This window comes from Larimichthys crocea, chromosome XIII (assembly GCF_000972845.2).
Source record: "Larimichthys crocea isolate SSNF chromosome XIII, L_crocea_2.0, whole genome shotgun sequence".
Classification (NCBI taxonomy): Eukaryota; Metazoa; Chordata; class Actinopteri; family Sciaenidae; genus Larimichthys; species Larimichthys crocea.
In genome coordinates, this window is record NC_040023.1 from 42,012,445 (window position 1) to 42,063,205 (window position 50,761).

Here is a 50,761-nt window from a genome sequence, read left to right on the forward strand (position 1 = left end):
GGGGTCACGGAGCCAAAGGGCCATGAAGAGAGTCACAGGGATGGAGAAAACATAGGCAGGGTGATGGAGGATAACCAGAGGAGAGGACAACTTCTATGGGTAGCATTTGCGTCTCTCTCATGCTCTCTTGCTCTGTCTTTCTGTATTTCTCTTCTCCACACCTGGCTCTGCCATCCTCTCCCCCCACCTCTGTTTTGTGTTTCTCACTTTCTCTCTTTCCCCCTCTCTCTGCTGTTCGCTCTACTGCTCTGTTGGCTTCAGGCAATGCTGTCCGTTCCCCTCTCTCACTCTGTGATGGAGGGATGGCTTGTGGAGTGAAGGGGCGATGAACCGATGGAGGCCTTCAGAACTGAGGAAACACGCACTTCTTTCCTTTTGCTGCTTCTAAACATCATTCTGATTAATTTTTTATTCTCTCTATCTCATATGCTCAAAACATTTTCTCTTTATCTATGAGATAGTTTTGTTTTATTTATCCAGGTTTGGAGATACCAGATTTCTGCCTCTATGGAGGTGGATGGAATTTCCTTTGTGTTTATGGCACTGACATCTCTTACCTGAAGCAATGTGAATAGTTTTTCTAGGGCTCCCCTATCTCGTAGAAACTACTACTACTGTTGATGTAAACTTATACCTAACAGAGACTTGGGGAGGGTTGAAGTACAACGTCAGGACTATGACACCAGAGACAAAGATTTGCATCCTGACTTGGTGCCTGTGAGGGTTTGTAGTTTAGTTAAATGTTAATTAACAAACCATGTCTCACTGTTGACTCAATTTTTGAACTAAATCACGCTTTAGCTCCTAGGAGAGGATATCATCTTTCAAGAGTGGATATTGTAGGCAAAAAAAATATTGTACTGATATGTTCAGTATCAACATTTAGTGACTTGCCAGATACAAATACAGTTAATTAATGGTTCCTAATTATGTTGATAAAAACTGTAATCCATGTGGTACTTTGCCGCTGACAAAACGTTTTCGCATTGATCCCACTTGGGTGAGATTGCTAACCTGTTGAACATGCAAGTGGGATCGAAACATTGTCATTATGAATCTTTTGTGCCATAGAGTGTTGCTCAGTGCTGTGCTTATAATTAGTCTCCTGTAAGTTAGTTATATTTAAGCATACACCAACAGGGTTGCATAGAAACTGCTTTGGTGGTGGAGGCAGAAACCTCAGAGGCGAAAGTCTCAGAACTTAATAAAAACTTTAAAAATATGTTATTGTAATTTAGTTGAACCCTTTATGAAAGATCTCATTAGTCCACCCTGTGCCACACATAACTATCTCAACTATCTGAAAACAGGTAATGCAATAAATATGTCCCCAGAAAGTGGTTCCTTGTCTGGTCGAAGGAGTCTACTTTGTTAACAAAAACAATGATATGTTCTGTTTATGTTCAGTCCAGGAAACTGCCTGATATTTTTTCAGGTCTTTACAACCACCAGAAAGGGTTGTTCCCAGAATGCATGGTCTGACTTGCGTCCCTACAATACCAAAAAGACAAGGATAGGTGTGTGTGTGTGTGTGTCTGCATGTGTGTGTCTTCCACATGTGTACTTTGCATGGTGTTTGCATGTGTGTTATTCACACATTTCATACTTTGCATCCAGTAGCATGCTTCATTATCTCCTCACACACATTAATAAACCAGTTTGGGATTGGACCAATTAGTCTCAGTAATCTGGTCAATTTAGCCATTCTGCTTTCTCCTCAGGGTTTTTTAAACTCCTGGTAATCACACTAATGTGTCTCCCATTCGATGCCTCAGCACTGAATGGGTTGGAAAGGAGGAGGAGCAGAGGGGTTTGTGTGGAAGATGGCGGGGGTGGAGATAGGAGAAGCGGTGGTGGGGAGCTATCGGACGTTCGATATCATAATGGTGCATTACAGCTCCGAGAGCTCCCAATGCGCCTCGGCTAGCTACACCCGAGGTCAGGCAGAGTATCATTTAGCTGTCATAGAAGCATCTGTGCTTTGAACAGCGGGCCTCTCTCCTGCTCGCTCTCTCCCACAGGCACTATCGTTTAATTGCAGGTGTGGCGGATACACAGGGTTAGAAAGGGTTATCCGTAATGCGAAGCAGCACGGTTCTAACCATGTATCACCGTCACTCTATTCTCCATTAGACTGATGCGAGTGCCGGGGTATCGATCTTCGAGCTTCATTTACATCCAATAGGCTGCACAATTATCAGAGCTTTAATAAAGATTTTAAATCTGCTATCGGATCTGGTGTGACCTCGGCATCGAGATGTGTGGTCCGTGGACCCTCGCTCTGCTCTGCCTCATTATATGGTGACATCTGTGCAGCAAGCATAACTTCAATCTAGCATAATTAGCTCCTACCTATAATTAAGGCACCTCTTGTGGCTCTTCACTATCTGATTGTTTTGCTGTGGTGTGCTGTGTTATTAATTTTGCAGGGGGATAAAGACTCTTTCTCTGCTGATTGTCTCTTCAGTAAGGTGCTCAAACTAAAGCATTAAACTTCAATGCTTCCGGCATACATGTTGCATGCACACTTGTTTATAATTTACTTTTTCCACCCTGCGCATGCGACAGTGAGAAACACATCTTATTAAAGCGATAGCTCAATATGCATTTTTCTTCTTGACTGGATACAGGTAAGGTAAAAGGCATAGAGATATAAATAATTCAGCTGTGCTAACAATGAGATACAAGTTCCTGCTTAAGTCTGTTTTGGCCAGAGGTCGCTCAGACACTCCATATTTCACTGCCGCTGTTTAGGTGTGCATAAATGACTCTGTTTATCAAAGTATACAGTGACAAAATGAGCAGTTAATTGAGATACAGAGTGTTTGTCTTGGACTGAATACACTAACATCATATCGACCGCTAGTCCTTGTTTATGTCACATTTGACTGAGCATGATCAATTCTGTCCTGGCACTTTGATTGATCACCAATATGTTGTCACAAGTATTGATTAGGGCTATGGTTAGAATAATGCCACCATCTTAAATGGGGTGGATGAAGAAGAACGTGCTGAGCTGGCGTGATTTGTTTCTGGACGGTCCCTTTCTCTTTTTCCCTTCTGTCACAGTTATTTTCTCAAAACATTGCCTGAATCTTCTTGTTTTTTGCACCTCTCCGCGCTCATCTCCTCCTCTCCCTTCTAAATTCTCTCCAATAAACTCCCCTTTCTTCGCCACGTCTCCCTCAAGGCCTCGGTCTCTCTCTCTCTCCCTTTTGCACACAAACACACACTCCTTCCTCTCTGTCTTTGCTCATTATCCCTCCTTCCACAACTTCTTGACTTGTCATTTTTCCAAAGCCTCTCCCAGATCTCCTCTGTGCATCTGTGAATTGTCTCTCTCCATAGCTGTGCCCCTGTACAGCCAGACTCTTCACTCCATCCATCTCTGTCTCTCTCCTGCCTCTCCCCACTCCCCTCATCCATCTCTCCTGCTCCCTTATTCATATCCTCTGAGCTTTCTCTCCACTCCTCTTTGTTGCGTGTCATGGCAACCAAGTTTCTCCTTGACCCTGTGTGGTGAAATACACACGTTGCTATGAATGCGTCAATACTTATATATATGATTTTGAGAAAGATATGTATTTTTTTATTTATTATGTATCTATCTCACCTCCATCTATTGTTACCATCTACTACCGCCCCCTACAACTGTACTCTATACTTAGACACACAAACATTAGACCTATATGTAATGGGTGAACATCTCATTGCAACAAAGCGGCAACCTCTGTGGCTGTGAAGCCAACACCTAACCCAAAGTGCTAAAAACTACAGTTCCTCAAGCTGCCACTTGAGGCTGGCTACAGAACAAGTCAATCTCTGTATGCCTCCATATTAAATTATCCAACTTTAAAGCAGAAATACAATTGTTTCAAAAAGCAGTTTTGCTCTCTATGGCTATTTTCCCGGTTCATGACAACTGAACTATTGAATCTTTATAGAACTCACCTGTTCAAACTATATTAAGGCTTAAAGTTAGTATACTGTTACAGGTTGCCAGGCTTCATTCAGCACACCTCAGTTTCACCAATTTTATGGACTAGCCAGAAGCTGGCGGAGACTGCCAAGATGACGACGGCCAGAGTCATACACTGAGCTTCACAATGGCTCTCCAGAAACCTGTGGCCGATGTCATGGACACTATGTCCATACTGTCTATGGTTCTAACACAATATGCTGCTATAACAGCCTACACGCTTCAGGGAAGAGTTACTCGTCATTCCTCCACCTAAGTGGAGGATTGACAAGTCCAAACTGAGTCCAAACTGATAATTTCAGAACTACACTAAAAGTACATAAAAGGTACAGTGCAACAAGAACACGCTAGTGCAGTTTGTAACATCAATGCCAACATAGCAAGTCAATATAAATCCAGCTCTACTCACAGGGTTGACGTCAGACTCTCAATATTTACCGCTACATGCACAACTGCGTCCAATAAAACGAGAAAAGATAGGAAGTATAATTACTCTGAAGCAAGATGATATCGATGAGCAACGAATTAGACGCAATTAGAACATTTTTCAGAACTTACTAATTAACTTAGGGCCCGTCCACACGAGTACGTTTTTGTCAAATCCGCATAAATACTTTATCTCTCTCTCTATAGACAAACACAGCCTGCTCATATACATGTGCAGCCGAGCAGACAAAAGTCCAGTCATTCCTCCTCCTTTTCTTGTCCTCCCTCTTGTGTCTGTCTCCTCTTTTTCGAGCCCCCCACCCCCCCCCCCCCCCCCCCCCCCCCGCCACAGAGCAGGGCCAATTAGAGAACATCCCATGTTCCTTCTTGGCTCAAGCAAGACACTCTCCAGGGCCGCTAATTAAACACAAACCTTCCCCTTTTCTGTCTCTTTCTCTGTCTCTCTCTCCCTCCCTGCACTGTCACCTCCCTCCCTCCATCTGCCTCATATCCTCTTGCTCTCTCTCTCCCACCCCTCCCTTCCTCCAAGCAACCTCTTTCCATCAATTCACTCGTGTTTCCTTCTTTTCACAACTCTCGCCTGGCCCTTCATCCCTCGCCCTCGTTGCCTATTTGTCATGGTGGAGGTTTGATATTCACATTGGGACAGTCTTCAGAGTCAATCTGTACAAAGTGCCGGACTTGTTATTCTCTTTTGCTGGTGTTAACCATGCGCACTGTGACCTCAGCCATGTACACTTTAGGAGAATGTCCAGATTTGACAGTGCTGCTCCTTTTTAACAATGTTCCTCTCCAGCTACTGTTGCCCGCCGTCCACAGCTGAGCCCGCTGACACTGACAACCAGCCCTGATAATGGGCTAGTCATAGTTACCCGATGTACTGCTTTCTCTCTTAGTCTCCCTTTTTCTTGACTCCCTCATCACTTGCTGTCAGAGCACAGCATGAAAAAAATATGCACAGCTTCATAGAACCATTCACCTGGCATGGCAACATGTCAGTCAGTTCTTACTTTATGTAAATTCTGGCACATAAAGTACAAACATCTGTCATAAGATATTATGCAGCGTGGTGTTCATTCCCATTAAACACAGCAGTTTTTTTTTTTGGCTGCTATGCAAAGTCCCTAATAACCAGGGAGCTAGTTAGCAATTTTCCCTGTTATCTATTTTTTCCTCTTATGTATATATAACTTTTGAGCAAACTTCAAACACCCCAAATGTTTTGTTATTGCATCATTTTCATACCCTCTATCACAGGAAAGAACACCCTGTTGAGCACTATTTTTTTGTTGAAGTCTCCCCTGATTGCTTCAATAAAAGGAAAAACAATATCTCACAAGCAAATCTTTCATTTCCAAGGCAAAAATAGGGGCAACAAGAGATCCCTGCCAACTGAAAAAGGAACAGCTGTGGATGCTCATTCTGATTCATGTGCTGCAAACTAGTTTCTTGTTTTCAACTGATGGAGGTAATTAGACGTGATTTTTAGGGATGGACACCCTCCAGAAAACAAGAGAGCTTTGAACACATTGATGAGGTGGTGTGATAAATTTTCTGGTCAATCACACTCACGGTTTTACAAGCGAACACAAAATTAATACATCACAGTTGTTCTACCTAGTTGGGCGGGGGGTATTTCTTGTGAAATACTGGATAGTTTTACCACTAACAATCTGAAAAGGTAAAAACTCACTCTTGAAATCTCTCTACCATTGATGGATAGCAGCGTTTCTCAAACTTTTTACACCTCGTACCACCTCAGAAAATATTCGTCTCTCGAAGAACCTCCATTATGGCGGACATTAAGATACAGTCTACCCTGTTGAGCTGTAGACAGCTCACACGAGAAGCGGGTTTATTCCTAATGAGAAGATTATTTATTGTTGACTGTTACCTAAACAGAACTCAGAGCTCATATGGTAGAAAAGGGGCACTCCTGATCCGCACTCCTCTTCCTAATATTTCCTGTTTGGACCCGCAATTGGAGTGTTTTTGAACTTACTATCTCACGGTCACATTTTAGCTTGTAACCACTGACCACCACTGAATGGACAGTGTATCCATGGTGTAAGACTTAATTTGAACAGGTGAGTTATATATAAAAATCACCCTCAGTACAGATGTCACGAATGGGGAAATTAGCTATAGAGACCAAAACAGCTTTTTGAACCAGGCTGTAAACATGTTTATTTCTGCTGTGAAGTTGAACATTTTAACATGGACACCTATGGTGATTGAAATGTTCTGTAGCCTGCCTCAAGTGGCCACTTGAGGTGTTGCAGTTTTTGGCATTACCGCAGCTTGTAACTATAGTCACTACGCACCAAGCTGATACTGAAACTTAATATTACAAGAAACATATTTTATATTACATTCCATCTATCTCATATGATTTTGATAGCTCCAAGTACTACTACAGGGAGGTCATGTACCTTCAATGGTACACGTAGCGCAGTTTAAGAACTACTGATGTATAGGACACAAAATTGATTATTTAAAAACAATTACAAAATTATAAGTATATTTGTGGGTATGACTTCAGGGTTTCTCATGGTGGTCACTGCAGTTCAACACTTTTATTTACCTCTGTATCATTAGTTATAAAAGTGTGCTGCCAGTGACGTCCAGTAAATATACACATCCCAGAGTGCTGGGAGTGCAGGGTCAGAGGGAGAAACAGATTGTTCTGGGTCTCACTTTGTCAACAATTGATTGATAAGAGGTTTTGTTTCCATGACGCCACCCAGATCACCCAACTCCCTCTCCCTCATTCAATCCCCAGTCCCTGAAGCAAAACTAATCCTAACTAAACTCCCAGGAATCCTCCCATCTCCCATCCCACTCCTCTTTTTCTCACTCTGCCATGTTCTGTCATTCCTGAAGTGGCACTAATCCTTCCCCCCTTCTCTCTTTTTCTTCTCCTCTTTCCTCCCCTTCGTGTTTTTATGATCTGTCGTTACCGGAGCAAAACTAATCTCCCTCCCGCCACCTCCACCCTCCTTCTCTTCCCGTGGTGGCTCCGGTCCTCTTTGCCTCTTTATACTCCCTGCCTCCTTCCCACTCTGGCTCCCACTTCTTCCTCTGACACCGTGCCGTTATTCACCTCAGACCATAACTGTATTTACCTCCCTCCACCAGCACAGTACATCTCTCTTGCTCTCTACGGGCAAAGTTATATTGACAGCCAAGCCTTTGGAGAAAAAAAAGGCTCAGGGGAAAGCTGCCACCATGTATGTGATGTTCCCCTCCCAAAACATCTTACACAAATAGACTTCATCTGACACTTTGAATCCAAGAGCTGTACTAGAAGGAAGAAGATGTACCATGTAATAGTGTTCTTCCACCTTTCAAATCGGAGACAATGGCAGTGCAGCAGGAATAAAAGCAAAGGCAAAGATTTTTCCCAGACATACCTGCAGCCTAGCTGGATTCAGACATACTCTGACGTCTCATTCATTTACTGAGATACAGTCATGAGTTCTGACAATACAGACACACTCAGACAGCTACACACACAAATACTTGTGTATTTGTATAGAAAAGAGGCCCCACAATTTTAGCTATATCTCAGAGTCCGTGGAGGGAGAGTGGACGTAGAGAGAGTATGAGGCTGTCAGCTCATTCTTCACAGCTCTGCTACAAATGTGTGTATCTGCTGTAGCCGCATAATTATAGAGTTATCAGAGCCTTTCTCAGGTCCTCAGCTACCGACAGCATATGAAAAGACCCCAATTAAGCAATTATCTTTAAAGGTAGAGCCTAATTCAGTCATTTGAGCTCCAAAGAAGCATTGAGAAGGAGACCACAGTGGCTGACAGCTAATTCAGAAAGTGGGGCTAAAAGCATTAAGGCTTAGATAAAAAAATGGAGAAGGCTTGTCATCATGTAATGCTTTGAGAAATTGCAATAGCAGCACTGAAAATCTCGGACTCTTGTCAAAAAATATTATAGCTTTATATGCAGGCTGTGGACATTCATGTCACTTTATCATGCATGTCCTTTCTTGCCTATGGTTTTCATAACAGTGCAGCTCTTGATGATGGAGTTCCCGTCAGTTCTCTCTAAATCTAATATATGCCACTAATAGAATGCCAGGACAATTGAGTATGGACCTTTTCTTGATCCCTAACAGTTAACAACTCAATAAAGCACCCGACATCATGCCACCTTTTAGCTCTGCTGTTTAAAAGTGGCTAAAAGCCGCTGTCATTTTTACAATTAGTTTCTCACACTTTCTCTCCTCTCACTCCGTCTTTGTCACCCTCGCTGATGTGAGGAGTCCTCCTCCTAAAGACTGTCCTCCCTCTCTAACGATCTGCACAAATCAGCACACCGCTCGCACGATTCTTATGAATCAAAAGGAGAAAATGTTGCAAATTTATACATTTCTTACACCCATCTGTCATTTTCCCTCTGTCTAATGTGACCATTTGTACCTACAAATGGGCTGTTTGCACTCCTTCTTGATCACTTGAGCCCAACTGTTGTGTGCGCGCTTTCATGAGAAGACGATGTTGCTGCTGTGGTCTATCCAGAGCTTTCCGTGTGTCTCTACGGTTGTATCAATCTCAATTGTCTGTGTTATACTGTTTGTCAATGTGTCTACACTACTGGGGCAAAGTGAAGTGATAGACGACTTGACTACCCTCACGCCTCTTGAGCTTACAATATATGGGGAAGGAACTGACAATTGCAGTTGTGTCTTTTTATAACTTTCTGCTATTGTGCTGAAGTATATACTAACTGTATGTTAGAGAGAGACTGACAGTGTATATTTTGCTGTTGCATGTGGAGCTAGGGCTGCGCTGAATGTCTTTTTTATTTCAACAACAGTGCTCTGGCTCGTTCTGACAATAATCAACACAATGATAGCCAGACATATTGTGATGCATTATTCATTTTTGTCTGTGTCTGATTACCCGCTACCATTTGACAACCATCACACTCAAATGTGTTTGGATTACAAGCAGTGAGGAATGAAGAGGGGAAAATGGCTCATATATTGCCTATCTATCATGCAAAAGGGGGGTCTTTTGCGGCAGAGAGGGAACAGAAGTAAAGATTCACCGACTCACTGGGAGTATAGTTCATAAACACGGAGCTCTGGTTTGACACAATGTCTATCCTGAGGGACGATAAGTAGTCTCACGAGTGGTCAATAAGTCAGACAGTGCTCCATAATCCACAAAGATAAATCCACTCTGCCAAGGCAATTTATAATATTTGAGTTCTGTGGGGTCATTTAACCATTTCCATTGATTACTGTCATTTTGGAAGTGTGTTGCCGTCAAGGGGCCTGAATGGAGAGGCTACTTAAGACTCGACATGCTGATCAATACTGCAGTCTCCAGGTCCAGACGGCATCTCACACATCAAGGCCATGTGGAAGTCCTCTCCAGCTCTCCACCAGTTGGATCAATACACCATGCATACGCGCAATCACCCGCACTCCATTTGCTCCCAACAAGCCATCAACAGGTGCAGTTTAATATGCCTCGTTTATACGAGTGAGTCATTGAATCAGCCCAGATTGAGTCGCCTTGTTCTACATAAAGAGACCAGTCAGACGCTTCGACCGCCACTCGCCAGTGCAAGAAATATACTAATGTTTAAAAGACCCCTTAAGGATCTGCCAAGGTTGAAAATCAAGATAAAGCGCTCGGTCGATCCTAAAATTGATTTATAACCCACCTTTCACAAAGAGCTCTTGAAAATACATGAGCCGGTGCCACAGTGTTTAAGGCTGATTTCATTTTGAGCATTATTCCCTTTGAATAGAGTCTCAGGACATAATCCAAAAATATGGATGGATAATATTTCTGTCAGCTTTAAAGCTACCTCCAGGGAATGATGGAGAGGAAACTAAGAGCTGTGTATTGTGTTTACAGTGCAGCATTATAAGGACAGGCAGCTTGACCCCTGCTGCTCATATCGACAGGAATTACTGATTTTTTCAGCTGTAGGACTCAGTGTGCCGCTAGCAATCCCAACAGGCCAGTTCATGAAAGAACTCGCACTGCCAATCTCAATACCCTTTTCAATAAGGCCAACTCATAGAACAACTCTTACACAATCGCGCCATAAAGTCCGATGAGCAGAGTCTGCAAGGTTAGATCAATACCTCTAACGGCAATGTATCCGTGACCAAACATCTTAAAATCGGTATCACCAGAGGTGCCAGAGTCGCTCTCTTCAGACCAGATCAATGCCTGACCGGCTGACTCCATTAGGAGTCCTTTATATCAACAGGAGTGGAGGCGGATGAGTTAGAGCTGGCTCAGGCTTTGACCTCTTGTAGTAGATTTCGGTTGTACTTGAGTAGATGAACTCATTTGAGATCTTGGTGGAACTCCTTCTTGTGTACTGACTAAGCACTGACCACAGTGGAAACAAGGACAAGATGAGATTAAAAAATGATCCAGTAGTGCTGTGTGGATTAAACCTAATTTTAACCTGAATCGGTTGTCCCAGACTAACTTTAGAATCAGGCAGAATTTCTGCCAGGTTGGTTATTGTTTGAGGAGGTCACCTTTTCTAAGTACCTGCTTCAAAGATCAACAATCTGGACAATGGTTAGATTTTTGGCAGGTTGGTTGGTTATAAGTTATTTAGTTAGTTGGCAGTTTTAGTTGCATGGTCCAATTTCAAACATGGCAGCTGCCAAAAGATCTGTTATAAACAGTGTTTTAATATATTGTTGGAGTTGTATTTTACATGTTGTTGTAAATTGTAGTCTTGACTGAGACTTTGCTGGAAACAGACAGACCAAATTGTTATCTTCAGCCATCATGCAGCTTTGTATTTTCTTTCTTTTTATAGTGGAATTGCACAAAGTAACGGTGCCTTTCTCCCGTTTTGTCAACATTGTTGGCTTTGTGTTTGTACAAACTTTATTGGAATTGTCACTGTGTGAGAGCTTAGTTTCAGTGTGAGCTCAAATGATCCTTACAGAAGGCTGAGCAGGAAGTCTGATGAAACGTGTAGCGTGTGTTAAAGCTGATGTAATCAACATTTTTATATTAACAATGGGTCACGTTTCTAGAGAATATGAAAGGTTTCGCTTGTTTTTACAAATCTAACAGATAATTATGACCCAACTCTGCAGTTTCCCTCAGTTTGACAGCATTTTAGCCTCTTTCAGCTCATTGTTTTGGCATTACAGACCTCAACTTCGCTCATTTGGTTCACTCATATCACACTCAACCTCAAAGAGCCTAAAATGCATCTCAGGAGTTGTTGGAGAGGTGAGTATTGATTAACATTTGCCAGAAACTTGAACTGAATGTTCATGTTGCTTTGTTCTGCTGGATCTATGAATAGGCGTCTATTTGCCAGCATATTTTGCATATAAACTTCATAAGGTGATAAAATGTCAGTGTTGTGTTTACAGCTTGCGCTGCCCATAAACAGCCAAATAATCAATACAGGTTTAAAATGCTCAATTGCACACTAGGAGATATCAAACCTGAGTTGAACCAGTCAGTTAATATATTTATACTTGAGGCAAATATTGGTCGCTTTCGGATTTCAATTTATTAACATAAATACATCTTGCCAGGATTAAAATTCTGCAGGAATCCCAAACAAACATTTTAAATACAGTAACTGAGGTGAAAAATACTATCCACTGGTAGGTTAGATGCAAAAAAGGGGTGTCAGTACAAGTCAAGTTTGCATTGTATTATGATGAAGGTTGTATGTATTTTGCTGATGAAAGAGGAGTATTCGCCACACATTTTTTTTGGCATGATTTGAATATTTTAAGTGCCACAGTTTGGCAAACCTTAGAATAAATTCTGCCATACTAGGATTTCAGATTAAATGTAGTATGCTTCAGCATCCAGGAGGAACTTTTGTTTGACTGTACAGAATGTCCTTGCTTAGGCCTCTATTTTTGCAATGTGGTTATCACTCAGGTTTTACAATATCGCCATGGTTCAATAACATTAATGTGGTGTTAAACACAGCTCCTTGGAATTTAATTTATGACCTCATTTAGTCTTGCAGTACTAATTCTCTGTGAAAGTGGAACTGTTAAACACTAGACTGAATTTATGATTATTATATATCTTATCTGGGAAAAACGTTATGACAAAATCGGTGTGTTTTAAAAGACCTTTTAGCCAAAGAGTTGGCTTGAAATGTATGCAATGCTTCTATAGATCTATAGATCACAGATTGCTTTATTATGTTTATGTGAGACAGTCTGTATAAGGCTTTTAGATACAGTACTGTGTTATTAAGGAATGTCTAGCTATGTGACATTTGGTAAGGCTTTTTACAGTACGATGACATCATAATCTGTTTGTTGCCTTATACATGATCAGCCATAACATTACAATGATGTGTACGTTCACCTTTTATCACCAAAACAGCCCTGTCCGGTCGAGACATGGACTCCAGCAGACCTCCACTAGAAGTGTGCTGCTGTGGTATCTGGCACCAGGATGTTAGCAGAAGATTTTTATGTCGTGTGAGTAGCGAGGTGGTGCCTTCATGGACTTGTTTGTCCAGCACATCTCAAAGATGCTCGATTGGATTGAGATCTGGAGAATTTGGAGGCCAAGTCAACACCTTAAACTTGTTGTGTTCCTCAAACCATTCCTGAACCATTTCTACTTTTCACATTATCCTGCTGAAAGAGGCCACTGCCATCAGGGAATACTGTTTCCATTAAAGGGTAACAGCGCAGTACACGGTCTGGGTAACTTTTTCAGCAATTTGAGCTACAGCAGCTTGTCTATTGCATTGGACAGCTACAGTTTTAGAGATGCTCTGACCCTGTCTTCTAGTCATCATAATTTTTCCCTTGTCAGATGTGCTCCAATCCTTACACTTACCCATTTCCCTGCTTCTAACATCAACTTTGAGGAAAAAATGTTCACTGCCTAATATACCTCACCCACTGACAGGTGCCATGATAACAAGATAACTCAAAAAACTGTGCTGGTCATAATGTTATGGCTAATCGGTGTAAGTCATTTTTATTATCCTAAAACAAGATTGCACACAGTATGCCCCTTTAAAAAAAAGTTAAAGCTACTTGTGACAAGGTTATGAAAAACTTCGCCAGGACCCAAACGAGCTGTTACCATGAGTGACGTTCACTTTTTTTTTTAACTTTCATTTTGTGGGTGGAAAGCATCCCATCTGAGAAACTCACAGTGGGGATTTTTCAAATATTGTATTAAGACTTGAAACAAGTTATTTTCCATTTCTTTTTGTCTTTCATAATGTGCTCAGCAGTGCGCCTTTGCCTCTGGACTGATCCCACCAGGAGCTTTAATTTAATATATGACACTCATTTTCACCAGAATTGCCCTTGTGGCCCCAAGGTCTCATGTCATGTGTCTTAGGAAGTAAAGGATCATTTTATATTTTCATTTTCCCGGACAGTATTAGACTGACGCAAATCGGTAAATCATATTAACTAAATTATACATTTTGCAAAATGTATTATTCAAAGATTAATTTATCACAGACAGTTTGTTGTTTCACAGAATATTAACCTTAGAATGGATTGCCGGGTTTTTTTGTATACTTTGATAGATTAGTCTTATAAATTATTTCGCGCTCGTTCTAAAATTCATTTTTAGAATAGGATTCTCTGGACAGTCTAATGGAGCAATTTTGTGCTCTTTGTTCCATCAGCCGTCTTTCAAACAGCAGCTCTCTCTTCTCTCGCACTCTGTATCAAACTTGGCTTCCTTTTAGAAGGCACCCCGCTGTGCCGACGACACCCAGACATAAATACCCCTTCGCGCCAAAGCACTTTCCATCTCCCCGTCTGACCTTCTTTCTCTCCTCTCTCTCCCTCAGTGTCTTTCTATCTCTGACTTTTCCTTTTGTATTTCTTTTCCATTCACATCTCTTCACTACCTTCTCCTGTAAAGACTTACCTTTTGCCCCATTTGGCTCCGTCTCTTTGTGTCTCACCATCTTTTCTCAGTGTAAAATTTCCCTCCGTCATTTCTCTCCTCTGGTTCTTAGCTGTGCACATCTTCACACCGCTTTATGCTCAATCACACTTTCACGCTTTTCATTTGGCATTAAATTATTCATGTACCTGGCTAAACTTAATAACACTTCAGAGCTCTTTTAGAAGTTTTCTTTATTAAATGGAGGCATATGGTCAATTCCCATTTCCAGGACATGTGATACAACAATGATACAGAACCAAACCACGATTCTTTGTCATGATCATTTTGTCATGCTGTATGAATGTTCATAAAGCAAGTTTAAACCTAGAACTATATATACTATAATACAAAACATTCTCAGTTTTTATGTCTCACAGCTCAAAATGTAAAGTGAAATGTCTTCTAGGCTTTATTAAAGGGGTCATATGTAGGATTATAAAGTATTTTATGTATTAATCACTTTTTTTTTGCTAATATGAAGGCCATTTCCTATAACAGCCTTTTGACTGATTTCTATGTGAAGGATTTGAACTTTCCAAGAAATCCAAAGGTCGTGATCAAGTGCGCTCCTGAGTGACCTCTCTATTCACGTCCTTACGGTGTGTACAGCACATAGACGTATAAAGAGAACTAGATACAGCGTTGGAGGCAGGGTTTCATTTATTCTTATGGAAGCTGCTCAGTGGCATGTAAAGGCAAAAAAAATTACCCAGATCTTCCACGCTGTGGGGGTCAAAGAGCAAGCACACTAAAAAACCCCTGCCAAGCCAAGCACGACCGAGTCGCTAGCTTCCTTCCTCTTGACCTTCTAAATGTTATCAGCACACTAATGTAGCAAAATAACATCAGCTAACAACTGATCTGGCAAATTTGGCTGGTTTGCCATTTTCAGGTTACTTTGTCGCCTGCATTGTGGGGTTGCAACTGACTGGTTAACCTTAGCTGCTTGATTGCTAATGTAATCCCATATCATAATAGTTCATATGTTATTTATAGCTTGCCAAAAAACCTCATGAGCTAACATGATCCATGATACTAATTTATGTATCAAAGATGATTTCAGGCAACAATAAATGATGTAATGGCACAAGGCAAAGGTGAGACTGATCACTGCTTTTCCACTAACCCAGAGCTGGGGTTGGCCTGCTGGCTGTGGCTTGGCTGCATGTGTCTGGCATTGGTTGCTTCTTGGTGTTCGCTGATGGGGTGATTTGCAAACGACAAGCTGGTTAGTATCATGGAGCCAATGGTTCCAATGGCCAATGCCCAGGAGGATGCTCTCTCTCACGCCTACAGAGTGTGAGCAAGAGAAAAGGGATGCTGACTGCAGTTCACTTAACAGCCAAAGGTGATTATTAACAAAGGTTTTCTGAATGTTATAGAACGTTTAAGGAAGTATTTGTAAGACTACATCTACAAACAGGATTAAAGAGATTCTAAATATGATTTAGTGTGTATAAAGTGGACATACTGCAGCGAAGAGTAACTTAACACCGGGGCTGAAGGGTAGAGTTTCACCACACACTCTGGCTGAAAGTTTTCGACCTGTTTCACATCAACAGCCTCAGCATCACTGATAGGTCTGCACTTAGTGGTCTGATGCACTGACAATCCCACACCCAATAGTGATGTCAGAGTCCTGGAGTACGCCTTTGCATCACTGCAGCAAGCTTAACCCGAGAGATCAATATTCAGTTAACCCAATTGTTTTCAACCCAGTTATTATTGTTCTTTTACATAACAAAAATTAGATAATTTCACTGTGTTGGACACAACTAGCTGATGTTTTTCTTTATATCCGTTAGAGATTCATTGAAAACAATGTGCATATGACATTCAGAACGGCAAAGTCAGTATCCTCATTTTCAAATAGGTTGTAACAGTTTATGCCAAATTTTAGTTTGGCTAAGACACCCAATGATATATACAAACATAACACCTGGGAACGAGGGGAATTTGATTGTAACTTAAGTTGAATGATTCATGAACAAAAATCATAGAAGATTGTTTGTGATGCTGCAAGATCAAGATTCAGGTTAGCAAGATTTATGCAGACAGCAGAACAACATGTAAAGAACAACACAGACAGATTTTTGACAGGGAAGAAAAATGAGATGCCATTAAGCAAAACTGTTAGTTCTTAAGGACTAAGACATCCTTGTAAGCGTTTGGGCCTCCATAAAGCCTTTAAGTTTCTCATTTACACAAGAGATCCTAGAAAGACATGTGCATTAAAAGAGAAACGTTTCATTCTTTGAAATTAAGTAATGGGAATTAAGTAGCCTTGATGTGGGTTGCACATACAATATGTCAGAGAGCTCAAACAAAGATTTGGATGTGAGGATTCTTCCTTTTTAAACATGTTTTGAATCATTTTTGGAGGGCTGAAAAGTTACAAGTCTACATCATTTCACAAGAGAGCAAGGATTGGAGTAAAAATAAGCTTAATTTTGTGCCATTTTTTAATTTGTTGTTGATAATCTTACATCCCTTCAGGGAAAGGCCTGGAAACTGCAGACTGATGCTGTTATTCCAAAAGTTCAACAGCACACTTTGTCAGTTTCCCCCAGTAGTGATAATGCTTAATAAACATTTAATTGGTATACATTAACTTGCACTGTGGGCCAGGCAGATGAGGTTTGAGAAGCACTTACTTAAATGGATTAAATGATCCTCATTCATTATACATTAATTTAAGTCATTTTTCATTTACAAATGTTCTAAACTGAGAATTTGCTTTGATTTGACAAAACAGACAATTTGGAGATGTCATGTTGGGTTTAGTGTAGTGATTGAATTGTATTTGGCATTTTCACTATTTTCTGACATTGTACAGGCCAAACGATTAATCATTTAATTGAGACAATAATCTGAAGCTTAATCAATAATGGAAATAACTGTTGCAGCTCAGCCACTCAGTGTTTGACCCCTAGATTTTCGCTCAGGGTGAAACATCCTCTGAATCTTTTCTTTGAAAATGAGCACATTCAGAGTAATATTATATAATAAAAGGTCATCGGCCTGATAAACTGGTTCATTATTTTGCTGCACCCAGCCAGTCTGTAAATACAGATTTAGGTTATCATTTAACTCCGACAGGACTCCAACAGAACCAATTTTCAGTATAATACCTCTGGCAGACACTGATGCCCCCCCCCCCCCCTTAAGGCATCAAACATCTTATTCTGCACACCACACATCTCTAAGTCTCAGCAGGGGGCTCAGATTGCTGACCATCACAGCCCGATGATTACCTTGGCAACATTTTCCAGAAATTGTCAGAAATCTCCTCGTAATTCACAACACTTTTTCTCTCCTCCATTACCCGTGACTTCCAAAGTTGTGCAGTTACTACCCCACAGTGTCAGACAAGGCTGCTATGAGCTCCGTTTGCACCTACTGTTTGTGTCTGTGTGCATCTGGGACACACAGACTGACAGATTTGCTTTGGTTAGATCAGAGCAGCATCACATAAAAAGATGCTGACAGACAGAAAGTGCAGATTCAGTCTAAATATAACCGTTAGTCATAAACATTCTGTGTTTAACGTATATATGCAAAAAGAAAACTGATTTCATGTACGCTGCCTGCTCCTTTTTCCTTGCTGTGTTGCACTGCCCTCCACAGCCCAAAGAGGGCAAAAGAAAATGTGCTCTTTGTGTTTGATGTACTGTGTTATCACTGTTTTGTGTATGATGTTCGGTCTGCTCTGATTATCAGTGTCTAGAAGCATTCAGCCTGAGGCAGCTGGACGAGCTGGGAAACAGGAATTATTCTTTGATTTATATATCCTATAACAGAAAAAAATTAAATGACATCGTCCTTTTAGCAACAACCCCTTTTTGGAATTGGGCAGCCTAAAGTGAAACAAATTGAGTATTTTTGATTGCTGTCACAAAGGCTTCAAGGATATATTCATATTATTGAGGTGTTAGTACCTGAATTATTGGACAACCAGGTTTGTTTTTTGTTTTTGTTTTTTAATAACAAGCAATAGCAAAAGTCTAATATACTGATTAAATTTAATACATGGTGGCATTCACATATCTATTCACAGCACAAGCAGTCTGTGAATGCAAAATGGTTGTTATAACAGTCAAACTGCATGGTGATCTATCAAAAGGCAGCTGGATAACATTCTGGTTATACTTATATCCTAAAACAAAAAAGAACACCAGTTTACTCCGGTGGTTCTTCTGGGATTTGCGGCCAGTGACAAACTGCAACACTGGGATCCCCACTGTGATGAAATAGAGTAAAATATCACCTTTCCTCCCTTAACTGCCTCCTCCAGCTTGAAGCTCGGTGAAAGCATTACCCCACTTTTTGTCCCACTTGCGAGCACCCCAGCTTTCGATTTCAACAGCATCCGTGCGTTATCCAACCTGGTGGTGCTATCGCTGCAGCAACCTTGAGAACTAAAATACATTCTACATGAATTGCTTTTAATGTCAGCTGAATGCCTGAAAGGTAAACAGTAACTAGTCCTGAAAGAAGATCAAAAATTAAGTCATTTTTAAACAAAAATACAAAACAGGATCCAGCTTTCTAAAATATTTGACAATTTTCTTACATGATAGTAACTGATGGTCTTTGAGATTTGGTCTGCTGGTCAGACAAAACAATCAAGAAAATCAATTCATAGACCAAATCATTAATTGAGAAAATAATTAGATTGGGGAAATCTACGGAAGCCCTAAGCGGTCATCCATTCACACATTTTATTTCCTCCGCTTTCTTCAAAAGATAACAGCATAATTAATACGAGTCTCGAGAAAACAGAATAGTCTAGTATATGAAATCATCGAAGGAAATGTTATTCATGTTATGTCCAGACCATGACATAAATAATTTGAGATCTGAAGAAAACAAATGAAACCGACGCAGCCCTAGCGTAAAAATTCTTGCGTTGGTCAAATATATTTCCATATCAGTGGTGTCTTTTTTTTTTTTTTTTTTTTTTTTAAATACTGTTTGCTGTCGTAACATTTTTACGTGCATCTGTCTGTTGAAGCCTTTTGACCTCTTGCAAAGCAACTGTTGCGGCTAAAGTTCATAGACATCTTGGAAGGTTGAGATTACATTGGGCTAGACATTTTATTATAGAACCTAATGAAACCAAATTTACGAACAACACCTGAACCAACAAAACAGATCCTCTAAATTATCCAAACTTTTGTTCATTAAAACCTCCGCACAGCAATAATCCACCGCTCATTTGCAGCAGGTAACTTTTAAATGTGTGGCAGATGCTGTGTCTGCCCCCTCCTTTATGCACGTCTGCCATCATAACGACTCGCCCATCCACTAAAACATTTTGTCCATTAAGCTCGCAGAGACATTTACCGGTAGAGGAGACACATATTACACATGAAATGGGAGACACTGGAATTGTCAGATCGGCAATATCACAGGCAACTAATAAGAAAAACAAGAGTCCAGTCACATTGCCAGACAACAGATGCAGCATCACTGAGCCACTGAATGAGCACCAGCTCTGTACCATAATATCACACACCGACGAGGCGTGCAGCCTGACATGCATGTCTGAATATTTAGTCGTCTTACAGCCTCATCCCAGCAGGGCTCATCACATTATAGCACGACAGGTAAGGTGACGTGCCCCAACACCCGATTACCTTACACATGGCAACTTTACAGCACAGCTTTGGCTCACACTTATTCCAGTGACACACATGTCAGGTTGTAATGAAGCTGTGAATAAATTGCTGATAGTTTCTGGGGTCATACAGGAAAGTAGAACATCAGTGTCAAATGAAAAAAGCTGCATGAACGCCAAAGATCTGGTGTTGTAAACAGAGGTAACGCTTCAGCTTTTCAGTTTTATTTCAGATCAATGATTAGTACCAACTGGATCAAGTCTAGCCAAATAAATGGTACATATAGAAACATCAAGGACTGGAAGTTACTATTTGATAAGCAAAGATCATCAATGAATGTATAAAGCAATCAAATTAAACATTTTAAAAGCACTGTTGTGATGGGCCAGATTGGAATTCCTTTACAGATTATTAAAGATTATGGTAATTAAATGTGATCTGTTTAACATCTGCAGTGAAAATATCTTAGTTCTAATGATATCAGACATGTTACATAACGATTGAGTGCACGTGAGTACATTTATGATTATCCGAGGGTTTACTTTAGATCAATCATGCCATTCAGCTCATGATTTAACTGAACTGTTAGTGTAATCTAGTCACTTTTGTAAAAGGAAGGACGGGTCCAAAGTGTAAGTCACATTTTTGCAGCATTTTCCCTTTATTTTGCAGCCGACAGATAGGAAACACAATGATGAGCAGGTGTGTATTTAGTAGAATTTCATGCTGTGGTCTGGTGGATTTTTTTGGTTTGCCAGCACAGACTGTTCAAATTGGCAAACGTGGCTCAGTAAATGTTTCCTTTTTGATGCAGCCGCATAATGTTGCAATGCAAAAAAAAAAAAAAAAAAAAAAAAAATCCCATATTCTAGTGTCATTCTCATACTACTAAAATAAAGTGTAACCCAGTCACACGAGCCAGAATTATCATGAAGGGTACTTCCAACACAATTTAATGTCAGTTTTTTTTAGAAATGCATCACAACTTTGCCTGTATTGATTTTTTTTTTTTTTTTAGTTCTGAAAGGTAGAACAGCTCTACACCTACACATGCAAAAAAGGCACAAGATCACACAATTCAGGGCAAAATGTTAGCCTCAACGACAGCAGAGCAGCTCAGTGCGTGATCGTGAAGAGGGACAGAAGGTGAACAAACGTCAGCGTGGGTGCAGTGAAATCAAGTGCCTTAACGTGAGATCATTTAATACCAAAATAAATGCAATCGTGTTTCTAACATCCGAGTCAGTGATCCGGGTTTATTCTATAAGAGCATTTTAGGGTGGCGTCTGCCATCAAAGCTGTCAACTGCCTCTTTTTTTTTTGCCTCCACATGAATTTTCACGTGTCAAGTGGTTCTGTGTAATTGTACAGTAGTTGAAAAACCCCAAATACTGCCAAGACACAAGTCCACACTAATAAGATTTTAAAAAGTTTACATTTATTTCATAAAGGGCAACACATTCATAAATACTGAGCAGCTCACTGGTACAATCAGACCTATCAGAGAGATTTGTTTTAACATAGGCCAAATATAATACAATATGCTCTTATGGAAAAGGGATCAAAACTAGTTTCTAGGCGACTCCTACGGAAGCGGCTTTCCATGCACATGACAAAAAATGTTAAATGCCAATTTACAGTGTCATTTAAACCGAGCAGCAAACATGTCACTTAAAACCGCAATTTGATGTTTCAGAGTCAAACTTAAAAATTTAGGATCCGACTAGTTTATCAGGCTTGTGTTCTGACCCAGAATGCACTCATTACAATTACTCAAATGTTTTGAACAAGTTTCACTTCCCACATCTTATAACAGTTGTTCTTAAAAAAAAAAAAGAAAGAAAAAAGCTGGAATATCCAAGCAGGTTCATCAAGTTGGACAGATAAGGTTAAGTCAAAAAGACAGTGAGAGCTGATTTGAAGGTTTCTGGCAGACGGTGTGTCGCTGTTAACACATGAAGAAGTCTTCCCCCGCCCCACAAAGAGAAGGGTGATGTTTTTCCTTCAACGCATACTCCGTTCCACAACCACTGTTCATAAATGCGATAGTCCTTCTCCAGGTCCAACATGATCAGCCCCAAATAACAAGTCACCTACCACACAAGAGGTTGGTAATCTGACAGCATGATCACTATTATGCGTTAATCTGTGGCGTATGAGTAGGACTGATCTCCAGAGGACCCAGAGAATCTCTCTCTTATGACTTCTGGCTGGGCAGAGGGCGCCGGAACAGCAAGATGTGCGGTTCTGTGGAGGAAATAAGAGAAAGGATACATAAAAGGAGAGATATGGACGCTTAACGGTTCTGATGCTTTGATTCCTGATGAGGAAACTTGATTCCTGCAACTCTTGTTCTATTGTTTTTTTAATGACGGGTCCGACACCTGCTGTCCATATGCTTGTGGTCACCAAATCTATTCAAGCGTTTTACCACTAATCTGTACCACCTCTTCCAAAAAAAGTGTAACTTTACCCATTTTTTACATTTTCTACCTGGAAGACTCAAATGGGGCGGTTCCCTTATTGACAGCAGCATTGGCTGAGAAAGGGGGCTTCAATTTTCAAATCAACTTAACGCTACAGTGGACAAGTTCAATTGCATGCAAATTCGCAACATATCAGCCAACAACTTTGTGTCATGTGACTGGTTCGTTTCAGCTTGTGCAGATTTACCAGCACCGCTGCTCATAGTTACTGTGGCCCACAGGCAAACCGTTCTCTACAATAAAACCATAGACAGAAGATGCTTTGTACATATCTGTCTAACAATGTCTAATCTCACTGTCACGCTTCATCATAACCGCGTTGTGAATGCTCATTTATTATAGCACTGAACTTTTCTGAAATCTATGAAATATGTATTTAAAAAACTACAGCTACAGGTTTCAAAGCTTAAATTTTCCATCCAGTGTCCTCATCGGGTCCATTTTTAAATCAGTCTCGAGATATTGTTTAGAGAGGGAAAAAACCTAACACCCACCTGTCAAGCTCTGCTTGTGATATTAACTAGTGAAACCACAACATTCACTCTTGCACTTCCATGTTTGATAGTTCTGCAATGTGTGCTAAAGTTTCCATCTGTGACTATCATGTGACAGAAACAGCTAAAAGTACAGTTGTTAAATCTTTCCACAATGGCATTTAGGACTTCTTTGGTATACCGTCTGAATATATCCTTTGAAGACATTACTGTAATGTGATGAGATACCTGGTTGGTGGATCATGTAATGGACCCATCCTTGGCTCTGCTGGACCCCCAGGTTCCTCCACTCTGTCTCTGACATCAAATGGGTCTTCGGTACACGCTTTGCGATTTCTTTGGGGAGCATCACATGCCTGTAAGTGAGGAACAGGGGCGGATATAAACAGACAGATGGTATTATATAACCGTGTGAACGTCTACAGTTAGATTAATGTTCAAACTCACAAAACATTTAATAAGAAAATAATTATTTGATGTCACAGACACTGCAACATGTGGCTGGTGTTGGTTTCCCACCATGTACATTATTGACAACAGTTTGTATACAACACAACCTTGGTAACATTGTTTAAATCGTCATAAAACAACGTAATAAAACTTTGACAAAATATTAAAGACACATGTCGTATAAAGATGAGCCATACACACCTGTACTCGTACTTGTCATCGTCGTATTTATCCGAGTAGTAGATCTGTTTGTGAGACATGACGGACACCTAATGGGGAAGTTTTTAACACCGATTAACATTTAGACTCTAAATTATTAAAACACGAGAACTACAAACGCGACAGCAAGTTTTAGTTAGCATCCCTTAGCGAGTGTGGCTAACAGTGAGGCTAACGTCCTTCAAGTTAGCCGAGATCACGTTATCTTTGACAACTTTCGGCTGCGTAAACACCAAACTGGGTGTTTTTCATATTATGGGACGCAACCAATAACTTTTTTAGGTTACCTTATATGATTGACAAGAATATCCTGATTAGAAAAAGTCAATTATTCCAGTTTTTCTCGTCGGACAGAGGCGAGATGTTCACTCCTCCTTTGTTTCCCTCTCGAATGTTTGCGAGCGCGCTCCTCACCGTTCAAATAGACCTCCTCTCCTCCGATTGGCCAACGCGTCTGAGCAGTCCGCTCGCCATTGGTTGGTTCTGTCCGTCGCAGGAAATCGTCGTAGTCTCTAGGCGTGCTTTTCATTGGTCAGCAAAAAAAAAAAACGTGTCACACGTAATTTTCAGTAAGTCTGGACTACAATAAAAACATGACACATGTCAATGTTGTTGCGTAACTAGTGACCCAGATGTTTCCATCGAGTCATCATGTCTGGATTTAAAGTGTGGATTTTAATGAATGAGCATTGTTTTGAATTGACAGCAACTTCTAACTGTCTGTATGTTTTATGATATGTTGATAGTTTCTCCATTATCTCTGCCATAATCCTGATGGCTAAACATGAATACACACTGACTTTCAACCCCATTGCTACACATGGAAGAATTACTAAGATGCACATATTTTCTATGAAATGCAGATTGTCTGTACTTCTACATGTTTGTCATGTTTATCAAATGTAAATCTGTAGCCTATTTATCTTTTACAAGCAGCTTTGATTTATTTATAATAATGTTTCTCAAATAACTTATTTCTTTCTACTTTCTCCAGTATGAGCATATATCTTCATATATGACCATTCCAACACCGTACAGTTTCCATACACAATCCCTGTGATCAGTCACGAGAAACTCTATAAGGATATATACTGTGTCACAGCTGCCGCATTTTGTCTCTGTATTGTTACTTAACCTTATTGTCAGACAGAACATTAATCATAAGACGACTCTGCGGAATGCCAGATTACGTTGAATGTCAAAGACAGTTATTGATTTTTTTTATATTCTATTTAAATGTTTTGGTTTAAAAGAAACTTAAATTGTGTTTCCTTAAACACATCAGAGGCATTTTTGGGTTTACTTTCCTGCTAAATGACACACAGACACGACAAGCTGGGAATCAAGGCACCTATCCTTATGATTAATGTCCGGCGCTGTCTCCCTCCTAATATAGTGTGTGTGTGTGTGTGTGTGTGTGTGTGTGTGTGTGTGTGTGTGTGTGTGTGTGTGTGTGTGTGTGTATTTCAGGCCTGTATATATAAAAGAATGAAAGAATTTCCCCTTGAGGGATAAATAAAGTATCTATTCTACTCTATTGTATTCTATTCTTTTCTACTCTTCTGCTCCAACTCAAAATCAAATAAAAATGTGAATTCAAGTTTTAATTTACCAGTAAACAAATCTGTCTCTCAGCATTTTTACTATAATCAGCTGGAAAAGGGGACTCTGTGTTTAAAAGAGAAGAAAATATCCAGGTTGAACAAATAACTTGTGGACATTTGACATGCTACTTAGGCTTACACACTAAGCAGTAATAATAATATATTATACATAATAGTATGACACTATGAGTGGCCATACTTTACATTGTGGTATTTATTTTTACTTGAATCTACATATTAAAGAACCATGGACAACATTTCTCTGTAATGGTGTGTGTGTGTTTGTGTGTGTTTGTATGGGTTCTCATGTCAGACATGCACACGTGTGACATAACTCTGCCTGACACACACAAAACAGTTAACAGACTCTAATTTTAGAAGAAAAGGAGTCAGATGATGAAATGAATGTCCACAGAGGAGCAACTGGACAGAAGGGGCTGTCCGCTCCGGTAAGTCCCGCAGTGCAAATATAACTCTGCAGACGTGTCAGCGCAGGGCTGGTCCGAGCAGCCTCTCCCTTGTGTATATATATAAGTGCACGCATGCATCTCGAGGGTCCGCTTCACGCGTGAAGTTGTATTATTAAAAACACAGACGCCACTTTCACCTGCGAGCGTCAATCACGCTGGGGGGGGATTTGCGTCGTTTTTTCCCCCTGACACGACACTTCTATACGATTGGTCCAGTCTCGGCTCAGGGGCGGGAGTTACGCAGCCTCTGCTGAAATCCCATTGGACGGAAGCCGCGCTGGTTGACGTGACGCAGCTTGGAATTCCCAAAGTTCCCAAGTTCACAGGGGAGAGAGGAGCGTTGTTCATACTTTGAAAAAAATAACAAAACAAAACGTTTTGAAGGCAAAAACAGCGAGCGACTGACGTGTAAGCAAGCCGGGTAAATAAACCGTCTTCTTTGTGTTTAATTTGCTGCAGTCGAGCAGGTGTTTGAAACGCTCAGCTAACATTTGGGCCTGAGTGGGAACGCGGAAGAGTGGGAATACTGAGCCTGCCATCCTTTGTTTACCATCATGAATGAAGCTTTAATTCGGTTGCTACAACAACCATAGCCCCTTCGTTTTGGTTTCCTATACGTGCAAAGCAGAAGCTTTAGCGAGCACAGTGTTGTCGACGGAGTGAGTATGATAGCTTCGTTTGTTCGTCTGTGGATCAATGAGCTGCTCGTGTCGTGAGGTTTGACCATTTTTGGTCATTTTACTGCTGCACGGATTGACTGGATGGATGCATGTGAATGAATGCTAGGCTGCAAATCTCAGCGGTGATTAATGCGATGGGGGGAGATTCCCGTTTCTCCAGACTTAAAGCCTTTGTTTAACTGCGCAGCAGTGTATTATGGATGCCACCACACCGTTACATAACTTGTATCAACGACAGTCTACTCTTTATCCTGCGAGTGCGGTGATTTAGCTCCCAAACTCATGTTATTGCATGATTATGTCCTCTTGGGCTGCTATTTACGCAATCATCCTCATAATACTGCAGAAAATGAGGCATTTAATGCGTATTTGCACGTTCAGAACTGTGCACACTTATAATATTAGCCACCAGCCTACCTATATCTACACTAACAACCACGCTACAGTCAGATTATTACATCTAGATAATCCTGTTAGCTCCCGCAGGCCGTGCTGTGTGTGCATCATGCATGTTCAGTGAACACACACTGTGTTTCTGTCGTCGTCTGCAGAATATCATAAAGCTGAATCTGCACCGTGCCGTGCCGAGTTGAGCCTCAGGAGGGCGATGTCTGACAACAGCAACAGCACAGGCAGCACCGGCTCCTCGACCAACAGCTGGACCCTCCTCTCCCCCGAGGTAAGACGAGAGAAGCAGCCAAGAGGAGCCAGGCTCCGTGTGCCTGGTTATAATCTGGAGGATGGTTATTATCTCACTGCTCATGAATACAAGTCTGAAATATGACATGTCTGTGCTCGCACCCTTAAGCTTCCCAGATTGTTAAGATTGCTGCGATTGTTTGCCAAGCTCCAAAATGTATGATCCATTATTCAAACATACTGATGTTTCCAGTTTGAATACGTAATGTGTGTATTTTCAAATATGTGGTGCACCGACTTGTCTGTTCTTCCACTGCTGTTGTTTGCAAGTGTTTGTGCATGATGGCATGATATTTCTATTGTAATAACTACAATATCCTCTTCAGGTATCAACACACTGCCCCTGCAATAACTCCTTCCTGTATGAAGGTGTTCAGTTTTTGTTGAACCTGTTCTAGAGAGGTGTTCATTACATTTCATTGCATTATACTGAGAGCTAATGTTTTGTCCACCCAATATATGGCAGCTGAGGTTAGAACTGGAGAATTTTATGACAACATGTATAACAATCACATTACTTATTTGATAATGGATGTTAAATGTATAGCTGTACATGTTATGCACTGTTTGAGCAGTCATTATAGGAGAAAGCTGACTATTTAATCCATCATCACAAGTTGAAAATAAAATCCCACGATTCAATTAAATATTGGTACGTCTCACAGCATGTGCATGCATGCCTGCTCTGGGTGTGCTGTAAATGTCAAGGTCGGTGTTACCAGTGAGAAGTGGTGAAGCCTGATCTCCTGGGATCTTCTCTCTTCACTCCACAGGAGGCTGCTGTTGAGAATGTGGGGCCAGTAGATGACGGCACCGAGAGCCTGGGTGACGTCCCGAGTCTCTCCGAGGAGGTGGCAGGTATTGACAAGTCAAGATCTGTGGCTACCGGTTGTGACATTAATAAGAATGACACATTTAAGTCTGACAAGGCTGCCTTTTAAAGCTATTCTTTGGTTTTGTGTTTGAGTTTTGACATCGTGTGAATGTTGTTTCAGGTGCTGTGGATTTCAAAAGTGATATTTCAGTAGAAACGGTCCTGTCTGAAGAAGGCCATCAGGTTGGTGCGCAATAAACTCAGCAATAATCCAATCAAGACGTAACCACCAAACACTGTAATTATTAAGATGACAAAACAACCCCTGCAGCATAGTTACATTGTTGTAACCAGTTATTGCTGTTCATTTCTAGCAAAAGTGCAGTTGAGTTTAACAAAACTCTTTTAGATTTATACAACTTATTATATTTGCCCTTGCCGGTACCTCAGAATCCGGAAGCAGTTGGATTATCATTTTACGGGCTGAAATGTGTCATACGCTCATAAAGATCCATTGGAAGTAGTCACACTAGAGTGTGATGCTTTGAGTCACAACAGAAGTTGTATATTCAGTTTTATGACTGCCTCAGCTGCATTGTGCCAAATCCTACACACAATACAAACTGAGAAGTTGAGACCTGTTAACAAACATCACTCTTGGCAACACAGGAAGTCAATAAATGAAAGAGAAGTACTGTGGAGAAGAGACTGTGGGAAAATAGGTCCTAAAAAACAAAACCATAGCTTGACATAACATAACTTGATCACGAAATAACTGAAGGTCACAAAAATATGTTACCAAAGTATAAAAGCATTCACAGATAACCTCCCTTACTGTCATTTCTAGGTGTGTCAAGAGACCTCTCCAGAGTCCAGTGAGGGTCCCATCCCTTCTAGTCCAACCCGGTTGAGCCCTCTTCCACTCAACCCTCTTGACCCTCCAGACCTCGACATGGAGAGTCAGCCTCCAGTCATTCATGACATTGTAACCAGCTCTCCCAGTGACAATGAGCACCTAGGAGCCACACCCTTTGTCACCAACATTGCTATGGGAGCTCCGCTCGATATACCTACTGCTGAACTCCTTCAAGCTGAGCCTGAGGAGTCTTGCTCTGATCCTCTCCTGACTGAGATCCCGGTTTCTACAGAACAAGTGTTCGATACGCCTGCTGATATCGAGCCACTCCCTGCAGGCCCTGCTGTGGAGAGTCCTGTCTTCACTGCTGAACCTGAGGTCAGCATCCCCGCAGAAACCCTCACAGCCACTCATCCTCTTTCTCATGTCGAGGCTGATATCAGCTTCACTCCAGAGGGTAAAGAGCCACTAGGCCAAGACACAGAGAGCCTGGTGACAGAAAGCCCCATCGATGATACCCCTGCACCAGAGACTGTTGGTTCAGAAGAGGCTGAGGAGGAGGCAGCTGAGGAAAGGGAGGAGAGAGAAGAAGAAGGAGAAGAAGAAGGTATGGGATCAATCTACAGGAATATTTATGATGACGTGTGTATGATATATGAAGCAGTAGAACTTAGTAGAGCTTTATTTTGGAGTAGGTCAGTAAGTCTTTTTAATGGTCTTTCATTTTTAGATTTCTTTGTGTGAAAAATTTAATGCTTTCAGCTCCTCTGGCCTTCAAAATGCTGCTGGACCTCAAGCCATGAAGGTCGCAACCACCGCTCTAATAAATGACTTGATTGGGGTGGCGTTTAGCTCAGTTGGTAGAACAGCCGCCTCATGTGCGAAAGCTCAGTTTTGCGGAAGCCCAGGGTTCGAATCCAACCTGTGGCTCTTTCCTGCATGTCATTCCCCATCTCTCTCTCCCCACATTCCTGTCACTCTTCAGCTGTCTCTATCAAAATAAAGCTTGAAAAGGCCAAAAAAATTATATATAAATATAAATATAAATAGATGACTTGATACAATCTCACTAATTCCTCCTATACATTCCTTAACAAGGTTAAAAGTCTCTGCTTCCCGTTAGCTGCCCCTCGAGGCAGCCGTGTTCATTATACCGTACACCCAAGGCACTTGTGCCGGTAGTTACTGAGATAGCTCACGCTGCACCAAAGTGTTGAACAAGCTGACATCACCGTCCTCAACACTTTGCTACTATGGAAGAAGAAAATGCAACAGAACAAAACAAATAGAGCGAATAATCCATCACCTCTGAACACCTGATCTTTGAGTTAGCTTTGGGAATATCAGCAGAGTCCTTTCTGCAGTGAAATCATGACGAGAAGTACAAAAATTAGTTGTTGGGCTCCATCCAATCCCCCGCTCCTCTCATTCTCTGTACATTGTGTATAGTTTTCTTCTGCTGCAATGATGCACAGCCACAGACAGCCTCTGCACCCTATAAGCACCGTATTAGCTGAAATAATGAGGTTTTAAAGCTCGATCTATCAGGTGATAAAGTAGTAGCCGTATTAAGGTCCTTGTTTGGTCAGTTCATTTTGTGCATTTTCCCCAAACAAAGTTACAATTGATCATATTACCGTAAACCAACGGCCACACAGTAAACACAGTGCTTCTGTGGACCCCTGGGGGGTCTGCGGACCCGCAACAGTAAACAGCTTTGCCTGGTTGGTAACTCAGCCTCGAGCATAACAAGTGGTTTATGGTTCTTTGTAATTAGCACTAGTCAATAGAAGCAGAAAATGAGAGTCCTCTTGCAGAAGAATTGGCTAACATGTTTCTTATCTGTGTCGCCCGAGCAGCTGGAAAGTGATTTATCAGTGTGACAGGGAGGCGCACAACCCGCTGAGAAAATGAAGAAACCTCCATGCATGAAATTACTGTTGTAATTTAGTGAGAGAATGTCACCCGTTTCCATGAACAGCACTGCCTTTTTGTCAGCCTTTTTTCTCACCCACTGTTTACACACTGTTGTGTTTTGCAGCTCATGTATTCACTCCGATTTCTGGTGTTTTGTGTGAGGCAGTCTGCCAGTAGATAATTGTGATTTTGGAAAGAACTCCAGTTCTGACACTTTTGTTGTCAGAGATGTCGAGATGATTTGTTGTAGTGGCTCTGGGGCCACATTTGAATACATGTGGTTTAACTTTCAGCTCATCATCTTTCACAAAAATACGCAATAAATGTGACAACTCTTAAACTGTTTTTTTTTTTTCCTTCTTCTCCTCCTTCTTCTTCTTCTTCTTCTCTCTCTCAGAGCAATCCGGTAGTTTCGATTTGGGCGACACAAGGGGCTTTGATGATGGACTGAGGAGGAGGAATGTGACCTTCGAGCCACTAAGACCAAGAACATCAGATGAGGAAGATGAGGAGGAGGAAGTGGAGTTCAAGTTAGCTGAGAAGAAGGAGGAGAAGCCGTGGTTCTCCTTGAACAAATGCATTGTGGGTGCTCTGATCCTGCTCTTCTTAGGTTCCCTATTCCTCTCAGGTGAGTTCCTCTAACAGCCAACCAAACCTGCTGGCTTGCTTCTGCTTTTTATGGCCAGTAGAGCGATAATGAAACCATGTTTTTAAGCCATATGGCCTAATATAGATGCTTATGTTGAGATAGAAAAGTTTTTGCAGAATCTGTGCACCTGTTTACACCTGTTACATCAGAGGTTCTGCAGTTTTCGGGTGAATATCGTGAAAAACAACTACACGTTCACTTATTTACATAAGTGCATTTATTCACAGTTGTCAGCAACAGACAGATGTCTGTGTGTAGATCGTGTTGACTAAGCTGTACTGTGTCAACAGGTGTCCTCTCTGACCTGGATAATGGTAGGTCCAGTACTAAAAGATGAGACAGCAGTGTAAGCTTCTGTGCTAGCTGGCTAACGCTCAGTAGCTTGTCCAAGCACTTCTGGCCTGACACTTCATGCAGTGGCAGCAGAAAATGCAAATAACACACACTGAATTGTACAATAACACTCTTTATCACTGCTTGGACGGACTCGCTGGATGTTGAGGGAAATGATTGTTGACAATTTGCTTGGTTAGGGAAAATATATCGTATCACTTTAAAAAGTTCCACGTAAATAAATAAAGTTCCTGTGTTGTGCACAGGTAGTGCCTGAGCTTACACAATGCACTTGACAACAAAAGCATCTCATGCTGGTGTAAGACAGCTTGGCAGCTGTGTGTCAATAACAGTAGCTGTCGTAAGTCTCGTATGAAAGATGCATTGTTTTCTTCTCTGACAGGTGACTTTGACGCCTCTGAACTGACTGACGGAGAACAAAGCCAGGTCTGTTCCTGGCACCACTCACTTTGCTTGCTCAATCTCAGTTGTATTTAAAGAAAACTTAAATCTTGAAACTTAAAAGACGACTGCTAGAGATAGGATTATTTAAAAAAGATGTGATTTATTCATTTGCCAAACATTTTCAATCCAGGACTGGCTTAGCAGTGATCCACAGGATATGAAAGAGCTATTGGATAAACTGACACAGGAAAACCAACAAATCGCTCAGCTAGAGGCTCAACTACAGGTCAGTACGACAGTTATATTAATGATAATGATGTTGTTTTGCCCTTTCATGAAGGTTCAATGTCCAGCAAAATATGAACAGCATGTTTTTAATAAATATTTTTGATTATTGTCCACCCTATCCAGAGCCTGGCTTTGATAACCTTTTGTCTTTATTTCTTAGTCTCAGAAAGAAGAACTCGACACAGCTCTGAAGGCTGTAGCAGTGAGCGGTGACGAGCAGAGTAAAGCAGGTCTGGAAAAAGAAAACGCAAAGCTGAAGGAAGAGCTGTCAACTCTGCCTGAGCTGAAGAAAGAGCTGGAGAGTCTGAGGTCCAGGGTGACTGAGCTCAGCCAGCTCACAGGTACGATGTGGCAAACAGGATGTCAGTCAGCTCATTTAATATTAAATTAAATCTGGGCTGCCACATGTTGAGATATATGTGATTAGATGACTCCTCCTTTCTGATATAATTATTTACCAAACCCATTCTAATTCTCATATCTTCAATCCTTTACAGCTGATGAGAAAATGGCCCCGGCTACCTCCAGCTCAGCCCCTCAACCTGCTGACAAAGATGAGAGCACCCAGAAAGCAGCTGGACCTGAGAGGAGGAATGAGGGAGGAAGGGTAAAGGAAGAACTCCAGAGGCAAAAAGTTCTTTTGGAAGAGAGCAGGAAGAGACTGGAAGGGATGAAAAAAGACGGAGGCGACAGGAAACGAGTGAGGGACAGTTTGGAGGAGATCCAGAGGAAGCTTTCTCAACAAGTCGAGAGGTGGGGTAAGAAAAAGCCACAGGAGCCCAAATGGAAAGGGAACAAGGGCAAAACCAATGAGCGGGACCATTGGAAGAAAGATGAAAAAGAGTGGAGAGGAGAGAAAGACTGGAAGCATAGCAAAGAGGGAGGAAGAAAGGACAAAGAAGAGAAGGAGAAGGAGAAGGAGTGGAAGTCTCAGAAGCAAAACTCTCACAAGGAGGCATGGAGGAAACATCAGGATGAGTGGGAGAGGAAGAAGGGCGAGCGCAAAACGGACCGAGACGAGAGGAGGAAGGAGAAACCATGGCACAGCCAGCCTGGTAAAAACTCCCACAACCATCACCAGCACCAGCATCACCACCACCACCACCAACAGCCCCGTCAGCCTCATCAACACAACCAGAACGACTTCTGGAGAGACCAGGAGCAGAAGCTCAGACGCAACGTCCGCCCCCAGCAGGGCTGCAGCTCCGTGGAGGACTGCGCCGGCAAGGAGGGGCTCTACCCGGTGGAGCTGCCCGAGTTTGAGGAACTGCTGGAGGGCTACCTGAGCAAGCTTGAAGGATCTTCGTCCGAGAGCAAAGACAAGATCAGAAAGCTGACTGCAGAGTTCTTCGAGGACGGCGTGTTTATCCACGACAGGGTTCTTTTCAGTGACTTTGCCGAGGACGTGGCGGACATTCTGGAGGACATGGTGGACGTCTTAGACGACGGCGGGCAGAAGGACGACGACTCCCTGGAGGAGGAGATGGAGGAGTTTGAACGAGAAGCCCTGTGGAAGTTTGCTGCCACGGCTTGAACAGACAAAAGGGGGGAAGGGGTGGGGAGTAAAAATACAACACGAAGATGCAGCACAAGCGGTGGTTTTATAGGACATTTCTTGCCTACATTCTCCTCTTCAGAGCTGTAATTGTAGTAGCTTCTGGTACAGAGTGGTTGTGCCTCTCATAAACGTGTTCCGTTGAGTCTTTAATTATAAGCTAGACTTGTACTTGTCATTTTGGACTTAGTTGTTGTTACCTACCTCTGTCAGGTCATGCCTCCTAACGCAGAATCCTTCAGTAACGTGTCGTGTATATGCTCTGCTGTATAGTGTTTTCTCAATACGTAGTGCATGTTGCAGTTCATAATATAAATTCAAACTGATTATATTCAGATCACACACAAAGAAACTGGGCTTTAAGGACATGGTATTTGCAAATAAATCTGTTGAGCAGGCATTACAGACGTTGGCCCGAAATATATTACACTGAATGTGAAACACTTTTCTTTGTGAACAATCCTGACACTATTACCAACAGGACAAAACAAACCCTGAGAAATTTATTGCAGATACCATTGTTGCCTTAAGTCAGTTGTAACTTTCCAATCCCAGAGGATGAGGTCCCGGTTTCTTCCAGTGATAAGAATCAGATCAGGTCAGACCAGTTTTGGGACAGCAGCTCTTCAGTAGATTTGTGCAAACACACACACAGTGCTGTTTGAGAGCCCTGAGCGTTTGGTTTCTAGATTTGACTTCTCGCCCTCCGACTCCCAACTGTCAAGTTGACTGCAGATGTGCGGAAACGAGCAGGAACCAGTTTGTGAAATGTCAAAGCTGCTAAAAACAGAAGCAATAGGACAAAGTGATAGCCATAGCTAAATTAATTCTACTAAACCACTTTAGCACTTTTCTCAAACATTCACATTTACGGCAGTTTATTTTTTCTCACTTTTCACTTCCGTTGTGTTTTTTTTTTTTTTAAGTCTATTAGTTTAATATTTTTTGTTATGTAGCCACGGGGACCTCCAACACATGATTTACATACACTGGGTATCCCAGAGCATTCAGAGTAAAACGAAAGTGATCTGCAGTAATCCCCAGAGAGTTTCATTTGATGGATTTATTCATTCGCCATAGATGAGATTGGAAGCCAAACTTTTCAAATTTTTAATTCTCATTTTCTCAGCAGGTTGACGTTAACTGACGCACACACACACACACGTGATGAAGTTATTTAGTTGAAGAAAACGTCAAAATGATGAATCTGCTGCATTTTGTTTTTCAAGTTTTAAAGTCGAATGAGTCAGACGAAAAGTAAAAATAAGACAAAGTGAAGTATTGCAGAGCTGTTTTCCAGTGTTGTGTACTTCTTGTTTTTGTTTTAGTGTTTGGTTCTAGTCATATTTGATCTTGGAAGTTTTTCCCTTTTTTAGGTGGATGTGAAGTTGAAGTCGACAGATTGTGATTTTTGTTCTGTTTTTTTCTTCTTCGGTGGTTGAAAGAAGCTTTGAAGTGTTTCATGTTAATTTATTCTGTCGGTACACTGCGACTCCTTTTCTTACTTTTAACGAGAAGAATCACAGACTTTGTCTGAGGCCATACACATTGAATGTGTGAAAATAGTGACATTTTATTTTGGTTTTCATAAATTTAGTTTGCCAGCTGCTTATGTGCCTTTATTATTATATTATATTAGATTTGGACAGTTTACACTACTTGCAATTTTACTGCTGCTTCCATAGCAGAGAATGAATGTCATAGGGTTTACACGTGAAGTGCTGAACAGATTTTTGTTAAATGTTCTCTGCTGTTTATACAAGGTTACTTCTTTTTTTTTAGACCAAAGGAATCGGAGAAAAGCTTAATTTCAACAGATGAGTCCTTTAATGAAACACATTTCTGAAACTTTAATCAATAATTGAAGTATTTTTGTCTTTGTGGGACAGCAGGAGGGCTCATTGATGATGTGGGAACTGGCTCAAATGTGCATGTAAATGATCCCTGGACAAATGTATTGATAATAATTTGGATCATTTTGAATTTTTTCCACCATCAGTTATGTCCTCTTTTATGATGTCAGTGTTAAGTTCAATAAAATTTCTACCAATGAATATGTAACCTTTGTTTCATTCATTATGCAGATAAGATTAAAAATAGATCTCACCGAATATATCAGTGTTAATTATCGTGATTGGTTTTGATTGGCTATTTCAGGACTGGAAAATGTGATACGTAGCCTACCTATCTAGCTGTGTGTGACCTTCAGTGCCTGACTCACTCACCCGGGCAGGAAGTGTATGTGTTGGCATGACAGGCATCTATTATCACAGCTGTGATGCCAAGCTAAAATATTTACATCCAGATTAAATACTCAGAGCAGGAGCTTACACGTTCACAGGCATGAACTACCTCCCAGCCCAGACACGACACATACACCAACCAGTCATTGACCTGATATGCTGATGAACGAGAATGTAAGCAATGATTGAGAAGAGTCAGTCACTCGAGAGTAGAGTGTCATTCTTTGAATTCTAGAAACAAGTCACCATGCAAGCTCTGCTCTATGTTTTTGTTTCAGTATCAAACGTGTAGATGGATCTGCAATAATAAATACCCAACAGATTATCAGAGAAATGAAATGAGAGGAAGGTAAAAGACAAAAAAAAAACACAAAAAACTTTGTTAAAATGTCAGTCTGATACAATCTGTCCTTCAAATGCTATAATATGAAGCAGTTTCTTTTTAAATCTCTCTCCACACACACTTACTCCTGCACTTGGAAGGACTTACACATGTGACAGTGTGTGTGTGTGTTGTCCTGAATGATGCATTATTTGAGTCATGTTTTGTATAAACGAATTACTGCTTAGACAGGCATGATTCAGTCGCTTGATTAGAATGGCCTGACAAAAATGTCGTCACTAAAGCCCTTGCTCTGCAGACAGACAGAAATGGGTTTTGTGCTATCATCAGTACAAATTTGCCCTTTGTAGGACAGAGAAGCGGTTTGTGAGTGTGTATGTATCTGTGCATGTGTGGTGGAAATCAGACAGATAACGTCAGCCAGCTGGATGAGGGAAACGAGGGCAGGTTATGAGTTTTCCGCTGATGTGTGCATCAGTGGGGGTGGAATGAAGTATATATATTAGGTGAGGTGAGGGTCAAGAGTGGAGGAACACAGTTCTTGACACCTGCTGTAACACACCACATAACACAAAAGGTGAGACCACAGACACTTCAGTATGGATCTGTCTTTGATTATGCAGCTTTGTTGAACTTTTTCTTTCTTTCTTTATTCACTTACTTTCCAGATCTTAACACAGAGCATCATGGAAACCGCCATCTGCACCCTCATCACACAGTTCAAGACCTACGCTGGGAAAGATGGATCTGCCAGCACTCTGAGCAAAGAAGAATTCCAAAATCTGGTGACCTCTCAGCTACCCAACTATGTGAAGGTAAACCTTAGAGGTTGTTCATAGACACTTTGCCTGCTGATTGCTATGGACTCTGTATCCCGAGCACTTTCAGATAGATAATTTAAAAAAAAACATTAATTTAAAAGTATTCAAATCTTTTACAAAGTAAAAGTACTAATGTTATAATACAAAAATAAAAAAGTCCTGCATTGAAAATGTTACTTCAGTGCAATATTTCTCTCTGAAATGTAACAGAGTAGAAAGTGGCATGAAAAGTACAAGAACATTACATTTATACTTAAATATAAGCACAAGTGTCTAAGACTAAACCAGTGGTTCTTAACCTTGTTGGAGGTACCGAACCCCACCAGTTTCATATGCTCATTCACTGAACCCTTCTTTAGTAAAAAATAAAATATGATTTTTTTACTGGTGCACAAAATGAACCGTGCATTAACATCACCTTGTTCAAATAACAAAACCAACACAGTGCATGAACTCACAACAACTTACCTCAGTGTGACTTCTGCTGTTGCCTTTGAGAGACCAGTTCAGATATGCGTGGCTTCACCTTGGCAAGTGCCAGTCTCATGTCATTTTCACAGCAAAGTCTGTTCCTTTTCTTAGTTTTTATGTCCAGCATCCTCGAAAACGATTGCTCACAAAGATATGTTGTAACAAATGGTATAAAAAATTCCAGGGCGGAGGCTCCACCGAACCCCTGAGACCGACTCACCGAACCCCTAGGGTTCGATCGAACCCAGGTTAAGAACCACTGGACTAAACATACATGTACATTATATCACTGTCTACATATCTACATCATTACACTACACACATAAATCACAATTCATTTCTTTTCATATTCTGATTTAGTGCCACATTTCTGTGTGTTGGTGCACAACGTGTCAGTATGAGGTCTCATGCTGTATGTGACGTGCCAAACAATACACAAGGGCTGCAACTGAAGCTAATTTTCTTTGTTAATCTGCCAGTGATCTTTATTATTGTACATTAATGTGTTTCACATGTTATTCCTAGATCTTGAATTATCATTAAATGATGTCCAGCATGAGGCAGTGTGTTAAAAAAACAAATGAAATGTTGTCAAATGTCTGGGAAAAACTGTCTTCATTTCACAGTAAACTGAAGGAAGGAAGACAAACAAACAAACAAACATCGTTTGATGAGCTATAGGCACCTAATGCTTCATATTTTAACTCGACAAACCATCACCATCATCATCTTGATGATTAACTGATCGGAAATGTAATGTTGCATTTACGTCTCTGTGAGACACTTTGTATGCAAACTACATGTTTTATGAAAGCCACTGATTAAATGTGTGCTTTTGAGGGAAACTTTATGTAGCTGCAAATCAACTTGCACTTCAGTTATTATTATTTCCAACATTCAGCCATTAGGTGGCAGGACAGTCTTGCAGAGCAGTAGATGCTGCACCTCAAAGTGATTTTATATTGATGAGGGTCTCCTCTCTGTTATCCCCCAACAGAACGCCAGCGACCCCGAGGCCATCGAGCAGCTCATGGGCTCCCTGGATGAAAACAATGACGGGGAGCTGACTTTCTCCGAGTTCTGGCAGCTAATTGGAAAACTGGCGAGCAAACAGGGAGGCTTCAGTCAATAGAGCTCGTCGTCTTCTGACAGGTGTGGCTTCGAGTAGATTGGGGGCGACACCAGTCAGCTCAGTTTAAGCTGTCCAACTGTAAATTCAAAGGCATTGAATTTACCGGTTGGCATCACTCCACCAGTGCCACATGTGTAACTCTTTAGTTAATCATTTGTTAAATGCAGAGAACTTTGAATTAAAGGCTTTATTGTCTTTTGCCCTCAGCCACCAACACTCTGTCTCCTGTCATTCATTCACCACATTATATGATGTCCAGCCGTCCATATTTGAGCAGGAGCATATTACAGCCTTGATTTGGGGCTCTGTAATCCTATACATGTTAGTGCTGCCACAACTACACCATCCAGACCATATCTTGTTCCATAGAGCTCCATAATGCTTCTACAAAGCTGCCCGTCCAAGCGTTCAGCAGTGGTGATGCAAAAGTATAGCTTGCTCTTCACTGTCTGTCAGCGAGGCCTCAGGAGACTCTGTATAATGGGGATGTGCGGACCAAATATAGCCCATTGTGTTTGAGAGGGCTTATTGTTTTTGCAACATTCGGGGCTTTGTAGTTTAATTGCATTGTGCTTGTTTAGCTGGTAATTCTTGGTGTAACGGTCACTCTGTGTTAATTCTGATGTCTAGACAGAGTTATGTGCGCTGGCTTGCTCCCCGGCTGTTTTATAGCCCATAGGCTTGTTTTAATTTAGTAAAGGGGGAGACAAGGTGCAGCTAACTGACGGTGAAAATGCAGATCTTTCAACGAATAAGAAAATGTGACCTTTGTATCCAAATTACACATGCCAAGGTGCCAGGGAGGGAGGGAGGGAGGGAGGGGTGGGGGTGGTGATGGCCAAATGAGTCAGCAGCTACAAAGTGAGAGACAAAGAGTACCCATCTAGTGTAGGCCATGTGTGGACGTTTGTCTGTATGGGGGAAGTCTCCTAAGTTGGTAGAACCCAAAGGCCTTTGTATCACAGAGATCAGCTGTGAGATTTAATGTGCAGAGAGGCTTTGAAAAAATACAGAGTCTTAAAAGTCCCTCTCAAGAATCTGGCAAGACTGCTTTGCCTCTTGCACCATTCCTGCCACCCACACTGTCTTTCCTGTAGTATTTCACCAAAGATTCCTCTACTCTCAAATTTCCAAAGTGTCAGTTAGGAAAACTCCTCCAGCACAGCCAAATTTAAGCTTTAGCATTCTTTAGGAGCTGAAAACTATGATTTTTTTTTCACATTTGTGACTTTTGTTTGGTGGATTTGTGTCCGTTTAACACATCTGTGTGTTGTCCTGAGACATACAGATGTGTAACAATAGGCATCCAGCCTGAAAAGAGTTGATAGCTGTACTTTCAGTTTCACACTTTTCTAATGTCTACATTTAGTTAAATACTTGTGAAATCTGTTGAGCATTTTGCAGATGAAGTAATCCCACCCGCCCTGTCTCTCTCGTCCCCGCACATGAAGCCGCTCCAAGCCACAAGCCTTCTCGAGGTTGGCGTGAAAAAAGCGCAAATCACACATGACGTGAAACAGCTGGCTCATGAGCCAAAGATAATTCCAATAATAAAGATAATAATAATAAACTAACTAGAAGTGTTTTGATACACTTTTTACTCCCCTTTTCCTGACAGTTGGAGCCGCGCGCTCTTCCACATTCCCAATTCTCCCTCTCACTCTTCCAGGTACACGCCCTTTGACAAGTTGTCAGAGGGAAAAGTTTTAAGGAAAGAAAAAAAAAAAGCCTAAATCACGGAAGAGATTCTGCTGTCCTACTAGTTTGGCAAGTTCTCTGGGCTCAAAGCAACGTAGAAAGGCGGAGAAGAGGGCAGAAACTCACATTTTGCGCACATTTATACACTTCTCTTGTCCCGCGGACGGTATACGGTGAGTTAAATGCGTCTTTCTGGATTCTTTCAGGTTTTCTCCTGCGTAAAGCATTGTATTTGATCAGGGTTTTTGCCACGTTTCGATATACTCTTGCAAGAGCCATCCCATGAAACTTGGCCGCCGTCTGACTGCAGGACGGTTTCAATGACTCCAGCACTCCAGAAGTTTTTCAAACTCACGTTGCACTTTTATAAAAAAGAGTGAATGTAAGAGTTGGAGGGTTATTTTTGTGTCTATTTCCTCGTCTTTTATTGCTAGTGTTTGGTCGCTCTCCTCCCCTCTCTCTCTCTATCTCTCTCTCTTTCTCTCACTCGGAAAGATATTTGATATTTTGATGTAGATCGGTTGTCAAGTTGCCGATCAATTGCAAACAGCCTATCAAAAATTGAAGTGACTTGTGGTGACAGAGTATTGAGCGTATGTATAGTATATCCAGAAGGGCATCGCGCGTTAAAGCGCTTTTTTTTTTTGCGCAAAAATCAACATATTTTTGCGCATAATATGCTTCTTATAAAGAGGCCCACCGGGAGTGACAGCTTGGATTGCTGAGTGGATTTTTTTTTTTTGCTGAGCTGCTCCCTTCATGACATCTTGTTTAAAGACTTTTGAATATTTTAAATATCTCGTGGTGTTGATGATATTGATCCTTTGGCAAACCTGATGCTTGTTGGTGTTGCGCACGCGTCTCGACGCTCAGTTGTCTCAATTTTTCAAACCTAACTGTGGAATTGGATGGAAGACAACCACTGTATGTCTGCTCACCGCAATTTACAGCCACAACCTAACTTGTTCCTCTGTTAATATTTTATGCCACACGAGCGGTAGTATTGTCGTTACTCTGCGCACATACCGTATCACATTCGCCTATTTGGAAACGCAACACTCAATCTCCTTTGGGCTCTGGGGGGAAACGGGAAACCTCTGGTTGTAGGCCTGTATATTTAATTATTTGCGTGGTTGTTGTGTCTTTTTTTGGCCTTTTGAGACAAATAACGGAGATTAGTTTGCCCCCTCTGTGGGAAGATGTGAAGCTCTGACGTGATGCAATTCATTTGTCGAAATTAGGGTACATGTTGGGACTGTGTCCAAGCAGGCAATACCACCTTAAGAAATGGCACGAGGTGAATAATGAATGTGAGAATGTATATAAATGTCAATCTAAGAATAGAAGAAATGTCTTTGTTGGGTGTTTTTTCGACAGGAGGCACTGAGGACCGTCGAGGCCCTATGTGTACTCTGATCTGGGGAGGGTGTGTCACCTTGCAGGAAGAAGTCCCTTAAAGTTCCTAGAACACATGGGTTGTATCTATGACAGCACGAAAAGTGAGCAAAGTCACAATCCAGGGGTTGGAAATGAACAAAAATCTTTATTTTTCTATCTTTATATAAATTTAAAAATAAGCTGGTTTTTAAAATAAGACATGCTCAGTCTGCTACATTCAAACCTGTGGTTGCATTGTGCTTGTGTGGTGGCAGAATGGGTCAGAGCAAAATGACAGTTATAGATCAGTAGGTCAGTGAGCAAAACCTGAAAGGGGTCGAGTGAAACGTTAGATTTTAATGACCCTACGTGACAGCGTCAGAGCTGTCTTGTCTCTCTGGTATAATGAGCCTAACAGGCACAAGTCCTAAATGGTCATATAGAGTATGCATGTGATGACCACCTTAGAGAAATAGCTTGGTTGGAAGGTGATTGACTGTGACATGTGCTTCAGTAATTGAGATATTAGTTTGCAAATGACTACTCAAGCTGATAGGAGCAAGACTGCATCCTGTTGAAACAAGGAGTGTTTTTTTTCTCTCGGCGGTATAAACTGTTGTTTGCTCTGCAGCATTTGAATACTGAAGCTGACAGACGAGTACGGCCACCTCGAACCTATCCTCTCACTGCTTTGGGGCAAACCAGCTCGGAGTTGGCCTGTAAATTCCTGTCTGAGTGATCTCCACAGACAGCAATGAATGGAATTCCGGCAAACATGTGTCACCTACTGGCATGTTTTACACTTTGAGCAACGTCTGTAGATGATCTATCCCAGTCATGTAATGTTTAGGTAGATGTGTAGGTATTTACGCGTGTTTTGAACCTGCGGATACTGGCTGCCGATGTATTATGAAAGACTTCAAATTCTTAACGAGCCTCATTGTCAGATACTTGTACTGGTGCGTGAAGGCAGTGACTTCAGAAGAAGAAAGGGCTGCAAAGTGAAAATGAGGATGAGACAGTGGCATGCAAAGGAAGAGAGAGTGGCACTGGAAGAAACAGACAGGCACAGCTGGTGAGAGAGAAAGAAATACAAGAAAGAAAGACAGAGAGAGAGAGAGAGAGAGAGAGAGAGAGAGAGAGGAGCAGACAGAGACTAGGTAATCCCTTAGGTAATCTGAAGCCCAGCCCCGTCGGTAGCTTCAGCAGATCAGATGACCTATCAAAGATCAGAACTTCCATTGTGCATCACAGCTTGTCTCTCAATCAGACTCCCTCTCACCCTCTCCACTTATCTCACGTCATCGTCCCTCCCTTATTGCGGACTCAACACCTGAAACGAAAGGCCTCGCAGGGACACGAGGAGATCCTCTATTTCATTTTCCACTGGATGTGCCTATCACTTGAAGTTGTTTTGAATTAGACCACGCTGCAACTTCCTCCTTCACACTGCACGCAACATCTATCTGCTCCATCTATCTGCTCCATCTATCTTTCTAACACCTCTGTCTCCTCTTCTTCTTCCTTTCTGCAGAGAGAGGAGTCATGGAGGGTGCCATTCAGACTATGGTGAAGGTCTTCCTGAAGTCGACCAAAGGAAAGGAGAGTCTAGGAAAGAAAGAATTCCAGGACCTCGTCAAGGACCAGCTCTCCAACATCCTTTCGGTTAGGAAATCTTCACTGAGTGTCTCTGAAATGTCACCAGCACCTACATTATGTAACCACCTCACAGCAAAGCACACAGTAGCCTAGTATTAACCCTGACCAGATTTTTTTAACATGAGCATTCTGACTAAGAGGTGGCGTAATAAAGAGTAGGTGAGGGAAAAGTGATCTGATATGATAGAATGACATTCATTAGCATTATAATGTAAATAGAGCCACTGATAGAGGGTCATTTACTAATCGTGAATGGTGATTTCACCTGTGAGAATCCAGGTAGTGTTACTCATCATGCTTGATTGTGTGTGCCTACTACCCAGGGCACAGACAGCAAGGAGGCGGTCAACAATATGGGCCAGGGACTGGATGCCGACCAGGATGGCAAGGTTGGTTTTGAGGAGTACATGAAGCTGGTCGGCTACCTGGCGGTGTCGCTCAGCGAGCAGCGCGGTCTCGCCAAGGAGGAGCCTCCCCAAAATGCTGCAGGCGAACAAGAGGCACAGAGTACCCCGGACAAAGAAGAGGAGAAACCAGAGGCAAAGGAGGAGGCGAAGCCTGAGGTGTCTGAAGAGCCAAAGGCAGACGCAACTGCTGAAGTAAAGGTAGAAGCAAATGCAGAGCCAAAGGTAGAAGTAAAGGTAGCAGAGGAGACGAAGCCTGAGGTACCGAAGGTGGAGGAGAACCCACCTGCAGCGGCGGCGGCAGTGGTGACTGCAGCAGTAGAAGAGGCGGCATCGGCAGTGGAAGTGGTCGTGAAAGAGGAGGAGGTGGAGATAATAGATAAGGTGGAGGAAGCTGCAGAGAAGGTGGCCGCGGTCGTGGAAGAAGTGGAGAAGAAGACAGAGGAGGCGACCTCATAGGGGACAATCCATTCCTTCACAAAAAAATCACACTACACGCTTACATACAACACTACACACATGACAGCAATAATGCCAAAATAAGTCGGTAAGACACTAAAGAATTATTTTTTCCAAGAGCGCACAACTCTGAAATACAACATTGGTCAAAGTTCAAACACTACAAGCCCAGCTCTGAAGAAAGCCCAGACCTTATGATGAATAATACATGTACATGACACGAGTAGAATTATTGCTTTGTACTACAAGTTACCACTATGTTCATATGTACAGCATGTGCATCCCACTATATAGCACATTTACCTCATTATCATAATATACTATGATAGCATGCAGACGTACACTATCATATGCATGTCGAATCCCTGTGAAAATCTAACTGCAAAATATGATTTACCTGCAGCAGCACACTGACGCATGGGACCAAAGTGTCGCTGTATGTTAACACACCACTGCAGCCAAGATGTTTAGTTTATATCTCGTCCTCTCCCCACTTTTTTTTTTTTTTTATCTTTATCTGGGTCTCTTCTTTAACTCTTCTACACTAAAACAGCAGCATACGTCTTGTTAAGCACTAATGGCTTCAGGTAATGGTTTAACATCTTGGGATGTACGCCTATTAGCTTTCTTGCCAAGAGTTAGACGAGATGATCAACACTACTCTTGAATACGATGTTTGACAGGACTACACTTATATGTGTTCACTGAATATGAAGCTACAAGTAGTAGCTCAACTTAGCATGAAGACGAGAAACAGTAAGCCTCTGTCCAAATCTACGAGCACATCTGTGCAGATGAAACAAAAAAAACGTGTTAATTAGTTACCTGTATAGGTTTCCGGTGTTTAGATTGTCCCATCTAACTTTTAGCAAGAAGGGTAAATCATTTCCCAAAAATGTCAAACTATTCCTAATGTGATTGCATGAAATCTGTCAAAACACTATATACATTTTTTTTTTACATCCTCATTTTTTAACTCACAATGCTATGGAGCTGATTTGGCATGACAATAAACAAATTGTTTTGCTGGAGCTTTGCATTAATTCAGCTCATTTCGATTGTGTGCTCATTCATGCCCCATCACACCCTCTTTCCTCTCTTTCTCTACTTTATGAGCTCTCTGTCTCTTTTTTTTTTCTGTAATTCCCAGAGAGGTTCACTTCGTGTGTGGGTCCTACAGTGTATTAGCTTTACTCAGAGTCAGCCATGGATTGGGAACTGGAAGATCAGGTGTGGCCATTGGCTAAATAATTAAGGTTGAAGAATGGAATCCACACCAAAGGACCCTTACGGTCAAAGGGGAAACCCAAAATAGTCCCATGGGAGTGGGTTTGGTGACTAGAGCCGCAGGTCAAAGAAGGTGTTCATGCAACCTAATCCACCTGGATTAGAACTGGTAGAGAAGAACATGGTAACAATGACCAAAAAGCCTGTGACAGGTGTCACTCGATTCAGTTAGTGCATTTTTATGTGCCAAAAACATATGGCATTTCAATGTTCAGGTTCTACCCATTGATCCATAAAGGTGCTGGACAGTACATTATCACCTGGTTAGTACTGGATTGGAGTGACAGAAACATGACCTCTGTTTTGGAGGCTCTATTTAAAATTGCTAATTGTTGCCTGTTGTTTTCCGCTGGTTTTAGCTTTGCTTGTTCAGGCTTGCGTGTTTGTTTGTCGGTCACACCCTCCTACAGTTTAAGGACCCCGTTTGACCTGCAACTGGATCTTTGAGTCTCAGGCATTGGGAAACTACTGGATTAGGCATTTGATGGGTAACACACCCTGGGACACAAACAATTACATGAAAGTAATCCCGGGCTCCAGTGATCCTGCCCATCAGATGAGGTGGTACTGTCAGAGAGACTGTTGTCAGAGGTTGTGCTTGTTTAAGCAAAAACGATAATACTGTGAGCCATCAATATGAATCTATATGGTGTGATCTTTTACAACAGGCTAGTACATAACATGTTGCATGCTATGATAAACTTATTTGTTAGTATTACCATGGTTTTTGCGGTTATTGTGGCCAAATATTTAAGTTTGACATGGCTTCTTTATATTTAACTTTTTTTTTTACTCTTTCTTGTTTGGACCACTATGGAGATCACTTGAAAGCATTACTTCGTTGTCACATTATATGCAATTTGTTAATTACAATTTAATGATTTGTAAATTGTCTCAGCATTAATAATGCAGCCATGAGAAAAAGGCTCGTGTTGCAGACCTGCTATGTTATAGGTCTACCTGGCCAGCCGCGCAGTGCTTAAGGCACACACATTTTGGGCACGCTACCAAATGTGCACCTTATGCACTGTAACAGCACCTGGCACTTCAAACTGCTCAGCAGCAAAATGGGCAAGACAAATAAACCTGAGTCATGTGGTCACCCTGTCTCACTGCGACACTCCCATTGCAAATACTCTCTACTTACACTCACTCTGCTCAGCTTTTGTACCCACTGCACGCTGCGTTTACTGCATGCTCTAACACTAACAAACTTACTGGATATTTGGGGCTATTTAGACTATTTTATGACTTCTTTTTTATTAAAACTTGTATTTTTTTTATATCAAAACATTTTCTAACTATGGTACTTGTACTTAAAATGAAAACATATCACTTTCTTGCACCATCTACAGCCAGCTTTCTGTTCAACATGTACACAGGCCTCAGGCACTTGCATCTTGTATATATAATATACTGTATATACAGGCAAGCTGCATACTATATTTGCTATTCCCCGTGGCCAGGCGTGTTTCGTGCATGTTTGTGAGTAGAAATATGGTAAGAAGAAACTGGATGAAGCGAAATTCACTTTACAGGCATGTTTTAAGAATGACTTGGCTTGCACTAGCAGCAGATTCCTGAACAGACCGGGGCTAAACATCATCTGGAAATTATTTTATTGCAACTAATGCTTTCTTTTTAACCTATTTGGAATAGCAAATGGAGCGAGTGAACTGTGAGAGCTAAGTTTTCTTTCAAAGAATTTGAACTGTCTGCGCCGGCAAATTTTTGTTACTATCCCCATAATGTTAAACCCCACCCAATTTTAACTCTGTGTAGATTAAGAACATGCTGGAACGAAACACAGCAGATTTGCAGCGGGGAGTGTTTGCAGCCAGATTTTCATTGCCACACAATAAGTCTCATTCATTCTGTGACACAATAGATAAATAAAAGCCTGTGTTAAGAATCCTCCCAGTGGATATTCAGTGTACATACAAGTATATGAATGTGCTTCAAAGGCCAAAATGTTTGTGATTATGGGACCATTCCCAGAATATTGTGCAGGCTTCCATCACTGTGCGCTGATGTACTCTGTTTAATTCCTGCCAAGTACTAGAGGGTGTGTGTGTGTGTGTGCTTATCAGTAGGACTCAGTCCAGTAAACTCCACTTTGCTAGTATTTCAACTTCATATGTAACGCTGTATCATTTTTGCTTATTCTATGTAACATGTGTAATGGCTTAATATTGAATAAAACTGTGACAATAACATATTTTTACTTGTGGACTGCTGTGTGCGAGTTTACTTGCACGAATCCGGTTAGCGTGCGTGTGTGTGTGTGATGGAGAGAAAGCACCTGCGGAGAGAGAGAGAGAGAGAGAGAGAGAGTGAGGGAGGATAGAGAAACAGAAGCAGAGACTATGTAAGTGGGTGAAGTAGTTTTGGGGGAGGTGGGGGGGGGTGGAGAGGGGGAGGAGGGCGAGGGGCAGGTGATATTTAAGCCACTGGCAAACTCTCTCTCCCATCCATCTCTGCCTTGGCTCAGTCCCCTGCACCTCTTCAAAGACAAAGGAGGCCCTCCATCAGCACTCAGGTAAGACAGACAGCTTGGAGGGGTTGCTTCACTGTACTTTCTCCTCTATTTGATAAAGGTTTCTTTGTAAAGTAAATTAAAGTTCATCCGCTGTGCAACTGCAATGAATAGCAGAAGAGACAAGCGGGTAAATGGGGGCTCAGCTGAAGACTTGAGCACAAAATTGTCATGTCATTTGAATTTTTTTTTCTCTAAAGCTATTGTCTGCTTTGCGTTTATGTGCATGACAGGAAATGTACACATCAAACAAGTGAAGCTGAAAGGAATTAGTAGCAAAGAAATGTGGAAGAAAGTGTAAAATGTAAGAATAACAACCAGGGGCATGGCACACATGTCAAACCATCATTAGATCTATATTTCCTGCCTTTTTAAAGTCAGTTTTTAGCTTCAACATGGATGATGTTCCATCTTTAGGTTTACATTGTGCATAGTTCATTATGACCATACTGAATATTGTGTTACGGCAGCAGCTTGGTGTCCACTCACCTCCTCTTTTGTCTCCGCTACCTCCATCGCTGACCTCCCTGGGTACAATGTTCTGCAGCATGATGAGAAGTAATAACGAGTGACTGACGTTAGCGACTCCTTTTGTAACAGCTGATAGTTAATAAATCATGCACGGGTAGACTGACGGATTGATTGTGTCCACACTGTTTGCACGGTTATGGAATAGCTTCAAAATACTGCTGCTGACTTCAATTTTTCTAACTTTAAAACTTTAAAACTTGAGCCTGAATGTGACTGAGCAAGTGTGGAAGTGAATGAGTGTCCTCACCTGTATGCACAGTTAGTGTATATGCTCTCACCTCAGGTTACTTGCCCCCCCTTCCTTTAGTGCCTGAATGTGAGTTTTGTGTTTCACTTCTTGTTTCCATTTTGAGTGATAAGGCTGTTACACGATCAACATGCAGAGAACATGATTTACCCTGAAACGCACTGATACCGCAGTCTTAATTGTTCCGTGCATTACCGAGTCAGCTTACATGAGCGATAACGAGAGGTGGACTGTCAAAACAGCTCAAATGTTCTACTTTTCATGCAGCATATGAGGTGACATGATATGTTTATCCTTACAAGTTGAGATAGAAAGTCTTCACACTCAAACTCTGCATCATTGACAGTGACTTATCTGTGTCTATGTGTGCGCAGTCTCTCCACGAGTCCAGCACAAGAAGCTCCAAGATGCCGGACACAATGTGTGTAAGATTGTTCGAAACGCTTTTCCAAAAGCTATCCTCCATCTTTCCATCCAAACCTCTGAAATGTAAAACCCAGTAAGGTCACACACACACACACTGTGACCACACTACTTAAATTAGGGTCAGTAATAGCCTCTGCGCTACACGCAGAGCGTTATTCGACCCGTTGCATAGAAACGGGAAAATCTCCCTGCTTTGGTTTCCTTCCATCCATTCATCCACCTTTCTGTCTGTCCAACTGTCACTTAGTCTTGGAGGTGGCTTCACCCTCGATTGCTATGTGACCGCACATGCAGTTGAGGCTGGAGCGGGCATTTTATGGTGGTGTCTGACCTGTTGACCTGATACCTTTCGCAGCATGTCCAAGGAGCCCACTTCCAACCTGGAGAGTGCCATGCAGATGCTCATAAAGACCTTCCACAAGTACTCGGGGAAGGAGGGCGACAAGTACACGCTGAGCAGGGGTGAACTGAAGGAGCTGCTACTAGAGGAGCTGGGGACTTACTTAGGGGTAAGAGACGGAGAGGCAAATATGTGTGTACACTAATGCAGTTTGCAAATATGCGACAGGTATGCGCTCACATACTCAGACACACAAGTTCAGACAAGCTTGTGCAGTGATGTATGCCCACCCACACACACACACACACACACACACACACACACACACGTAACAGAGAACACATTCTTAACTCTCTCTCTCTCTCTCTGTTCCCCTTCTGTCAGACCTCCAAAGATAATGAAGCAGTTGAGAAGGTGATGAACGACTTGGACGCCAACAACGACGGGGAGGTGGACTTCACCGAGTTCATCATCCTGATGGGCGCCCTCACTGTCGCCTGCAACGACTTCTTCCTGGAGTTTAAATCAGACGACAAAGCGAAAGATGGAGCGGAGAAGAAAGATTGAATCAGTGCAAGAGAGAGAGAGAGAGAGAGAGAGAGAGAGAGAGAGAGAAAGGGGGGGGGTCGGGGCAGGGGGGGGGGTGAGCTAGAGGGAGGGAGAGGTAGTGAAGAAGGGGGGTGGGTGAACGGAGGAGGACGGGAAAAGAGCTGTAAATCAGGAGAGATTTTTGTCTTATGCAATTTGTAAACAACCCAACTACACATGAGGGGCAGATAGTTTGCAGGTTCACAGGATAGGAACGTTCACAGAACGTTCAGCAAGAGTAGTGTTTTCCCACTGCAAGTGTTTTTCATACTACAACATATCCGGAGCTAGTTGTTCACATCGCAGTGACCGA

The 50,761-nt window shown here is 41.7% G+C and overlaps 5 protein-coding genes across 10 annotated transcripts; 4 read left to right on the top strand and 1 right to left on the bottom strand.

Annotated features, from left to right (window-relative positions):
* Positions 1 to 20,604: 20,604 nt before the first annotated feature.
* On the bottom strand, positions 20,605 to 24,044 carry cks1b (CDC28 protein kinase regulatory subunit 1B). Its single transcript, XM_010752768.3, has 4 exons — positions 23,904 to 24,044; positions 23,599 to 23,666; positions 23,176 to 23,303; positions 20,605 to 22,214 (listed from the first exon to the last, which is right to left on the bottom strand). Exons 2-4 carry the CDS (start codon positions 23,655 to 23,657, stop codon positions 22,165 to 22,167), a joined length of 237 nt encoding a protein of 78 aa, XP_010751070.1. The 5' UTR covers positions 23,658 to 23,666; positions 23,904 to 24,044; the 3' UTR covers positions 20,605 to 22,164.
* A 1,746-nt stretch (positions 24,045 to 25,790) lies between these two features.
* Positions 25,791 to 35,940, top strand: pbxip1a (pre-B-cell leukemia homeobox interacting protein 1a). 5 transcript variants are annotated; one of them, XM_027286867.1, is made up of 12 exons: positions 25,791 to 26,098; positions 26,922 to 27,049; positions 27,843 to 27,927; positions 28,065 to 28,126; positions 28,731 to 29,346; positions 30,000 to 30,003; positions 31,052 to 31,284; positions 31,596 to 31,619; positions 32,042 to 32,085; positions 32,234 to 32,329; positions 32,492 to 32,672; positions 32,829 to 35,940. In XM_027286867.1, exons 2-12 carry the CDS (start codon positions 26,978 to 26,980, stop codon positions 33,863 to 33,865), a joined length of 2,454 nt encoding a protein of 817 aa, XP_027142668.1. In that variant the 5' UTR covers positions 25,791 to 26,098; positions 26,922 to 26,977; the 3' UTR covers positions 33,866 to 35,940. The 5 variants fall into 5 exon arrangements, with proteins under 5 accessions (XP_027142668.1, XP_027142666.1, XP_027142670.1 ...); XM_027286865.1 differs by having other exon boundaries at positions 25,792 to 26,111; XM_027286866.1 differs by lacking the exon at positions 25,791 to 26,098 and adding an exon at positions 26,183 to 26,349.
* Positions 35,941 to 36,909: 969 nt separating this feature from the next.
* s100a11 (S100 calcium binding protein A11) lies at positions 36,910 to 39,103 on the top strand. The gene is made up of 3 exons (XM_019264218.2): positions 36,910 to 37,049; positions 37,141 to 37,287; positions 38,762 to 39,103. The coding sequence occupies exons 2-3, from the start codon at positions 37,159 to 37,161 to the stop codon at positions 38,894 to 38,896; spliced, it is 264 nt and encodes an 87-aa protein (XP_019119763.1). The 5' UTR covers positions 36,910 to 37,049; positions 37,141 to 37,158; the 3' UTR covers positions 38,897 to 39,103.
* Positions 39,104 to 40,617: 1,514 nt separating this feature from the next.
* Positions 40,618 to 47,994, top strand: s100u (S100 calcium binding protein U). The gene is made up of 3 exons (XM_019264164.2): positions 40,618 to 40,767; positions 43,506 to 43,636; positions 43,954 to 47,994. Exons 2-3 carry the CDS (start codon positions 43,517 to 43,519, stop codon positions 44,491 to 44,493), a joined length of 660 nt encoding a protein of 219 aa, XP_019119709.1. The 5' UTR covers positions 40,618 to 40,767; positions 43,506 to 43,516; the 3' UTR covers positions 44,494 to 47,994.
* A 271-nt stretch (positions 47,995 to 48,265) lies between these two features.
* s100s (S100 calcium binding protein S) lies at positions 48,266 to 50,475 on the top strand. Of its 2 annotated transcripts, XM_010741640.3 has the most exons (4): positions 48,266 to 48,319; positions 49,469 to 49,515; positions 49,876 to 50,029; positions 50,245 to 50,475. In XM_010741640.3, the coding sequence occupies exons 2-4, from the start codon at positions 49,502 to 49,504 to the stop codon at positions 50,425 to 50,427; spliced, it is 351 nt and encodes a 116-aa protein (XP_010739942.1). In that variant the 5' UTR covers positions 48,266 to 48,319; positions 49,469 to 49,501; the 3' UTR covers positions 50,428 to 50,475. The 2 variants fall into 2 exon arrangements, with proteins under 2 accessions (XP_010739942.1, XP_010739943.1); XM_010741641.3 differs by lacking the exon at positions 49,469 to 49,515 and having other exon boundaries at positions 48,270 to 48,319.
* Positions 50,476 to 50,761: the final 286 nt, after the last annotated feature.

Coding starts and splice junctions, on each gene's coding strand:
- cks1b (XM_010752768.3), bottom strand. CDS start 23,657: ATGTCTCACAAACAGATCTACTACTCGGATAAATACGACGATGACAAG. Junction 23,304..23,598: donor GATGACAAGTACGAGTACAG/GTGTGTATGGCT, acceptor CCTCACTTACAG/GCATGTGATGCTCCCCAAAG. Junction 22,215..23,175: donor TTACATGATCCACCAACCAG/GTATCTCATCAC, acceptor TTTCCTCCACAG/AACCGCACATCTTGCTGTTC.
- pbxip1a (XM_027286867.1), top strand. CDS start 26,978: ATGTCTGACAACAGCAACAGCACAGGCAGCACCGGCTCCTCGACCAAC. Junction 31,620..32,041: donor CCTCTCTGACCTGGATAATG/GTAGGTCCAGTA, acceptor CTTCTCTGACAG/GTGACTTTGACGCCTCTGAA. Junction 32,673..32,828: donor TGAGCTCAGCCAGCTCACAG/GTACGATGTGGC, acceptor AATCCTTTACAG/CTGATGAGAAAATGGCCCCG.
- s100a11 (XM_019264218.2), top strand. CDS start 37,159: ATGGAAACCGCCATCTGCACCCTCATCACACAGTTCAAGACCTACGCT. Junction 37,288..38,761: donor AGCTACCCAACTATGTGAAG/GTAAACCTTAGA, acceptor ATCCCCCAACAG/AACGCCAGCGACCCCGAGGC.
- s100u (XM_019264164.2), top strand. CDS start 43,517: ATGGAGGGTGCCATTCAGACTATGGTGAAGGTCTTCCTGAAGTCGACC. Junction 43,637..43,953: donor AGCTCTCCAACATCCTTTCG/GTTAGGAAATCT, acceptor CCTACTACCCAG/GGCACAGACAGCAAGGAGGC.
- s100s (XM_010741640.3), top strand. Junction 50,030..50,244: donor AGCTGGGGACTTACTTAGGG/GTAAGAGACGGA, acceptor CCCTTCTGTCAG/ACCTCCAAAGATAATGAAGC.